This window comes from Arachis hypogaea, chromosome 15 (genome assembly GCF_003086295.3).
Source record: "Arachis hypogaea cultivar Tifrunner chromosome 15, arahy.Tifrunner.gnm2.J5K5, whole genome shotgun sequence".
Lineage (NCBI taxonomy): Eukaryota > Viridiplantae > Streptophyta > Magnoliopsida > Fabales > Fabaceae > Arachis > Arachis hypogaea.
Window position 1 is genome coordinate 20,152,134 of NC_092050.1, and position 67,610 is coordinate 20,219,743.

At 35.9% G+C, this 67,610-nt stretch overlaps 1 protein-coding gene and 1 long non-coding RNA gene across 11 annotated transcripts; both read left to right on the forward strand.

Moving 5' to 3' along the window:
- The first annotated feature begins 27,676 nt into the window (after nt 1-27,676).
- On the forward strand, nt 27,677-35,991 carry LOC112749886 (ARM REPEAT PROTEIN INTERACTING WITH ABF2). 6 transcript variants are annotated; one of them, XR_011873264.1, is made up of 20 exons: nt 27,792-28,788; nt 28,908-29,071; nt 29,770-29,942; nt 30,024-30,144; nt 30,223-30,297; nt 30,405-30,499; nt 30,644-30,719; nt 31,056-31,163; nt 31,462-31,590; nt 31,759-31,827; nt 32,039-32,098; nt 32,280-32,403; nt 32,671-32,810; nt 33,220-33,283; nt 33,409-33,488; nt 33,781-33,845; nt 33,931-34,048; nt 34,170-34,294; nt 34,774-35,025; nt 35,717-35,991. XR_011873264.1 is itself a non-coding variant. In XM_025798311.3 (19 exons), the coding sequence occupies exons 1-19, from the start codon at nt 28,542-28,544 to the stop codon at nt 34,862-34,864; spliced, it is 2,124 nt and encodes a 707-aa protein (XP_025654096.1). In that variant the 5' UTR covers nt 27,677-28,541; the 3' UTR covers nt 34,865-35,388. The 6 variants fall into 6 exon arrangements, 2 of the variants coding, with proteins under 2 accessions (XP_025654096.1, XP_025654097.1); XR_003814028.2 differs by lacking the exon at nt 35,717-35,991 and adding an exon at nt 35,176-35,388; XM_025798311.3 differs by lacking the exon at nt 35,717-35,991 and having other exon boundaries at nt 27,677-28,788; nt 34,774-35,388.
- A 7,264-nt stretch (nt 35,992-43,255) lies between these two features.
- On the forward strand, nt 43,256-48,665 carry LOC112749887 (uncharacterized). 5 transcript variants are annotated; one of them, XR_011873269.1, is made up of 10 exons: nt 43,260-43,720; nt 43,807-43,891; nt 44,342-44,463; nt 44,952-45,139; nt 46,909-47,012; nt 47,116-47,197; nt 47,308-47,417; nt 47,536-47,596; nt 47,733-47,852; nt 48,453-48,665. It is a non-coding gene; the product is annotated as an uncharacterized lncRNA (long non-coding RNA). The 5 variants fall into 5 exon arrangements; XR_011873267.1 differs by lacking the exon at nt 48,453-48,665 and having other exon boundaries at nt 43,256-43,720; nt 44,952-46,646; nt 47,733-48,076; XR_011873268.1 differs by lacking the exon at nt 48,453-48,665 and having other exon boundaries at nt 43,256-43,720; nt 44,952-46,646; nt 47,544-47,596; nt 47,733-48,076.
- Nucleotides 48,666-67,610: the final 18,945 nt, after the last annotated feature.

Sequence of the window (67,610 nt, forward strand, 5' to 3'; positions counted from 1 at the left end):
ATGGCCGCTGGAATTAGGTTTTATTGTAGTGAATCTATTTACCATTGGATTTAGCAGTAGACTAATAAATCAGACGATAAAATTTCGCTGGTAATTGTTTACCGATAGATTTTTTCGTTTGCCGTTAAACTTTTAATTGACGAAATTCTGGAGTATGTTACCATTGAATTTATCTTCTGGTAAATTCGACAGTAACATATTATTTATTAATAATTAAATTAATAGCTTTTGGCGAATTAATCGATGGAAAACTTAAATTTTAATTTTAATTTTTTAAAAAATTTAATATATAATTTTAAATATTTAAATTCAATAATTTATAAAATAACAAAATTTAAAATTTTACAATTTCACATAATAAGTTGTCTATAATTTTTCGTTAAAATTTATAAACAAGTTCAAACATCAAAGCTTATGATTAAAGAAGAAAAATAATAATCAATCATGTAAGAAAAAGGATAACAAAACTTAACAATTAACAATGCTTGTATTTCATTTTAATACATGAGATAGAATTTCACATATAACCAAGTTAGATAGTTCTAAAGCAAGGAGATAATATTATATTAGCAAACATTTTATAAAGTAATTAAAGCTGTTAATTCTTATGTAAGCATGCACAATTAACAAACCGACTCCGATAGGTAAACAATGGAGAATCTGAAGAACGTGAACAATGGGCTAGAAATTTATTAGCCCAATAAAGTCTTAAAAAAATACTCCACCCAAATTATTCAACCAAAAAATCTCATTCAATAATTCAAAAATTTTAATCATTCATTATACCTAATTTACCAAAGCACCAACTTTTTCCCCAAATCCTCTGCCATCGCCGTCGCTGCTTGGCTTGCCACACACCGTCACCGGCGTCGCTCACTCCTAGTGAAAATAACCATCCACTTAAGGATAAAAATAATCATCCGCATATCTAGTGAATTGAACATCTAATATATTTTAATTATATATAACTAAACCCAACCTAATCAAATAACCATCGACATCAGAATTAAAATAACTATCCGTATGCCTACTAAAATAATCATTCCAAATTGACTATAATTGAATAACAGAACTTAAGCTCAAGGAGGCTGCAAACGAAAGGACGGAACTCATCAAAGCAATGAGAGAGAGAGAGAGAGAGAGAGAGAGTGGAATGGGGATGGTAGAGAGTGGGTGGCTAAACTTGAGGGCGTGTTGTTGGGTGGTGAGCTAGAGGTTGCCACTGACGAAGACAAGCATACCGCTGGCGGCGGAAGAGGGCTGGCAGTCAACAGTAGTGATGGAGTGAAGGCACTGGTTGAAAGGGAGAGAGGTGAGCTTGGCAACGATGTTCTGGGCGCCCTGGATCTTCTGGCATTCGATGGTAAGCATGGAGCCATGCCGGTAGAGGTTTACCAATCCAGCGCGGTTGTTATTGAATGTAGTGTAGTAGTGTTCAACTAACGGTTGGGGAGAAGTTGGCACGGCGGTGAAGGGCAACAGCGGGGCAACGGCGGTGGTGTTTTGCGTTTCACGGGCCGTGTAACGGCGGTGGTGTTTTACGTCTCCCCGGATGTATCCGGTAACGACGATAAGTTGTTCGTGGACGTAAGAGGAAAAAATGGTAATTATAATAAAATTAGAAGTAACCGTTCATAGTGTGAATATATTTAGATGCTAATCCTAATTTTTCAAATTTTGAAATTTGTTATTAATTATTTAATTAATTAAAAATTTAAATATTAATTTCAATTATACCTTATTTTTTAAAACGTTGTTCACATTATTCATAATATATATTATTTATCAATACTTTTCCTTAATCAATACATGTAATAATAGTTTGAAATCACTCCTGACGAGTAGTATCCAATATTTGTATTCCGTCAACAGAAAAATACACATATGCTTGTGTTCAATTATTTACATTAACATAAACTTAAACATAAAAGCAACCCGGTACAATAATAATGAATAAGTTTATACAATAAAAATACCAAATGAGTTTTAGACATTAAGTACTTTCGAAACTTATTGAACGAGAACCAAAAAATTTATTCCAGATAACTATATACTTAGTAGACAATATACTTACAAGGTAATAACTGCTGAAATATTTTAGATATAAAAGTGTATAAAGACTAACCCAATACTTATAGGATGTCAAAATTTTTTGAAACGCGGAAATTTTGCAAAAATTGTCCTGAATGGGACTCAAAGGTGAAAATTTTTTTCCATGGAAATAGAAATGGGGACTAAAATTCCCTTGAGACAGGCACAGAGATCCCATCCCATCTTCGATAATTATCTGAATTCATGAATTTACTTAAATATCCTTAATTTATTTTTAATAGTGACTTTTTAGTAATTTTACCTATTGAAAATCCTAACCCTACTTTATTAAATGTCTTTCATTCTCTCTATAGTCACTGCGCCGTCCCCAACTCCCCACCTCAGTCCCAAAAATCCAAAACTCCCATAGCGTGTCCACACTCCACAGTCACAGTCACAGCCACAGTACCATACCCCCTTGCCAGTCACCACTGACCACTGGCCACTCCTGCTCAGTGCTTACCACACCGTCACCCTCACGGCCTCACCATGTTGTGCTATCTCTTCGAGCGCGACATTCTTTCCCCTTTCCATTCTTGCATGATTGTGTAAGAACAAAAAAATTAATTAATCATTTAATTAAAATAAAATAATAATTTAATAATTCGAAATAGGTTGAAAGTGATAAGAAATATTAAATTAAAAAAGTTTAATGAAGCAAATAAAATTTAGCGTAAAAATATGATCTATCGTGAAAGGGTGCGTAGGAAATTTAATTAATAAATAGATGTTAAGAACTTGAATTTTATAAATTAGAGAAGATAAAAATATTTGAACTAGAAAATCAGACATTTATTTTAAAGATTTTGGCTTGAGATTAGGCCAAACGAACCAAAACGTGAACTGGATTCAAGTTGGGCCCAAACCCAACATATATAAGCCTAATTAAGAGGCCATTCAGCCTCATGCATTCATCATCAAAGAAAGGAAGGGAGGCCCTGAAGTGAGGATAGGAAGAAGAAACCCTTCCTTCACTATTCATTATCTTTTTCTTTGGATCATAACTTTTGATTCGGAACTCCGATTGACGAGTCGTTTATGGTCACACAAAGATATTGTTGATCTCTTCAATTCTATTTCAATAAAGCGGTAAAAAAAACTCGAAATTACTTGCTCCCATTCTCTTCCCTATGAAAAATTCGAGTTTTGGCTTTGTTAGATTGAGATTTTCATGGTTTTGGTTGTTTAGGTATTATCTAACTTAGGTGATTAGTGGGTTCCACCCCAAGATTTGGTGGGCAAGGTAAGGCAACTCTAAATCCTTGTGGTTTGTTGAAATTTTGAGCCCTACTTTTGATTTTGGTAATTGCATGGTATTAGATTGAAATTGGAGTTGATTTGGTGAATTGGATTACTTGGAGTTGAACTCTTGTGGTTGAAATTGAAAGCTTGTGAGGAGGAGGTCTTTTTGGTGATTTTGAGCTTGAAGAAAAATTGGCTAAGATATGGTTTAAGTTTCATTTAAATACCATGTAATATGACATGAAGTCCTAAGCTAGATGACCCTAGAAATAGGATTAAATTGTAAGATTGGATGGAATTAAATGTTGTAATTGATGAAGTGTTGGTTTTGATTTTGATTTGGTGATTGCTGATTGGTGGTTTATGAGTTGTGAGAATGTGGTATGAGCTTGATTATTGAAAATGTGAATTGATGAATTGATGAACTATTGAGTTGATGAATTAATGAATTTTGGACCGGAGGCCATAAAAGGTAAGCCTAGGTAAGTGTGATGGATTAGAATGTGTGAATTTGGTGTGAATTATTCTTGGATTGGTAATTATTGGAATTGGTGTTGAATATGCAAAAATTGGTTGGATTGTTGAGTGGTTGATTGAAATGGTTTGAATAATTGATTAGGTTTGGATTTGGACGGAAATGAGTGGCTAGATATGTGTGTTAGTGGGATGGATATGAAACATTTTATTCCAAATATAGGCTTGAAAACTTGATTTTTGGATGACGAAGGATTTTGGGAATTTTAGTAGTGTTGGTGGTATGGGTGGAATAGAGGTTCGATTTTTTATAAAATATATTTTTTTAACTGTTTTGGGCGCGTTGGCTTAGGTTCAAATGGTTTGATTTTGGAGGAAGTACAAATTTGATAAATGCCTAAGTTTTGGCGAAAGTAGATTTTTTAGCCAACTCCGATGGGCCGTAACTCGGTCATCGGAGTTGAAAATTCAATGAAATTAGATTTTTATGAAAGTATATTCAATGATCTTTCCAAGGGTTCAAGCTTGGTTGAAAAATGATTTCTAACGAAAAAGTTATGCATATTTGACGTTTTTGATAAAAAAAAAAACTGAATTTCTACAGCATGTCAGCTTTTTGAGATTTTGATATGCATGCGTACGCGGAAGTGTCATGTAACGCGAGCATTGGCCACTGCCAAGTACTCATGCGTACACACACACGACATGCGTTTGCAACTTTAGATAATTTGGGTTCGTGCGAACGCAGAAGTGGCTCGCGTACGCGAGCCAATGCTTCTGTCCGGGTACTCGCGTACGTGACAGTGGTCTGCATACATGACACTACCAAAAGTTGGACTTACACGTATGCATGACCACCGTGTTTTACAAAAATTGTGTTTTTGAGTTTTGAATGATTCTTCTAAATTTCTAAACCTCCGTAAACATTATTTAAGATCCCCCTAACTAGTGTTTAGACTTTGGGATGAGCGAGAGTGTACTAGGTGAATTAAAAGAGTATTTTATTTTCAGTTATAAGTCTAGAGATGGTGTAATAAAGGGTAGAGGAGTTGAGAACGAGACCTAATGAGTCGAGATAGTGAATTGAAGAAGGATGGATCATGATATTGAGATATGATGATAATGGTTTATGATTAAGATATAATCACGATGATTATGAGTATAAGAGAGGATGATGATTGAGTATGAATGAGATATGATGATGGCTGATGATGATTATGAACGGAGAGTGAAATGCAATTGAGAAGGAAGTCGATAATGGAATAAACTCTAATTTGAGATGTACCTGCATGGATAGATGTAGTAGAGTGATTCTACCTGCTCCGGAATGTGGTTTAGATGTACCTACCTGGGTAGATACAACCTGGTGGTCAATCTAAGGAAAAGCACTCAACTGCAACTAATGAGGAAGACGATGATCAGCCTAGAGCTGCCGGCTTGACTAGCTCAGTAGCTATCTGTTGTTCCGTTGCGTATAGTTCATGGTTAGGCCTTTCTAAAGGCCCTATCCGTATACTTCCCAGGCTTAGCAGGGAAGAAGCAGGAGGCTATCTTACCGGACCGGTGTGAAGAGCCCAAAGGGGATGATCCTCAATGGGTTTTATAAGTGATTACCTAGGATCTGTAATTGAATAGGGAAAAATGCCTACATCTAACAGACCTCCCGCTAACCTAAGTGAGCATTCAAATATCTGTCCTACATTCGGCATGGTTCCACTTGCTCTAAATTTAGTGAGGACGGTAGTTTCATCTCGCTCGTGGAGATTATGAGTTTTGACGTGGCAAGGATCGTGCTGGTGTACCGCTTGTCCAATGTCATTGTGAATGTGGGGATCATGGTTATTTACCGCCCATAGGTTGTGAAATTGTGATTTATGCACCTGACAAGGATCGTGGTGGTGCACCACTTACCCAGTGTCATTGTGAACGTGGAGATCATGGTTATTTATCTCCCATGGGTTGTGAAATTGTGATTTATGCACCTGACAAGGATCGTGGTGGTGTACTACTTGTCCAGGGTTGCAGTTAAGGTGGGGATCATGGTTATTTACCGCCCACTAGTTTTAATTTTGTAAGGATCGTGGTACTGTATTGTTCACAATGGTGGGATCGGGTGGTGTATTGCTCACCAGGTGAGGATCCTAGTGGTTTACCGCCCACTGGTTTTCAAGAAGACGATACCCGGGTTAGCTACCGAATATGTCAGATTGTGGTAAAGTAACTGATGCGTGAGCTCATGGCCAGTAGAACAAACATGCATCATCTTTATTTGATTGATTTGTTTGGGTTTGCTACTTGTCATGGTTTGTTTACTTGTACATATTAAATGACTATATGCTAATTGCTTTATTTGAAATTAATTGTGTATTACTTTATTGCCTTGCTTATTTTTGTATATGTGAGAGGTCTCTCATGCTGGTGTCGGTTGACGCTGAGGGTTGTTCTGTTTGGTGTTTGGAGGACTATAGAACTTGGAGAAGCATGACTTAGATTAGAATTACCCTATGATAGTTGCCTGATTACGAATTAGTGAGAACTTAGGATGGAAACAATAATGTGTGAAGTTTAGGATTGCTTAGTGAGTTTTCGTTGCCTTATATTGTATTTATTTGGCATTTTTACCGTACTGAGAAACCATGGGTTGGGGGGTTCTCATTCCGTATATATTCACTGTTTTTCAGATGTAGGTCCTGGTGCTCCGCAATGAGCTGGAGTTCGTATGGAAGATAGCAAAACTCATCTCTAATTTTGTTTTGTATTTTAATTAGATTTCTCTCCCTTTTATTTTGGAAAACTTATGATGTATATGTATATCCCTTTTGAAACCTTGCCTATAGAGGCTTTTGATGTATTTTGTGAGAGTTAGGATTTGTTATCAACTACTTTCATTACTGTAACCCTAGCTGACCTAAACTTCGCAGGTCATGTCTAGTGGCTATTATACTTATGATTATATACATATATTCTATTTTTACTCTATTTTTCCTTTAAGATTTTACTTAACATTGTTTCACGAACGCATTATATCTTTTGTTACGTGTATGTTTGTGCTCGCGATTTTCTTTTACTCTTTTCAAGCTTCTCATTTAATAATTCCTTTTATATATATATATATATATATATATATATTGTACTACAACTCCTCCTTGAGTCATACCACCTTATTATCATTGACTTATGACTCGATCATAAGGATTTGAAAGTTCGGATGTTACAGATTGCGTCCATTCTCATCACTATCGCTGTGTCTATTCTCGTCACTGCTACCGCGTCATTCTCCTCTTCGCCGTTGCATCCCACTGCTCCGCCCTTGCTTTGCTGTTCATCGTTTGCTCGAGAACATCGCAGTGCAGGCATCGGTTGTCCCTCTTCCAGGCCTCTTCCTCCTCCCCATCCACTTGACTTCAGGTTCTCTCTCATTCTTTGTAATCTATTGCACTTAGGCACATAGCCTTTATTATGATGAAACAGTTAGGATTTGATACTCCTCCTCTGTATAATCTTTGTTACGTGTTCTCTGAATAATTTGTTCTATTATGTGTTCTTTTTGTTGATTTATTGCAGTTTATAATTTATCTTTTTCTATATTTTTTGCTTTTTTTGCGAATTTATTGCAGTTCAAAATCTCTTTTGTATAATCTCTGTTATGTGTTCTTTGTATAACCTCCTCTGTTATGTGTTCTTTTTGCTGATTTATTGCACTTTATAGTTTATCCCTCTCTGTTTTTTGCCATTTTTGTAGATTTACTTTTGGTTGGAAACTTCACATTTAGATAAGAGGCAGCACGACGAGCATTTACAAGATAGGTTATTATTAGGAACAAGCACCCTATGTCATTTGTTGAGAAAGAGGTGTTTCATGAGTTTTATAGCTGAGTGTCAACCTTTGTTCAAATTTTATACAAGAAATACACTGAGAAGTGATGTTGAAAAGATGTATGAAGCTGAAAAGGCAAAGCTTCTGAAATTGTTGGAAAGAAATTCAAGTCGTATTACTATAATTACTGACATGTGGAGTGCTGATTGTCAAAACAAAGGTTATATGTTGATTACAACTTACTTTATTGATGATGATTAGAACTTGCAATGTCAGCTTGTGAGGTATTATTTTAATTCATTTGTGTTTTTAGTATCTTTTAAATATTTGAATTTTTAATGTCATGATTATTTATTATATTTACATTACTTTAGGTTTGTATACGTGCCTACATCCCATATTGCTGAAGTTCTTAGTGATGCTTTGGTGAATTCTTTGTATGATTGGAACATAGATAGAAAATTGTTAACTTTAATGGTTGATAATTGTAGTATAAATGATGCCATGATTCATTTTGTGCTTGATAAAATTTCACCATCTAACTTTATTAAGAGAGGAGAATTTTTTCACATGCGTTTTTGTGCTCACATTGTTAATTTGATTGTGAAAGATGGCATGAATGCAATATATGATTTAATTGAAAATTCAACTTATCTAATGCTTGCTTCTGCATTGTCATATAGAAAAGTTTTTGAGTGTTTAAGAGACCGTGAATCTCTGTATAAATATGTATCATCTGATGATGAGTGAAAAAAATGAACTTGTTGATAAATTGGAAGTTTTTTTTAGTGTGACTGAATTGTTCTTTGACATTTTACATTCAACCACAAATTTATACTTTTCAAAATGTGTGAAATGAGATTGACATTGAATGAGTGGATGTTTAGTCCTAATGATATGATTCATAGAATGACAACAAATATGATTAGTAAGTTTAAAAAGTATTGAGATCAAATTAATGAAGTCATCGTTGTGGGAGCTATCTTAGATCCTAGATATAAGATGAAGTTGTTGAAGTTTTTTTTCCTTAAAATATATGAATCTCAAAGTGAGAATCATCTGAGCAACGTTAAAAAAATGATAGAAGAATTAGTATGTGAATATCAACTTAAGACTAGGGTTAAAAGAAGAACTCCAAATGATGATAGTTTAGCTTCTACTTTGAATGTTGGATATAATGAAGGATCTTCAAAGAGAAAATTTAGTTATTTCTACTTGCAATTTGTGGAAGATATATTTAAAAATTATGCTGCAAAAACTGAGTTGGCTTTCTATTTGTAAGAGAATGTTATGGTAGATAAAACAAATTTGAAAAAAAATTGATATTTTGGACTACTAGAAAAATATTGGAATGAAATATCCAACCTTACAAAAGATTGCAAGAGATTTTTTAGCCATTCTCATTTTTACTGTTGCCTCAGAGTCTGCTTTTAGTACCGGTAGTCCAGTTGTATATCCACATCGCACTAAATTACATTATGAACTTGTTGAGACATTAATTTGCACTCATCATTATTAGATACACTCTTCAGATAAAAGTACTAATAACTCAAATTTTTATTTGGTATTAAAGTTCAATTTCATGTCAAATTTAACTCTTGTGAATTGTTGATTGATATAATATAAGTAAATCAGGGTCGAAATTTTCAACTCCTTGGGACTATGAGATGGATATGGGGATTTAGGAGTTTAGGTAATTATTTTTTTATTATATCAAATTTTTATTTAATATATGGTATTCTTGTTTATGATGTATGTTAACATATTTATGTTTATGTTGTTTTAACAAAGAACATGGAGTTGTTTGTTGGAAGTTGTATTCTGACAATGGAAAAATATTTGATGTTGAAGACTTTATTTTATGATTTTCTTTTAGAATGGAAGTTGTGCTTTAAGATTTTGTTTTATGGACTATGATTTGTTATTTTGTATTTCTGGACTTGTAAGTTATAATCTTGAATAAGATATGTTTGTGTGTTGTAATAATGTTTTGTGTTTTTTTTTTTTAATTTTTAAAAAAATTTTCACTATAATTTCTATATAAATATTTAATATAAGAAAATGGGAAATTGGGTCCGTGGAGAACACGATAAACGCGAAAAATGAGAACAAAATCTAGAGGCGGGGACGAGGAGCAGGGAGGTATTCCCCCACCCCCGCCCCTGCCCCATTGACATCCCTAAATACTTGTGATAAAACCAGTTGTGAAAAAACCATCAAAAAATCACAAAAGCAGACAAATTTTCCCACACCTGAAATAGCTTTCAACCAATTAAAAAAATAGAAAGACTATTACCAAATAAAGACAAAACTAACATAAATATTTAGCCACTTAGGTTCATATCATAAATCAAAAACATATTATTTAGTACATAAGTGATCGATACTTATTCGAACCTTCTTCTTAAGAATTCTATTGGTAGATTCAACTATTTAAGATCTGAACTTTGAAGATGATTTTTCGTTAGTGCCATAAAAAAATCCACAAAAGTTACTAGAAAAGAATGTTTTTTTTAGTGCAAAGCAACTACTATTGTGATATATCATCGAGAAATTTGATTGGTAGATTTAAACAAACAAGAGGTTGTTAACAAATTACAACAGTGAAGAAGAGTAGGTGATTAATAAATTATTAACAAACTGAGAAAATTAACAACAATCAACAATAAGTCAATAATTAACTCAAATAATAATTAATTCAAAAAATTAATAATCAACCAAAACACCATCAACTCAGAATAAATCCTATATTACTCTAGCTTCAACTCTAACGTAAACCTTAAACTAATTTATCCAACTAATTATCATAAATTATACCCTACCTAATCTAATCTAATTTAATTTCTAATTACACTAACTAAATTAATGTAAAAACTAACCATATATTTCAGTAACAAAATTTAATCAATAATTAATAAAATACTTAATAAAATCCTAAACAAATAAAAAATATTAAAAAATAATTATAAAAAAATTATTCAGATGGTGGCTGCAGGATGGTGGAAGTATAGTGGTAGCAGGAGGCAGCAATAAAACATGCAGTGGTGGAGCTAGAATTTAGTAAATCTTAGGTGTAATACTGTAATATAACAAACAACCAAAAGAAAAAATTGACAACAACTTTACCTTTGGCACTGTGGATCTCAGGGAGGTGACGGTGATGTGGTGACGACCTCTGATGGGGAAGGACACTAATAGTGGCAACAGAGGCTTTCCACGGAGACTCCAGCAGTAGTGACGACAATGTGCCGATCTATGACAACGATGGGACTAAGCGACAGTGACGACAGCTTCAGGTGGTGGCGCAATAATGTTCTTCAATGGAGAGAGAGAGAGAGAGAGAGAGAGAGAGAGAGAGAGAGAGAGTTTGTAGAAGTGAAGAGGAGAGGTTTTGCGTTTGAATTTTATTCCAAATCTTCCTTCGAAAATTAAAAATCCGACGATAACTGTTCGTCGTTGTCTAAACGTCGCATTTCACTAATATGTGTTGTCAAAAGTTTCTGACGATAAATTCAACGCTAAATTTAATGTTAATAAAATTAATTTTCGTGCCTCTATTTACTATTAGTTTTAACTATGGAATTTTAAATCCGATAGAAACTTATTCCAAAGATGAATTTTCACTCGTAATTATCGAAAAATTCACCGCTAAACTTGCCGATAACATTCGTTTCTAAATCCGATAATATTAAGCATATTTCTTATAGTTAATATAATATTTATTAAACATTCTTTAATCTTTATGATCCATCAATAATAAATTAGAATGAAAAATAAAAAGAATAATTTTTAGTTAGTTATTAAATAAAAATATTTTACTAAATAATTTTATAGCTAAGAGTCTAAATGATTAACGTTTTTAATATGTTAATAGTTCATATATATGAACCAGAGAGACTACATATTATTAGAGCTCACTTCTTAAATATACACAAAATATTTGTACTCCTAAAAATTTGTGTCTATTTTGATAAATTTGTTTATCAATATAAGATTAAGTTATTATGAATCTTTTTCAATTTAGACAATTCGTATCTTAATAATTAAAAAATGATAATTTATCACATAAGTCCTGTAAAAATCTTTAACAAAAAATAACAAAAAATATTTACGTATGAAGTATTGGCTTATATGATCTGACATGTCTGGTGCACGAATTGTGAATCACACTTTTCACAACTCGTACCACTAACCAGCAAGTGCACTGGGTCGTCCAAGTAATACCTTATGTGAGTAAGGGTCGAATCCCACGGAGATTGTTGGTTTGAAACAATCTATGGTTATCTTGTAAATCTTAGTCAGGAGGTCAATTATAATTATCAGTTTGAATTGCGAAGAATAAAAGAGCATGAAATAGATACTTGTTCTGCAGTAATGGAGAATATGTTGGAGTTTTGGAGATGCTTTGTCTTCTGAATCTCTGCTTTCTCCCTGTCTTCTTCTTCACACACGCAAGGTTCCTCCTATGGCAAGCTGTGTGTTGGTGGATCACCGTTGTCAATGGCTACCATCCGTCCTCTCAGTGAAAAAGGTCCAGGTGTGCTGTCACCGCACGGCTAATCATATGTCGGTTGTCACTCATGCTGGAATAGGATCCATTGATCCTTTTGCGTCTGTCACTACGCCCAACACTCGCGAGTTTGAAGCTCGTCACAGTCATTCAATCCTTGAATCCTACTCGGAATACCACAGACAAGGTTTAGACTTTCCAGATTCTCAAGAATGCTGCTAATAGATTCTAGCTTATACCACGAAGATTCTGATTAAGGAATCTAAGAGATATTCATTCAATCGAAGGTAGAACGGAGGTGGTTGTCAGGCACGCGTTCATAGGTTGAGAATGGTGATGACTGTCACGGATCATCACATCCATCATATTGAAGTGCGAATGAACATCTTAGATAGAAACAAGCGTGTTTGAATAGAAAACAGAAATAGTTGCATTAATTCATCGAAACACAGCAGAGCTCCTCACCCCCAACAATGGAGTTTAGAGACTCATGCCGTCAAAGAGTACAAAGTTCATATCTAAAATGTCATGAGGTGCAAAATAAATCTCTAAAAGTTGTTTAAATACTAAACTAGTAACCTAGGTCTACAGAAAATGAATAAACTAAGATAATTGGTGCAGAAATCTACTTCTGGGGCCCACTTGGTGTGTGCTGGGGCTGAGACTTAAGCTTCTCACGTGCCTAAGCTGTTTCTGGAGTTGAACGCCAGGTTGTAACCTGTTTCTGGCGTTCAACTCCAATTTGTAACCTGTTTCTGGCGTTTGATACCAGACTGCAACATGGAACTGGCGTTGAACGCCAGTTTACGTCGTCTATCCTTGAGAAAAGTATGGACTATTATATATTGCTGGAAAGCCCTGGATGTCTATTTTCCAACACAATTGAGAGCGTGCCATTTGGACTCTTGTAGCTCCAGAAAATCTATTTCGAGTGCAGGGAGGTCAGAATCCAACAGCATCTGCAGTCCTTTTTCAGCCTGAATCAGATTTTTGCTCAGCTCCCTCAATTTCAGCCAGAAAATACCTGAAATTACAGAAAAATACACAAACTCATAGTAAAATCCAGAAATATGATTTTTATTTAAAAACTAATAAAAATATAATAAAAACTAACTAAATCATACTAAAAACATACTAAAAACTATGCCAAAAAGCGTATAAATTATCCGCTCATCACAACACCAAACTTAAATTGTTGCTTGTCCCCAAGCAACTAAAAACAAATTAGAATAAAAAGAAGAGAATATACAATGAATTCCAAAAACATCTATGAAGATCAGTCTTAATTAGATGAGCGGGGCTATTAGCTTTTTGCTTCTGAACAGTTTTGGCATCTCACTTTATCCTTTGAAGTTCAGAATGATTGGCATCTATAGGAACTTAGAACTCAGATAGTGTTATTGATTCTCCTAGTTCAGTATGTTGATTCTTGAACACAGCTACTTTATGAGTCTTGGCCGTGGCCCTAAGCACTCTGTTTTCCAGTATTACTACCGGATACGTACATACCACAGACACATAACTGGGTGAACCTTTTCAGATTGTGACTCAGCTTTGCTAAAGTCCCCAATTAGAGGTGTCCAGGGTTCTTAAGCACACTCTGTTTTTGCTTTGGACCTCGACTTTAACCGCTTAGTCTCAAGTTTTCACTTGACACCTTCACGCCACAAGCACATGGTTAGGGACAGCTTGGTTTAGCCGCTTAGGCCAGGATTTTATTCCTTTAGGCCCTCCTATCTACTGATACTCAAAGCCTTGGATCCTTTTTATTACCCTTGCCTTTTGGTTTTAAGGGCTATTGGCTTTTTTTTTTGCTCTTGCCTTTTAGTTTAAAGAGCTTTTGGCTTTTTCTGCATGCTTTTTCTTTTTCTTGCTTTCTTTTTTTTCGCATTTTTTTGCAAGCTTTGTTCTTCACTGCTTTTTCTTGCTTCAAGAATCATTTTTATAATTTTTCAGATTATCAAATAACATTTCTCCTTTTTCATCATTCTTTCAAGAGCCAATAATTTTAACATTCATAAACAACAAATTCAAAAGACATATGCACTGTTCAAGCATTCATTCAGAAAACAGAAAGTATTGCCACCACATCAAAATAATTAAACTATTTAAAATTTGAAATTCATGTACTTCTTTTTCTTTTTCAGAAAACAATTTTTTTTTAAGAAAGGTGATGGATTCATGGGACATTCATATCTTTAAGACATAGACACTTAGATACTAGAGATCATATAGTAAAGACACAATTATAAATAAAACATAAAGCATAATAAATGAAAAACAGGAAAATAAGAACAAGGAGATTAAGGAACGGGTCCACGTTAGTGAGGGTGGCGTCTTCCTCTTCTTGAAGAATCAATGGTGCTCTTGAGCTCCTCTATGTCTCTTCCTTGTCTTTGTTGCTCCTAGTAGTTTTGTGGAGGGAAGTGCATCCCTTGAGGCATTAGTGGTTATGGAAAAACAACAAAAAAAAGCAATGCTTTTTCCACACCAAACTTAGAAGGTTTGCTCGTCCCCGAGTAAAAGAAGAGAGAAAGTAATAGAAGAAGAAGAAAATGGAGGAGATGGGGGAAGAAGATGTATTCGGCTAAGTGGAAGAAGAGAGGGTTGTGGTGTGTGAAAATGAAGAAGGAAAGGTAGGGATCCTGTGGGGTCCACAGATCCTGAGGGGATCCTGTGGGGTCCACAGATCAAGTGGGGTCAAGGACTTAACATCCCTGCTCCAATTAGGCGTGTAAAACGCCCTTGTTGTGCAATCCTAGCGTTTAACGCCAGACTGCTGCCTGTTTCTGGCGTTAAACGCCCAAATGTAGCTTGTTTCTGGCATTTAACGCCAGGTAGATGCTTGTTTTTGGCGTTAAACGCCAGCTTGTACCTGTTTCTGGCATTAAACGCCAGACAGATGCTTGTCTCTGGCGTTTAAACGCCAGAATACTCCTCCTCCAGGGTGTGCTATTTTTGTTGCTGTTTTTCATTTTATTTTTTATTTTTCATTAGTTTTTGTGACTTCACATGATCATCAACCTTAAGAAGACATAAAATAGCAATAGAAAATAAATAGATATAATTAAATAACATTGGGTTGCCTCCCAACAAGCGCTTCTTTATTGTCTTTAGCTGGACCTTGCTGAGCTTTTAATCTAGCCTCAGCCTTGAGCACTCTTGCTCAACATTGCCTTCAAGATAGTGCTTGATTCTCTGTCCATTAACAATGAACTTATTATTAGAATCAATGTCTTGAAGCTCCACATAGCCATATGGTGACACACTTGTAATCACATATGGTCCCCTCCACCGGAATTTCAGTTTCCCGGGGAATAGCATGAGCCTAGAGTTAAACAGCAGAACCTTCTGTCCTGGTTCAAAGACTCTAGATGACAGCTTTCTGTCATACCACCTTTTTGCTTTCTCTTTGTAAAGCTTGGCATTTTCGAAAGCAGTGAGTCTGAATTCCTCTAGCTCATTCAGCTGGAGCAATCTTTTTTCTCTAGCTAATTTGGCATCAAAGTTTAGGAATCTGGTTGCCCAGTAGGCCTTATGTTTCAGTTCCATGGGCAGATGACAGGCCTTACCATCCACAAGCTGGTATGGAGAGGTCCCTATAGGAGTCTTGAATGCTGTTCTGTAAGCCCACAGAGCATCATCCAAGCTTCTTGCCCAATCCTTTCTACGGGTACTTACAGTCCGTTCCAGGATTCTTTTCAGTTCTCTGTTAGAAACTTCAGCTTGCCCATTTGTCTGTGGATGATATGGAGTTGCCACTTTGTGGCTAATTCCATACCGGACCATAGCAGAGTAAAGCTGTTTGTTGCAAAAGTGAGTGCCCCCATCACTAATTAGTGCTCTAGGGACACCAAACCTGCTGAAGATATGTTTCTGGAGGAACTTCAGCACTATCTTAGTATCATTAGTGGGTGTGGCAATGGCCTCTACCCATTTGGATACATAGTCGACTGCCACCAGAATATAAGTGTTTGAGTATGATGGTGGGAAAGACCCCATGAAGTCAATACCCCATACATCAAACAACTCAATCTCCAAGATCCCTTGCTGAGGCATGGCGCAACTGTGAGGCAGATTACCAGCTCTCTGGCAGCTGTCACAGTTACGCACAAATTCTCGGGAGTCTTTATAGAGAGTGGGCCAGTAGAAGCCACATTGGAGGACTTTTGTAGCTGTTCGCTCACCTCCGAAATGTCCTCCATATTGTGATTCATGACAATGCCATAGGATTTTCTGTGCTTCTTCTCTAGGCACACACCTATGGATTATTCCGTCTGCACATCTCTTAAAGAGATATGGTTCATCCCACAAGTAGTACTTTGCATCAGTGATTAATTTTTTCTTTTGTTTCCTGCTGTACTCTTTGGGTATGAACCTTGCAGCTTTATAGTTTGCAATGTCTGCAAACCATGGTGTTTCTTGAATGGCAAACAAATGCTCATCCGGAAAGATTTCAGAGATCTCAATAGAGGGAAAGGACGCCCCTTCTACTAGTTCTATCCGGGACAGATGATCAGCCACTTGGTTCTCTGTCCCTTTTTTGTCTCTTATTTCTATATCAAACTCTTGCAGAAGCAACACCCATCTTATGAGCCTGGGTTTTGAATCCTGCTTTGTGAGTAGATATTTAAGAGCAGCATGGTCAGTGTACACAATCACTTTTGATCCTACTAAGTATGATCTAAACTTGTCAATGGCATAAACCACTGCAAGCAATTCTTTTTCTGTGGTTGTGTAATTTTTCTGGGCATCATTTAAAACACGACTAGCATAATAAATGACATGCAGAAGCTTGTTATGCCTCTGTCCCAGTACTGCACCAATGGCATGGTCACTGGCATCACACATTAGTTCAAATGGTAATGTCCAGTCTGGTGCATAAATAACTGGTGCTGTGACCAGCTTAGCTTTCAGGGTTTCAAATGCCTGCAGACACTCTGTGTCAAATACAAAGGACGTGTCAGCAGCTAGCAGATTGCTCAGAGGTTTTGCGATTTTTGAAAAATCCTTTATAAACCTCCTATAGAATCCTGCATTCCCCAGAAAGCATCTGATTGCCTTAACATTGGTAGGTGGTGGTAATTTTTCAATTACTTCCACTTTAGCTTGATCCACCTCTATTCCCTTGTTTGAAATTTTATGCCCAAGGACAATTCCTTCAGTCACCATAAAGTGACATTTTTCCCAATTTAAAACCAGGTTGGTCTCTTGGCATCTTTTCAGAACAAGTGCTAAATGGTCAAGGCAGGAGCTGAATGAGTCTCCAAATACTGAAAAGTCATCCATGAAGACTTCCAGAAATTTCTCTACCATATCAGAGAAGATAGAAAGCATGCACCTCTGAAAGGTTGCAGGTGCATTGCACAGACCAAAAGGCATCCTTCTGTAGAAAAACACTCCAGAAGAACATGTGAATGCTGTTTTCTCTTGGTCCTGTGGGTCTACTGCAATCTGGTTGTAACCTGAATAGCCATCTAAAAAGCAGTAGTATTCATGACCTGCTAGTCTTTCTAGCATCTGGTCTATGAATGGTAAAGGAAAATGATCTTTTCTGGTGGCTGGATTGAGCCTTCTGTAGTCAATACACATGCGCCACCCTGTAACTGTTCTTGTAGGAACCAGTTCATTTTTTTCATTATGAACCACTGTCATGCCTCCCTTCTTGGGAACAACTTGAACAGGGCTCACCCAGGAGCTATCAGAAATAGAATAAATAATCCCAGCCTCCAGTAATTTGGTGACCTCTTTCTGCACCACTTCCTTCATGGCTGGATTTAGCCGCCTCTGTGGTTGAACCACCAGCTTAGCATCATCCTCCAATAGGATTTTGTGCATTCATCTAGCTGGGCTTATGCCCTTAAGGTCACTTATGGACCACCCAAGAGCTGTCTTGTGTGTCCTTAGCACTTGAATTAGTGCTTCCTCTTCCAGTGGATTTAAAGCAGAGCTTATGATCACTGAAAAAGTGTCACCTTCTCCCAGAAATGCATATTTTAGGGATGGTGGTAATGGTTTGAGCTCGGGTTTAGGAGGTTTCTCCTCTTCCTGAGGAAATCTCAGAGGCTCTTTCAGTTCCTCTGAACCCTCCAAATCAGGCTGAACATCTTTAAAGATGTCTTCCAGCTCTGATTCGAGACTCTCAGCCATGTTGACCTCCTCTACCAAAGAGTCAATGAGATCAACTTTCATGCAGTCTTTTGGTGTGTCTGGATGCTGCATGGCCTTGACAGCATTCAACTTAAACTCATCCTCATTGACTCTCAGGGTTACTTCCCCCTTTTGGACATCAATGAGAGTTCGTCCAGTTGCTAGGAAAGGTCTTCCTAGAATGAGAGTAGCACTCTTGTGCTCATCCATTTCCAGCACTACAAAGTCAGTGGGAAAGGCGAATGGCCCAACCCTGACAATCATGTCCTCAATCACGCCTGATGGGTATTTAATGGAGCCATCAGCAAGTTGGAGACATATCCGGGTTGGTTTAACTTCTTCAGTTAAACCAAGCTTTCTGATGGTGGATGCAGGTATTAAGTTGATGCTTGCCCCAAGATCACATAAAGCTGTCTTGGTGCAATTACCCTCTAATGTGCATGGTATCAGAAAGCTTCCAGGATCTTTAAGCTTTTCTGGAAAGCTTTTCAGAATGACTGCACTGCATTCTTCAGTGAGGAGAACTCTTTCAGTTTCTCTCCAATCCTTCTTATGACTCAAGATCTCTTTCATGAACTTGGCATAAGAAGGTATTTGCCCAAGTGCCTTTGCAAACGGAATCTTTATTTCAAGAGTCCTGAGATAATCTGCAAAGCGAGCAAATTGCTTATCTTGCTCCTCTTGGCGGAATTTTTGAGGATAAGGTATCTTGGATTTATATTCCTCAACCTTAGTTGCTGCAGGTTTATTTCCTACAGAGGTGGTTGGAGAAGCCTTTTTAGAGGGGTTGTTATCAGCACTTGTGTATGTCTGATCCCTCACTGGCATTTGAATGCCAGGGTTAGAAGCTGGAGTGACGTTGGACGCCAACTCCTCACCTGTTCCTGGCGTCTGAACGCCAGAACTGTGCTTCTTTTGGGCGTTCAACGCCACTTCTTTGCTTGTTTCTGGCGTTGAACGCCAGGAATGAGCTTGGTTTGGGCGTTCAACGCCAGCTTTCCACCCAATTTCTGGCGTTTGAACGCCAGAGTTATTCCTCTCTGGGCTCTTACTGTCCTCAGAGGGATTTTGGATAGCAGTTTGTTCTTTTCTTGGCTTCCTGCTGCCTTGAGGTGAGGTATTTAATGTTTTTCCACTTCTTAATTGAACTGCTTGGCACTCTTCTGTTATTTATTTTGATAACTGTTGTTCTGTTTGCTTCAACTGTACCTCCATATTTATATTAGCCATTCTTGTGTCTTGTAGTATCTCCTTGAATTCGGCCAGCTGTTTTGTTAGAAAGTCTAATTGCTGATTGAATTCAGTAATTTGTTCTGCAGGACTGATTTCAGCAGTTACTGTCTTAGCCTCTTCTTTCATGGAAGATTCACTATTTAGGTACAGATGCTGATTTCTGGCAACTGTATCAATAAGCTCTTGAGCCTCTTCAATTGTCTTTCTCATGTGTATAGATCCACCAGCTGAGTGATCTAGAGAAATTTGAGCTTTCTCCGTAAGTCCATAATAGAAGATGTCTAACTGCACCCATTCTGAAAATATTTCAGAGGGGCATTTTCTTAGCATCTCTCTGTATCTCTCCCAGGCATCATAAAGAGATTCATTATCTCCTTGTTTAAAGCCTTGGATGTCCAGCCTTAGCTGTGTCATCCGTTTTGGAGGGAAGTATTGATTCAGGAATTTTTCTGACAGCTGTTTCCATATCCTTATGCTAGCCTTAGGTTGGTTATTTAACCACCTCTTAGCTTGGTCTTTTACAGCAAATAGAAACAGTAATAATCTGTAGACATCCTGATCTATTTCCTTATCATGTACTGTGTCAGCAATTTGTAAAAATTGTGCCAAAAACTCTGTAGGTTCTTCCTGTGGAAGACCGGAATACTGGAAACTTTGCTGCACCATGATAATGAGCTGAGGATTCAACTCAAAGCTACTGACTCCAATGGAGGGTATACAGATACTGCTCCCATATGAAGCAGTAGTGGGGTTAGCATATGACCCCAAAGTCTTTCTAGACTGTTCATTTCCACTTAGGTCCATGATGGAGAAAGGGAGATGTTGTGAATTACAAATAAAATATATTTTTTAAAAAAACCGAAATCTAAATAAAATAAAATAAAATAAATGAAAAATTGATTATGATTTCGAAAATTTGAAGAAAAATAAATAAAAGAAAATTGAAAACTAAATCAATTAATTAAAAAGATTTGAAAAAGATGTGGGTGAGGATTTTCGAAAAAAATTGAAGAGAGAGAAATTGGTTAGGAAGTTTTGAAAAAGATATGTCTTAAAATTAAAGATACTTGTAAGAAAATAAAATAAAATAAAATAAAATAAAAGATATGAAAAAGATTTGATTTTAAGATTTGAGATTAGAAAAGATAAGATAAGCTAGGTAAGAGAAGATAAGGAATTTAAAGTAAAAAGTTTTGAAATTTGAAATAAGATAAGATAAGATTTTGAAAAAGATATGAATTTTTTTGAAAAAGATTTGAATTTTAAAATTTTTAAAACTAAGATAAGATAAAATTTTAAAATTCAAATCTGAATTTTTTAAAAAAATTTCGAAATATTTGCTTAAAAATAGTTAGAAAAGATTTTTTTTATTTTTGAATTTTATGATGAAAGAGAAAAACACACAAAAGACACACAACTTAAAATTTTTAGATCTAATGCTCCTTGCTTTCGAAAATTTTGGAGGAAAAACACCAAGGAACACCAAACTTAAAAATTTTAGGATCAAAACACAAGGAAGACTCAAGAACACTTTGAAGACTCACAAGAACACAAGAACATGAAGAAAGAACACCAAACTTAAAATTTTTAGAAAACCTCAATAAAATTTTCGAAAATTATAGAAAGATTAACAAGAAAACACCAAACTTAAAGTTTGGCACAAGATTTAATCAAAGAAAAATTATTTAAAAAAAAAATTTTAAAAAGAAGATACCAAGAACATAGACCAACGCTCTAGCCAATTGGGCTGTAAATGTAACACTTGTTTTGAAGAAGTATTTTTAATAACTAAGAATAAATTCTTTTTCGAAAACTAATGTTTTGAAAAGGCACAAGAAAAACAAGAAAAGAAACAGAACAAGAAAAACTAAAGATCAAACAAGAAAAATAAACAAGAACAACTTGAAGATCCAGGAAAAACAAAGAACACAAATTCAAAAATTTAAAGGAAAATATAAAATATGCAATTGACACCAAACTTAAAATATGAAACTAAACTCAAACAGAAAAATTCAATTATTAGTAAAAGAAAAATAAAATTTCGAAAAAAATTTTGAAAAAGAAAATAAGGATTCTAAAATTCTAACAAGAACAATAATAAAAGACTCAAAGACAAATTATAGATTAATAAAGAAAAATAAAAATTTTTGAAAGATTTTTTTTAAAAGAAAGTAAAAGACTCTGACCCAAAAGACAAAATTTTCCTAATCTAAGCAACAGGATGAACCGTCAGTTGTTCAAACTCAACAATCCCTGGCAACGGTGCCAAAAACTTGGTGCACGAATTGTGAATCACACTTTTCACAACTCGTACCACTAACCAGCAAGTGCACTGGGTCGTCCAAGTAATACCTTATGTGAGTAAGGGTCGAATCCCACGGAGATTGTTGGTTTGAAGCAATCTATGGTTATCTTGTAAATCTTAGTCAGGAGGTCAATTATAATTATCAGTTTGAATTGCGAAGAATAAAAGAGCATGAAATAGATACTTGTTCTGCAGTAATGGAGAATATGTTGGAGTTTTGGAGATGCTTTGTCTTCTGAATCTCTGCTTTCTCCCTGTCTTCTTCTTCACACACGCAAGGTTCCTCCTATGGCAAGCTGTGTGTTGGTGGATCACCGTTGTCAATGGCTACCATCCGTCCTCTCAGTGAAAAAGGTCCAGGTGCGCTGTCATCGCACGGCTAATCATCTGTCGGTTGTCACTCATGCTGGAATAGGATCCATTGATCCTTTTGCGTCTGTCACTACGCCCAACACTCGCGAGTTTGAAGCTCGTCACAGTCATTCAATCCCTGAATCCTACTCGGAATACCACAGACAAGGTTTAGACTTTCCGGATTCTCAAGAATGCTGCCAATGGATTCTAGCTTATACCACGAAGATTCTGATTAAGGAATCCAAGAGATATTCATTCAATCGAAGGTAGAACGGAGGTGGTTGTCAGGCACGCGTTCATAGGTTGAGAATGGTGATGACTGTCACGGATCATCACATCCATCATATTGAAGTGCGAATGAACATCTTAGATAGAAACAAGCGTGTTTGAATAGAAAACAGAAATAGTTGCATTAATTCATCGAAACACAGCAGAGCTCCTCACCCCCAACAATGGAGTTTAGAGACTCATGCCGTCAAAGAGTACAAAGTTCAGATCTAAAATGTCATGAGGTGCAAACTAAATCTCTAAAAGTTGTTTAAATACTAAACTAGTAACCTAGGTCTACAGAAAATGAATAAACTAAGATAATTGGTGCAGAAATCCACTTCTGGGGCCCACTTGGTGTGTGCTGGGGCTGAGACTTAAGCTTCTCACGTGCCTAAGCTGTTTCTGGAGTTGAACGCCAGGTTGTAACCTGTTTCTGGCGTTCAACTCCAATTTGTAACCTGTTTCTGGCGTTTGACACCAGACTGCAACATGGAACTGGCGTTGAACGCCAGTTTACGTCGTCTATCCTTGAGCAAAGTATGGACTATTATATATTGCTGGAAAGCCCTGGATGTCTACTTTCCAACGCAATTGAGAGCGTGCCATTTGGACTCTTGTAGCTCCAGAAAATCTATTTCGAGTGCAGGGAGGTCAGAATCCAACAACATCTGCAGTCCTTTTTCAGCCTGAATCAGATTTTTGCTCAGCTCCCTTAATTTCAGCCAGAAAATACCTGAAATTACAGAAAAACACACAAACTCATAGTCAAGTCCAGAAATGTGATTTTTATTTAAAAACTAATAAAAATATAATAAAAACTAACTAAATCATACTAAAAACATACTAAAAATAATGCCAAAAAGCGTATAAATTATCTGCTCATCAATGTCCTACATAGATAATGACCATTTGAAGGAATTGTTTATCGTCTATACAGTTATCAAAATGACATTGCAGAAAAATGTAACCATTTGACTATGACATTGTTTTGATGATTATATAGGAATTAAACAGTCTCAATCAAATGGTTATCATACACGCAAGACTGATAACGACCAAGTCATACAAATTACATCACACGTAACTATTTTTTACTATTTTTTGCTGGAAGTTCTCACAGAAAACTCATGCGTCTCATAAAAAAGAATAATAAAAACAAATTATGATTTTCCAATTGTTAAAGTACAAGTAGTTTAAATAAAAAAATAGAAGTTGAAAAGAATTTTATTAAAAAAAAATGTTTTTTAATGTTATCATTTTCATCTAATGATAGCAATATCATCTTAAAAATTAGGTGTTTTCAATTTTATCCTTACTTAGCTTCAATGTTTTTTTTTGTGACACTTTGCTTTAATGATTTGTTAACTTGTAGAGCAATATATATAATCATTGCAGAATTAACTATTTATACCCAAAATGTTATTTCATAATTTATTAATAAGAGGAAATTTTCATTCAACATAATAATACAATTCTTTTCTAAATTTATATAATTTTAATAATCATTCGATATGCGTGTCAAACCTAAAAATAAAAATGGTAATGATTGGGGTACCAATTTGCATATACAAATCACATTTTTTAATTAGAAATATGGAATTGTGCAACTCTAATCAGCTTGATAACTGAGATTAGACTCGACTTTCTCTGGATTTATGTGCGAGCGTACATATACCATCTTTTTCTCCTATACTCTTTATTCCATTATATTTTGTTAACACTTAACACTTAACAGATTATTAGTTATGGGATATGTTAGGTAATTAATGATTTTTTTAAATAATATAAACAATCACTAATTAAATAAAAATACAGTACACCTAAATTATTCACCTAAATCTTAATATTAGAATAACTATTCATACACTTAGTAAAATAAATATCTGATATATTTATTGTTCACATTATTTAGTATTTTTATTGTTTACCTATACTTTTTCATTAATTATTAGTTAAATTAAGGTTGGTTTTCCAGCAAAATGTAACTATATATTACACATTTTACTATTCAAATTTAAGGATTTAAATCACAATTTAAGTTGTGAAAATAAAAAAAATTGGCTATAACGACTAATATAACAACAATAATGGTGTAAAAAGTCTGTTGTGATAATACAATAATAATATATATAACATAATTCTACTTCTATTATTGAATCATGTAAAAATTTTATATTCTATATGTAGTTCAATTGGTTATATTTAAAATTAGTATAAATGATACAGTTAATCAGACAAATCGTTCTTTAATAAAGAGAACATATATAAAGCATAATTTTTGGGATTCCTAATGCTGATTATTTGTTGAAATACTTTGATTTCATTCGTAAAGTGATTTTAAGAATTGATAAATCCCAAATTAATAAGAACATAAACTTTGAAGGGCAATTACTAGTGTTTAAGGAAAACAAGGGTCAATTCTGAGATCTCTGGTATAGTGCAGAAGAATCGTTATTCGTTAATGCATGTGGTTTGGCGATACACGGGTGCATTAATGTCTCTTTCTTTCTGGTCTCAATAGATTGGACCTTGTCGTATTAAATTCAAATGGTTTCAAATATGAAATACATCAATTTGGACAAAGACCATGAGATATTTGCCAATTATCATGCTTTACACTATCAATAGTTATATAATATATAATATCTTAAAAGCTCTTTAAATATCTTTTCAAACCATATCCCTTAGCTTAGAGGAATAGATTTTTTCCGCATACGATAACTCGAAAATTCGAGTTTTGTAAAACGATGTTCGCCGGTTATTAATGACTCAACACCAGACAAGGACGTACATTGGGAGGTTGATATGAAAAGTTGAAAACCCTCTCCTAAGAGAGAGAAAGAATTATTATTTTTAAGAAAGTCTAACAGACCAATAACTTTATTAAATTCTGATCAATATGTAATTAGTAAAAAAAATGAGTAATTTCACACCATTAAAAACATTATTAATGACTATTTGATGGCTACAAATCACAAAAATTATTGGCTCCTTAACATTCTTCTTATTTTTATGATAATTTTTATCTTATGTATATCTCAATTCTTAAAATAATTAAGCTCTATTTTTTTTATTTGAGAACGAAATATACTTTTATGTTCTAAAAAATATTCTGTAATATGTAAAAAATATTCTGACGCTTAAATTAATTTATTAGTATTTTGTCAAAGATTTTTTAAAAATAAAATTCAAGATATATTTTGTATAGTAAAATAATTTATGAGTATAATAAAAATTATGAGTTATTTTATTTTTTATTAAATTATAGCATTAAAATGATTATTTTATTCAAAGTATATCTTAAATTTAACCGAATTATAACAGCCAACGATAAGAAGTGAATTAAAAGATGTGCAGCAGCTAGCCAGCATATGCAGGGCAGGAGCACATGATTATTTGCTAATTTCATTAGAGTCAGTGTTGCAAATAATAGCCAGGGATGTTGGGTCGTTAATAAGGACATAGCTGGTAGTTTTAAATCTAATTGAAGCCTCAAGTTAATTGAAGTGAGGTCAATTTAAAGATCGGAAATTGCAGTTGTCGTACATATAAAGGGGGAAGGGGAATTGGGGGTTCCACATGACATGATCTGCATATATATCTCATCCTCACAGTCTCATACTGAGACATTGTCACATGCCTTCATTTGCCAAACGGTGTGCCATCTACCATTAAATCTTGTAAATGGCCCCAGTTTGCTTAGGTAACAATTATTTCCTAAAATCACAGGCCTCGATTGCTTCTTTATGTTTTTCTGTTTTCTTGTGGATCTATGGTTTGACTTTTAAGTGGTTGCCATTCATTTGCCTTTGTGGGTTGCACCATCCACCACCACCAACCCTCTTTCAGGATTCTTTACCAATGTCACTCGTCATTATTAATCCATTTTTTTATATATAGAGAAGGAAGATTGTTAGTGTGATTAACGTAGTTATTTATTTAGTTCTAGTCTATTTCTTGCTGTAAGAGAAAAGAGAAATTACCTTGAATGTTTTTTTATTGGTCAGGAATTACCTTGAATGTTATTGAACACATTTTTTATTTTTTGGTATTAGTGAACACATAATTGAAAATTTGAAATGCATGAGATTTAGATGCTCAAAGAAATAATAAGCTTATCCATGTGCAACAAACATTCTTTTTGGGTCCAGTCTTTGCTTCTTCCAAAAAGCTATTGCTTGAATGCAGAAGCCCAAGGACTTTTCTCTTTTCCCCCATTTTGTTAAAGCTTAAAACAGGCCCAATTTCACTGTAAAGGCAGGTCCATTGACAATTCACGCATGTCTTTTCTTAGGGCCCAATTGACACAATGAATGAACTGGCTAGCCTCTTCACCATGATTCGATGAAGGGTGAAGATGGACGGAGAAAATGAAAAATTGAAAAGAAATTATTGAGCTATAAAGTAATTAATAATTTAACCAAAGGCAAAGTATTATTTTCGTATCTGACTTTTGGGATAAGTCTTAATTTGATCTATAATATTTTAAATATTTTATTTTAGTTTCAAAAAATTTTAAAGGTTCTATTTCATTTTTAAAAATTCTGAACGAATTTAATATTATCTTAGCGTTAAATTTGATATGAATAATTAGTATATTAAAAAATCAATAATATTTTATTTTAGTACATAAGTAAAAATGACACACCAACAATTACAATTTTTTTTAATTATAGAGTGCTGATGATTGATTACTAGCATTTGAATTTTTTTTTTTACAAAAATGAGATTAAGAAGAGAATGTGTTATAAAAAGATTTTTATTATGCTTTTCTAACACGCAGAATAAGATATGATTTAACAATAATGTTGTTAACGTTCACATCACTTATTTCATTAATTATTCGTATTAAATTTAATAATAGAACAACATTAAATATTTGAATCTATTTAAAATATTAAAGACTAAATTAGAATTTAATTTAAATGTTGAGAATTAAAATAATATTTTATTTTTTGACTAATTTAGATAATAGAAGTAGAATTAATTTTTTTCAAATATTAGTATTAAAAATTGAATTAAATTAAATATTATAATAATTTTAAAATTTTTGACAAATGTTAAGATGGAAAATATTTTTTATCCTTTTTTATTTTTTTTCCATTTTTCTTCTTCTCTTATTTTACCAAAAAGAGAGAAACAAAATTGTTACTGTATATTTGTTGGGACATCTCACATCAGTAGCATTTTTATTTTTCTTGTATTAACAAGTTTCTTATGGGTCCACAGCGGGTTGGGCCAAGAACGCTCCATCCCCACCCTGCCCCGCTTCTCTGTAATCTTCTTTATTTGCCCCTTTGACTTTTGGTGCGTTTTAGTTGAAGCCCACTGACATGTCAGCTACCACACTTCATTCCTGTTATAGAACTCATCATCATCATCCACCACTACACACTAGAATTTCAACCAGAATCAGATATTGTTCCTTCGTTATTAATGTATTTCTTTTAATTTGAGTGTGAAGCAAGGAAAAAGCAAAGAAGAATATAAATAGACCAAAAAGGACATGCGGTGTGCAGCTACTAGCTGCTAGTAGGTGTAACTAAGACGACGAATTTAGGTAAGGAAACATTAAAAAAAGAATACACGATGATGTAAATAATATGGATAGGTAGAGCAGAGCAATCTGAAATCCGAATACACCACACTTGGTTCATAAAATTCTAATCCAATCATATTCCTACGTTCATGATCCACAGGCCAACCAGGCCCACCCAACTTTACCACTGGGCTCACACTTTCTTTCAAGTTTCAACCTCAGCTGCCTCCACGCGCATTTTAGTGGCAACCTTTCTCTACTATAATCTTCTTCACCGGGCGGAAGCGCAAGTTAGTCGATCCCTTTAAACCAAGCTTAAACTGCCAAACGTGACAGCTTATAACTGAAAATGAAAATCATACATACTTTCTTGTAATACCTGAAATACCCCTACGATCTGGTTCCCTATTCAAAATCCCAAATTCATCTTGGATCACCCTCTTGTCTCTCTCTCTCTCTCTCTCTCTCTGGCACCTCATTTCTGCGGAGTGTTGTGTGTCACAGAGAGAGGGGTTCTTTGTTGTTGGCGCTTCTTCCTCTCCTCTCGTTGTTTCTCATGGAGCTTCAAGGTCCCTCAGATCAGTGCCATCCCGAGAGGAAAGGTCAGAAGAGGAAGCTCGAGGACGAGTTCGAAGAAGACCACCACCAGATCTCCACTCCTCCTACCGGCGACGCCCGCGACGCCATCCTTGCCGACGTCCAGGAGCAGGTTTCCATCCTCAACTCTACTTTCTCATGGAAGGAGTCAGATCGAGCCGCCGCCAAGCGCGCCACTCACGCGCTCGCCGATCTTGCCAAAAACGGTAAATCCTCCGTTCCTCTTCCTCGATCTCCTAGCGTGTTGCTCCCTTCGTTTCGGTTTTTGGCGAATTCGGTCGTGCATGTCTCTCGGTGTAAATCCTTCGGTGGTTGTGTCTTGCAGAGGAAGTGGTAAACGTGATTGTCGAAGGAGGAGCTATTCCGGCTTTGGTTCAGCACCTCCAAGCTCCCCTCGTGACGGAAGAAGACCTCGTTCAGAAGCTGTTGCCGTTTGAGCATGAGGTCGAGAAAGGGAGTGCTTTTGCACTTGGACTTCTTGCCGTCAAGGTAACTTCTACTCCCCCCTCCCCTAATATTAATTATTGTTTAGGAATTATTACATTAGAACTCATTTGTGCCGTGGATTTTGCACTCTGAGGTGTATCTGATGTTTGATATGATTCTGCAGAAGTGCAAATTAAGATTATGGTTATGCTTCGATAACTAACACTTACTAGATAATATATTCCTGTAATAAATTACCAGAAACGTTAGTTTATTTAAATTCTCTCACTCAGTGTTAATTTTAAAATGTTATATTTCTGTTTCTTGGGAACACTAGGAAAATAATAACCCAAATTATCTTATTTAACTTAATATTTATAATTTTTTTTTTATAATTTTATGTAATTAACATTTATAATTATACTCTTATTATGTCTAATATTACTTAATTAGTCCAGTAATAATTAAGAAATGCAAAATAAATTAAGCAGTAATTAAGAAATGCAAATAAGATAACTTTAAGCTGTTTCGGGCTGATGTTATTGTAATTTCTAATATATAAGTAGATTAATAGAAGATTTATTTTACGTTAAATTATCTTACTCGTCGTTAATTATGTATTTCATTTAAAAATGTTATTGTTCCATTAAGGCTAGTTGTATTGTTTTTTGTAAAGCTTTGTGGAAGCCTCGAAGATGTCGCATGTTTCCTAAACTTCCTTTTTTTTTTTCCTTTGCTTGAAAATGCCTTCCCTTCTACAGCCTGAACATCAACAGCTCATTGTTGACAATGGTGCCTTAAAACACCTTGTTGATCTACTAAAGAGGCATAAGAATGGTTTAACATCTCGTGCCATTAATAGTCTCATTCGTAGGGCTGCAGACGCTATCACTAATCTTGCTCATGAGAACAGCTGCATTAAAACCCGAGTCAGGTTTGCTTCCTTATGGACTGTAATACATTTAATTTGGTTTGGAGTGATTATGTGTCATGATTACCTGGAATTGTTATGCAGGATGGAAGGTGGAATTCCGCCTCTTGTTCATTTGCTTGAATTTGCAGATACAAAGGTGCAGAGAGCAGCTGCTGGTGCATTGCGAACCCTTGCTTTTAAAAATGATGAAAATAAAAATCAGGTTGGTATTCTATGCTGAAAGTCGGGAATTTTGATTGACTGAAATGTCAGCTGAATAAGTAACAGAACCTTATGACAGATTGTTGAATGCAATGCTCTACCAACTCTGATTCTAATGCTTCGTGCTGAAGATGCAGCTATTCATTATGAAGCGGTATTGCCAGTGCAACCATAATTGCTAGATTTTGAAAAAATTTTGCGCAATGTTGGCATTGACACTTCACTTACTGGTCGCATGCAATGAATTTTATTGTATTACAGGTTGGTGTGATTGGAAATCTGGTCCATTCCTCCCCCAATATCAAGAAAGAAGTTCTTCTTGCTGGGGCTTTGCAACCTGTTATTGGATTGCTTAGGTATATTCTCAGCTTGGACCCTGGCAAGCTACTATTGCCCCCCTCCCCCTATCTTCTACTTGTTTTGATATTTATAGGACATATTGTTGAAAAGAATGTCCTTCTATTAATAAATACACTCTAATATTCATTTTATATTAACAGTTCTTGTTGCTCCGAGAGTCAGAGGGAAGCTGCCTTGTTGCTTGGACAGTTTGCTGCAACTGATTCAGATTGCAAGGTAAACAAAATATTAAGTGCACTATATGCATGTGTCCTTTCCTAAGGATGATAAAACTGAAGGTAGAAAGGGCAGCAAACCTAACACCTTTTATGCTTATTGACTGGATAGTGGAGAGGATATGCTTTATTGACTGGATAGTGGAGAGGATTACAAAAGATTGGAATTATGAACTTATTTGTTTGAGTTTCTTTGTATTACTTAATTCTTTGTTAAATAAGGATTCAGTTTTTCTCATTTTATTTGATAGGATACATGTTATCCTGTGTGTTCAATGCATCAGATAATATATCTCCATTCTTAATTCCTACCCTCTTTTTAACTTGAATTTTGTAGGTTCACATTGTACAGAGGGGTGCTGTTCGACCTCTGATAGAGATGCTCCATTCCCCTGATGTGCAGCTCAGAGAAATGTCTGCTTTTGCATTGGGGAGATTGGCCCAGGTTATTTTCCCTCTTTGTACCATGTGATAGTAAACTTGTTCAAGTTGTAAAGTCACCCACATATGAACGGAAACTTTTTCTCCCTTTTATATTCTGTGTTTGTCTCGTTATAATATAGTTTCTGAACATATCTTGTATTAGTTTTTAATTTTTAGTGGCCTTAAATTTAATTGTGTAATATTAAATATTGAATCTTTTTAAATACGAGTGTTTTACTCTATATCTACATGTGAATGATTGATTTTTTCCAGCACCATAACATTTCTTTGCATTGAAAATGTTTAATATTAAATTTCAGGACACACATAACCAAGCTGGTATTGCTCACAACGGTGGCTTAGTCCCTTTGCTGAAGCTCCTTGATTCGAAGAATGGGTCTTTGCAACATAATGCAGCCTTTGCTCTTTATGGCCTTGCAGATAATGAGGTGAGATATAGATGTAAAATTTCAAATAATTAAGATATAGAAGTAATAAATATAGGAAATAATAATTAAGATATATGAATGTTTTCACTTGCATTAGAAAACTTAGTTATTTAAGCTAATGTTTATTAACTATTTTTTTGTTCTTTTGTTATTCTATTTTGTTCATAGGATAATGTGTCAGATTTTATTAGGGTAGGCGGAATTCAGAGATTGCAGGATGGAGAATTCATTGTTCAAGTAAGTTTGCCTCTGTAATGCCTGGACATTAGCTTTGATATCAAGTTATCGCCGTTTGTTTTTTTTTTTTTTTTTTTTTTTTTTTGTTGGGTACAAATCAAATATGCCACCTGATTGCATATGACTTATAAATTCTTCATACTGGAAAATAGAAGGTTGATCATGGACATGTAACATATGTTGATCTATGTGGGATTGGTTTCTATTGCAGGCAACTAAAGATTGTGTTGCAAAGACATTGAAAAGATTGGAAGAGAAGATACATGGCCGTGTAAGCAAAACTTCGCTTAGACAGGATAATTTAAAAAGTTTTTGGTAGTAATTAACATGGAAATGACGAGTGCTACTACTGAATCAAATTGTCAGAACCTCAAGTTCTATACAATTACCGAGCCTTATCCCATGTTTTATATTTCATTGCAATTTCTAATCAGTTATGTTCATCTGTGTAGGTGTTGAACCATTTGCTATATCTGATGCGAGTTTCAGAGAAGGCCTTCCAGAGAAGAGTGGCTTTGGCTCTTGCTCATCTTTGTGCAGCAGAGGATCAGAAAAAAATATTTATCGATCACCATGGTATGTTTCTGTTAAGTATCTAAGGAAAGTGGGAAACCACACCTTAAAAGCTAGCTGATAAAGGGGAAGAACCACTCTCCTTATATATAACATCAAGCATCCCATACACCCGATGTGCGACTTTGGGCACCCCATGATACCCAAGTCCCTAACAGTTTCATCTCAGTCATATCTTTTACAGAAGTTTGATATATATTATTAGTTGTATAGACTCCATTTGGTGGGTCCATCATTTCTTGTTATTGATGCTGAGTATATGTGCTGTAGGTCTTGAGTTGCTTATTGGGCTGCTTGGTTCATCCAGCCCTAAGCAGCAACTAGAGGGGGCTGTTGCTTTGTTTAAGGTGGCTAACAAAGCTATGACTCTGTCTCCTGTTGATGCTGCTCCTCCTTCTCCAACACCCCAGGTAGTCTTATATAGAAGTCATTTTCCTCAGTCTTTGTAATCGGCGCTGCTTAGAGTTACAGAATTTTATTTTATTTTTTCTAGTATTTTCATATAATCTCAACAGGCTGCTTGCATTTGATTATTTTGGTTCTAAACTTTATTTCCGTTTGTTTTTTATTGAGGATAGATGGTATTGATTAGATTCAACTTGAGGTTGAAATTTTTAATACATGTATTTTTGTGTTGGGCATGTGAACTTTTGATATTTATTCTGTATAAAGATGATTTGAATACCTTAGCGATGGGGTCTAGTTATAACTTAGAACCTTGGTCCACATCTACTGCCTCTATTTCTTGTCTAAATAATCTAGAATAAGATGCTTCTAGAAGTTAGAATCTGAGATCATATACTTTTCTTCCTTTTGCAGGTCTATTTAGGAGAGCAATATGTCAACAATTCTACCTTGTCCGATGTAACATTTTTGGTTGAAGGTTGATTCTTTTCATCCATGCTGCATCTTTCTTGAAACTATTGCTTGAAAAATAACTTGATGGAATGTGGTGCTGTAGATTCATTGGTATTTGTAGTTAACTGCTACTTTCATACTTAACTGCAGGCAAACGGTTTTTTGCTCACAGAATCTGCCTGCTTGCATCTTCAGATGCATTTCGTGCAATGTTTGATGGTGGTTACAGGGTGAGCTTATATTGATCTCTACTAGCAAGCCATGTATCTTATCCTTCCCCAACTCTGGACAATACTCCCAAGATATAAAGAAACCAAAAGCATGCGCTCTCTCTCCTCAGTATTACAAATTTTTTTGTCCAAGAAAAGAAAACACTGTTATTGACCCACATGATTTTCATGAGACTTTATTCTCATATTAAAATTAGTTGAAAACTTTAGCTGGAGATTTGGCTAAGCTTATTTTTTTAGCAGGAAGTTACAGATTTACGTACATGACATGCAAATGTTTTATTCATGGCAGGAGAAGGATGCAAGAGACATTGAGATTCCAAATATTAGATGGGAGGTCTTTGAACTGATGATGAGGTCAAATATGTGCTTTGCTCTGTGTTTTATGGTCATGATGTGTTCTATTGAAAAATTAAATCTTAATTGTTTAATCTTGGTCCAGATTTATATATACTGGGTCAGTTGATGTCACTCTTGATATTGCCCAAGATCTACTCCGAGCGGCTGATCAGTATCTTTTAGAGGGACTTAAGAGACATTGTGAATACACCATTGCACAGGTCAGATTTGATATCTATAATTGGATTTGTTGCACACACACATCTAGTTGTATTGCACTATAACTTAACCAATATTCCACTGGAAGGTAGGTCTCTCTTGACTTTTGTTTTTTTGTCCCAGGATATATCACTAGAGAACGTGTCAAGTATGTACGAACTTTCAGAAGCTTTTAATGCTATATCATTAAGGCACGCATGCATCCTTTTTATCCTGGAGCAATTTGATAAACTGAGTGCAAGGCCAGGGTATCTACCTAACTCCTTCCAATCCTTTGCTCTCTTTTTTTTCCCCCCTAGGTATTCCTTCCTCTTAGTGGTTGACACTTACCATAAACCAATAGATAGGGTTAATCTGGATTAAACATATAGATGTTAAGAATCATGTTTGAGACTTCTAGGTTCTATGGCTACTATGTTGCGAGTTTGTTAAATATATTAGTTTTCTTCTTGACTTGTGTTTAGGTAGGATTTGACAGTAAAACTAGAACTTCTGTTGAAATAAGCTGGATAAGTGTTGGCCGGTCAATTATAGCAATGGGTGTCTGGAAACTAGTTGCTGACTTGCTGTCAAATTCTCTCTATAAAAGTTGGAAAAATTGCTGCCATATATATATATATATATATACTTTATTGATGATATTCATTGATATTCACATTTACTATCGCATTCCATATGCCATAATTCTTGAGATTCTTAAATTTCTGTTTGCACCAACTATTTGCAGACACACACTTCTGATTCAGCGGATAACTCCAGAGATCCGGAATTACTTTGTTAAAGCTCTTACCAAGGCCAATTCCAACACCCAGCTGTAGTATGTGTTGTTCTACTATTGACATCTAACCGATTGTAATGTACAGAATGTGGTAGATGTTCTTCTTTTCGTTGAAACCAGCAAAAGAGGTCTCCCATTTTCGTTGCAGCATTGCTTAGAGAAATGTCTAACACGGCCATGCATGTTCGTTTCTGATGTAGTGTAAGTCCCTGTTGGTTGTAACGTCATTGTCATAGATGTAGCAGATATGACCTTCACGAACATTGTTTTTTCTCATGCAATATTGTGATGGTTATGGCTTCATAGTTCTCTTTCCCGATTGATTTTGCATTACGATTGTTATGATTGTAGGTTGGCCCAAGCACTTGATGTATATATAGCATTTAGTTAGTTGTCTGCAAGAGGTTGTCTGGGTGGATAATTTACATCGTGCGAAGTCATTAAATCTTGTCTTCGTACTTGGATATGTTGTATATGTTGCAAATACTGTTAGAAGATAGACAGAGAGAGAGAGAGAAAAGATTAATTGCTTGGAATGGAAGCAACAAGCTTAGCTTTTGATCATGGAGCTTTCAACTATATACAACAAACTGTTATAACTAACGCTGCATCCTAACAGTAACAGAAAACTAACTTCTTATCTTAACTGGTTGAGTTAGTCCCTTTATACATCAACCAAATAAATGCAATTAAGTGAATCATTAAGCTAATATCTAATAAATACTTCTTTGTAAGGGCTAGATTACAATACATGTTAAATGCTTGTACCAGGGCATGCTATTTTTTTTTGGTCAGATATTACCAGGGCATGTTAAGTGTTTCTGAAATCGGTCTGCCTTTTTTATTTCATCATGATGCTTGACGATAATAAGCTTCTTTTTTTTTTGGACAGGGCTTGACGATAATAAGCTAACCCTTTAAAAAACTAGCATGAATCTAATATCTGGTTGGAATTCCTATGATCCACGGGCGTTGCCCACAGTGATTTGGTTTCAGCGATAAAAAAAAATGCTTGCCAAGTGGCAACAACATATTTTAATTCTAAGAATAGAATAATTCAAAATTATTTTATTTATTTATTTATTGTCCCTCAAATTTTTGTTCTCTATTGTAATAAAGCATTTCTTTAACTATTCTATATTTTAATAATAATTGTTAATTTTCCTATTATGGAGTGAATTTGTTATACCTCATATGGAGATCTTATTACCCATTAATTTTGGAAAAAAAAAAAAAACTATGATGCACGGACATTGATATGAACACGAGACACAAGACACGAGACACATGGATATATGAATTTTAAAATCTTATAAAATACGGGGACACGACATATATATATAAAATAGAGTAAATAGTTATTTCTGACTATGAAAGATGTGAATGCTGACAAGATTGACCATGAAAAATTAAAACAAAAGTTATACTCGTATAAGATAAGTTCTATTTGACAAAAATAACCAATAATTAATTTTTTGTTAATAATTCTGTAAATACCCATTTTCTTTCCTCTCCCTTTCTCATCTTTCTTCCATAATCACCATCACTTCCACTGCAAAATTCATTGTCCTACTAGATATACACACCATTAACAATCCATGGAATTGGAGAGCAAGAAGTGGAAAAATACACTACAAGAAAAAACGTTGAATACCATCGGGTTTAGCGTTGGCTTTATCGGTGGATTTACCGATGGTTTAGGTGTCAAATTCGTCAGGTCAAATCATTACCGGTAGATTTTCTTTTCCGACGGTAAATTCACCTGTAATAATCGGAGAAAAAATGGAAAAAATAGGCGTGAAATTTAGCATGGAATTTGCTGGCAGAAAAATTAGCCGGTAAACCCAATTAGTGGAAAGCTGCATTTTGGTGACTCGCAATACACTACCGTCGAATTTACTGCTTGCCCTAAATTCAAAACGCAAACCTTCTCCCTCATTTTCGAAACTCTCTCTCTCTCTCTCTCTCTCTCTAACCTTCTCCTCTCTCTTTCTCTCTTCTCTCTCTACCTTTGGCAGCCCTTCTGCCCACCCTCTGCCAGTGCCGGCCATCTGCATTCTTCTTCAAAGACTTCATGGACTTGCCTTGATCTTGTTTTGTTGCCTGAAATGGAGCTTCTCCCTCTGTCTTTGCGGTCGTTGGTACCGCTGCTGCTGCTGCATCTTCTATCGCCTGAGCTGCGTCTCTCCCCCCTCTTCTAGGTAGGTTGCCCTCATCCCTCTCCCTATTCTATTATCGGTTTTACTTCATTTTAAATAAGAAAAATCTAACCCCTTTTTAAATCCTAATCCTAACCCCGTTTTTACTTTTTTCAGTTGGCTTTATTTTATTAATGCGTGTTTATGTTTTTTTCCTTATTATTATCATAATAAATTTCATTTTAGTGTTCTTATTCATTGACATGAATCTAAGTAAGCTATTTGTGTGCTGTGGCTTTTTGGGCAGTTCATTATTCTAATATTAATGTTGCTGTTGGGTTGCTTAGATAGGATATTTTTTTGTCATTTTGTTAACTATTTGCTTATTTGATTATTCTAATTTAGTTGTGTTAAGTTCTTTTGATCTATTTCTAAATTTGTATAGGTATCGTTGAATTGAATATTGAACCATATGTTAAAGATGAGGATACTGGTGAGTTGTAATATGTTCAGGTAAATGGTATGTAATAATACTGAATATGTTAGTTTTTTTAGTTCAATTGCCAATTGAAATTTTGGATATGGAAAGATATATGAATGGTTCTTTGTTGCTATTGAATTATGTTATTTATGTGAAAAAAGTTGAATTGATATTATTTTGCTGACGGAGTTAAATAAATTGTTGATAATTTATTTTTATTCATACTGTTTCAGGAAATGTTCATGTTATTTTAGTTTGGAATTCAAGAAATAAAAATTCACCTAATTCAGATAAATGTGAGCTTGTTTCTTTCTTTTTTTTAAATGACATAAGTTAATGTTGTTGCTATAATAATTAACATTGAACATTAATTTATTCCACATTTGTATGTGGTCACCATTGGATCTTGAAACACTACTTGATTAGTGACTCCTTCATTTGCAGAAGAACAATTGCCTATGAATAATAATATAATATCACAAAGTTAGTAAATTAGATATAGAAAAATAATTAAATAAAAAATTATATATTCATGATGCTTTATTTTAATCCTCCTGCATATAGTTCATACTATTACTTACTAGAGAGTGAGTTAAGGAGAGAAATGAAGCTTTATTTGGTTGGAAAGAAATAAAATAGAAGTTCTTTCTTTTCTTTTTAATATTAGAATATAAATGTGATTTAGTGCTGTTGTTTGGTGTTAAGATTGCAAAAAAAAAATGTTATCATCTAAGGAAGTCTTACCATTTAATTTTTTTTAAAAAATTTTAAATTTAAGTTTACTGTCGAATTTACCGAAGATTAATCCGACAGTAATAAGCTCAAGAATTTCGCCAAATGAAAATTTATATCCGTCGATAAATTCACTGGTAATTAGCGGGCGGACGAAAAAATTCGCCAGTAAATAATTACTAACGAGGTCTATACCGTCAGATTTTCTTAGTAAATCTACCAGTAAATCCGATGATATTCAATATTTTTTTGTAGTGATAATACTAATAACAATTCCTTTTCTTTTAGGACTCTAGAACAAAAGCAACAAATACATATCGGTGATCAATAATCATCCAAAATCAAATACAACGAAAATCTCCATGGAAGTTCAAGGCATCTATTTCCGATTTGTTACCACTTATTGAGTCATCATACCAACGAGCTTCTCCATAATTCTTTATCATCAACATTATATCATTTACTAGTGACTAGTATTATAAAGATTCAACAAGAAGTTCATTGAAATTTACACATTACATCAAACCCTAGAAGTACCATTCAACCAATTACAAAATCAGGCTAGAACCTAATAATAGCAACATGAACAAGCTCAAGTCACTTAATATCGCACGATCCTTGAGAACTCATGATTGATCTTTAGCTCAAGTCACCAATTATAGAAGGCGATTTGAGGTACCAAAATCCCAAATATTGTGTTCGAAACAAGAAACCTAGAAACACGAATCTTGCATCTCCCTTTCTCTTCTCTCCCTCACTCTCCTTCCCAATGCTACCGCCTTCGCTGTCCATTGCTGATCCTGCACCTCCTCAGCGAAATTGAAGGTTCCAAGCTACACGTGTGCTTTCTTCCATGGATCTTGTATCTATCTTCCCCATGGTTGCTTCCTCACACCACGGATCTATACTTCGCCAACATTGTTTTTCAAATCGGTGTCTGACTATGTCAAATTTACTGTTGCAGCTACGGTGATGACATCTTTACCTTGACACATTGATGATGATGATGATGATGGTGGTGGTGGTGGTAGTGATGGTGACTGTGATGAAGGGACGGAAGGAGACGGATAAAAGGAACAATTTTGTATACTCTGACTGGCCTAGCTTCACAGTGATGATCACTAAGGAACAATTTTGATCATGTCTCCACCATATGAGGGATCTCTCAGATACAAACACAAACAAAACTGACAAGAAAAGCATAGATATAGATAGCAGTTAATCACAGATAAACAATTAGACAAACCAAAACAAATGTAAACTCAAACAAAGCATACAAATGCACATGATGCATGCCTGTCCTACTGGCCATGAGCTCATGTGTCGGTTAACTGCCAAAACCCGACACACCCGGTAGCTAACCCGGATACTGTTTATCGACTGCGCATCTCTAGGAGGTATAAAATTGGGGGATTAGTGCCCTACTACCTTCTCCTGGAGGCAAACACCAGGGGAAATAAATCGGGGGATTAGTGCCCTACCACCTTCCCCTAGTGAGGCCGTGTCATACCGGTCGGGAGATTAGTGTTCTACCACCTTGCAGACAGAGAGATAGAGAGAACGTGAGGGAAAACATCGGGGGATTAGTACTCTACCACCTTCTTCACATCCCACATAACACAATCGCATAGAATGCGGGGAAATGAATCGATGGATTAGCACCCTACTATCTTCCCCACATCCAACTCATCATAATTACAAAGAATACAGGAGAATAAATTGAGGGATTAGTGCCCTACCGCCTTTCCCACATCTAACTCATCATAATCACAAAGAATGCGGGGGAATAAATCGAGGGATTAGCGCCCTACCGCCTTCCCCACATCCAACTCATCATTAGCATAAGCAACTCGCAGCTTAATAAAATCATTATTCAATCAGACCTTGCCCTAACCGATATTCAAATAATACACGAGCGGGATATCACCCAGACCTCGCCAACTCAACCACTCAGACCATCACCAGTCCTATCATTCTTTTCTCAAGTCAATTATGCATTTAATCTGTTCATTAATCATAGCTCTCATCATTTCTTTTGGTACTCCACTCCATAATCTTATTCATATTCATCAATACATTTCTCTAGTTAAACTCACGCTCATTCTAAAATTCGTAACTCGGATAGGAATTACTTGTCTATCTTCACAATCATAACTCATCAACATCATCATTGCCATCAATCAGGTTTCATTCATCATTATCAATCCTCTTTAATTCAAGTAATCACTTCACAAATCTTCCTCAATATCAATTCAACACCCTCGATATGTTCGCTCTCTTTCCAAAGTTTAAAAGCTGGCTATCGGACCTTAAACATGGGTTACGGAGGTTTACAAGCTTGCTGGAAAAGCCAAACAGGTAAAAACAAGTTTTTAGTGCAAAAACAGGGTATCGTGCATACGCATGGTATTGTACATACGCACGCACCAAACAAACTTCCCTTCATGAGCGTACGTATCATGGGGTGCGTATGCACAACTTGCAAAATTCCCAGGGTGTGCGTACGCACACACCCTTGTGCATATGCACGAGTCTCACCAACGCTCTGGGTCTGTGCGTACGCACGACAGTGTGCATACGCATGCATACCAGAAATTCTGGCTTTATGCAAAATGTGTTTTTAAACCCAAATTTCAAACAAGCATAACTTTTTTGTTAAAAATCTTTTTTATCCGTTCTTTAAACGTCATAAACTACTCGAACCCAATTTTTATTTAAGATAAGTTTCATCAAATTTGAGGGTCCGAGGGCCAAGTTGCAGCATATCAAAGTTGGTTAAAAATTGTGTTTTTACTAAAATCCAAAACCTCAAGTCTTTTCCAAATTTTCCAATCCAAACCAACCAAACCCTAACTTAATTCAATATCAAAATATTCATAATTCAATACCAAACACACTACTACACATTAGAAATCATTTCTCAATCACTTTCCAATCATTCTAAACCTAATTACTCAATTCTTAACCGCTTCAATTCAAATTTTTCAAGTTCAACTATATTTCACCAAATTTTACCACCAAATCCACATTACCCTCAAACATCATCACAATCAATAACTAACATTCATTCCAATGAATCATACTTACTCGGACTTACCGGTCATGGCCTCCGGCCGAAATTTCACATACTCATCAACATAATCATTATGCATCACAACATGATCAACCCTCATCAAGACTCATATCACATCATCATTATCATCTTCCTACACTTACTCAAATTTAACCTCCAAATCAAATTCACCACACATATTACACACACACACACACACACACATTCAATCAATCAATACATATAATTTCAACCTATCTTAGGGTAACTAACCTAAGTTTTCACGCGACATTATATATTAACTACGAGAAACCAAAACCATACTTTGGCTGATTCCTCCCTAGCCACAAAACACCTCAAGACCTCTTGCCACACAAGCCTCCAAGTCCACTTGACAAGCTTCCAAAGGTTCCAATTTAATTCATCAATTTTCAATCACCACAATTTGGTTCCAATTTCACCAATTTGACTTCAACTTCACATATATTCATCCTAATTCCATATAATTTCATATATATTCAAAATTTCAAAATCCTAACCTCATAAAATTGGAAGATTCAAAAGGATTAATGGTTTCTTATCTCACCATTGATAATTAGGGTAAAATCCAACAATTATCCACCGTTAGAATACCCCTAAACAATCAAAATCACAATAATTCAACATCTCCAAAACCAAAAATGCAAAATTATAGGGGAGGGAGAACTGAGCAAGAATTTTAAAGATTTTTACTACTTTGTTGGATAGAATCAAAGAGGATTTCGAGACGAACGCATGGCCATAAACGGCTCTTCAATCGGATCTCTGAATTGAAAGTTATGTGAAAATGAAATTTGGAAGTGATTAAGGGTTTGGTTCTTGATCTCTCTTCTCTCTTCACCACCGTTCTCTCTCTTTCTTTGGCTTGAGGAACAATTGTGCTAAAATAAGGGCAAGGGGGAAGCTCTTTTGGGTTGGGCTTGGGTCCAATATGGGCCCGATTCAACCGATTCGGCCTGTTGGCCTAACTTTGAGCCAAAACCTTTAATATTAGTATTTTAATTTGTGTTTTAAATATTTTTACATATTCAACTTATAAAATTTAATTTCCTAATTTTTTGTTCTCAAAATTAATTTATTAGTTAATTATTTATTAATTTATCAGGTTTAACAACTTCCATGGAGATTTTCGTTGTATTTAATTTTGGATGGTTATTGATCACCGATATGTATTTGCTGTTTTTGTTCTAGAGTCTTAAAAGAAAAGAAATTGTTATTAGTATTATGAGTAATAGTCAAAATGGTCCCTGAAAGATACCTCGATCTTCGTTTTCGTCCTCGAAAGATAACCAACCTGGTCACGTTCGTCCTTCCGTCATCTCCTTCGCTAAGATGGCAAACGTTGGCTAACGTGCCCTGTTAACTGCCAGCGTGGTAGACACCAAGTAGTTTCCTCTTGTTGCTGAAAAATAAGTATTTTGGAACAATTCAAATTAGTCCCTAAATAGATGAACCCAAATCCCAAATTCAATGATAAATAAGTTGCCGTCAACATTTTGATGGCCATAGACTTAGGTAGAACCTATATTGTTGGTTTGCCGCAAGGATGGGGATAGGAAATTGAGATCATGGTAGTGGTTTGTTGTATCCGTCGTACGACAGTCATGGTTCTAGCACTTCAATGCGAACGAGGAGGAAGATTCATGACGAATAATGTTTCTGTGGGTTGAAGACTATGATTAAAAAATCTGGGACAGCAGAGAATCCAAATAGATTGTTTCATGCATGTCTAACACTATAAGAAAATTAGTTTTAGCGACAAATTTTTAGTGGCCATAATATAATAGCCATTATTTCTTTTGTTTAAGCTATGTTATTATGGCAATTATATAATTGTCATTATTACTATATATTATACTGGCAATTATTATTATTGCCGTTAAATTAGTATCTTTTTATTCTTTTAATCCTATTTTTCCTAACTCAATAGTGGCCATTGTCAATATTGTCGCTAATTTTTTATTATATTTTTTTATCTCATCTTAATTCAATCAAAACTTCTGTTCCTTAACTCAAGTAACCAAAAGAGAGAAACTCCTCAAGTCATTCCCTCCCTCGCCGACCACTCGTAGGCCTTACCATCGCCGACGACCATCCATCATCCTTCAATCATTCACACTCATTCAAATTGATCATTCTTCATGTTTTCATCTTCTCCCCTCAGATCCGCATCGCTATTCTTGTTCGTTCGTGTCTCAGATCTCCATTGCTAGGTTCGGTTCTATCGCCAATGTCGCCAAGGAAGAAACGAAAATATGGCGGAACCTGTAGCATTACCTTCACTTTCAACACCATCGTTAATGTTGGCAAGGAAGTCCAACGCAGAGGTTGAGGAGGTTCTTGATCAGATTCTCACTTCCGCCACATACACTATCGCTAATCTCACGCGCACTACACTCATCAAATCTCATTCTCAATTCAACCTCTCAAACACACTGCAATATCTCAATTTAGGTTTTCATCTTCAATTTCTCTGATTCTAAGATTTTTGAATACTTTGTGATTTTTGTGTGTTTCTTTTATGTGTCATGTGTGTGCAGCGGCTACAATTTCCATGGTTTAGAAACAACACTAGTTTCCGATGACTCTGCCTCTGTATAATGCAACTGCTATGGAGTAATGGAGGTAACTAAATTAATGTTTCTTCTTTTCCATGCTATATTTTTCACTGGAATTTGGAATATTGTCATTGTTAGTTCAAGAATGTGGTGGTTTATCAGACAAAATAGTCGAGTAGAGCTAATAAGTAGAACAAACCTGCCTATGGTTTATTATGTAATGGCATTGTTGGAAGGTAGATAGGTTTATTTATACATCATCTATCTTTTTATGATCCACGGTAAGACATTATTGTTTCTAATAATTGGCTAAGATATTAGAGTAGGATAGTCCAAAATCTATATAGTAGGCTAATTTCAGCAGAAGTTTGTCTTAATTAGTAGCTGGTAGAGTGGTTGGTAATTTCTAAGATATCTACTAATTTATCATACAATGATTGTATTTCAAATTTTAAATTTAGGGTCTAATCAATCTATAAATTATTATCTTATTGGCATGCCACGCTACTTATTACAGAACCTTGGTAATTGGCCAGTTGTTGATCCGCTACTGTCATATGGACGAGGAAGGGAGTTGCTGGGTAGAAGGCACAAGAGCCTCATTTATGGACCAGATTTTACTGATGTTATTATAATAAGGTAAATGCTAGCTATTTTTCTGATGTTGTAAGTGTTCCAGTGATATATTACAGGTGGTGGAATTGATAAATTGAACTTAGTGGGGGTTCACATCTCGAATTTAACCTTTTTAGGTTCTCCATTTTAGAATATCCATCCTATATATTGCAGGTTTGTCTTCTATGGGCTAATCTAGTTAAAGATTCCATTTCCAATGGTGTTGATGGCATATGGAATGATATGAATAAACCTGCTATTTTTAAGGCATGTTTTATAATAAACTTATGGGCAATAAATACATGCAAGTAGGATGTGATTCAGTTATATAATAGTAAGATGCAGTTCTGCAGCTTGACTCTGAATTTATTTTGTGAAGTTTGTCTTTGTTGAGTGTGTCAATGGTTTTGCAAGGTAATATTGTTTATTGGATATTTATGTATTTACAACTTAAATATTGGAATCCAGTAAGTTTTCTGCATCCCTTCATTTTTTGCATTTGTTGTGTTCAGGGACTCAGTGGTCAGCCATTTTCTGGTCCTGATCTTAGGGGATTTGCTGGAAACGCAACACCTAGGATTTTTGGAAGGTGGATGGATGTAGATTCCTTGTTTCCCTTCTGCAAAGGTCATTCTGAAAAAGGCACAAACGATCATGAACCCTGGTCTTTTGGGGAAGAGATTGGTTCGCAGTTGCCTATGTAAATTCTTTTTAAGTCTTATCTAGTTCCTTGTCTTTGCTTGACATCAACTTAAAATGAGTTAATTAAAATAAATAAATATATTCTCACATGTACTTCATTTCATGCTTTTAAGTTTTGGTGTTGCACAACAAGTTTTGAACTTATTTAGTGTTAATTTTAAAAATTGCTCTTGTTTTCCCTGAAATCTTTTGAACTTCTGTGAAAAATGATAACTATTTATGTACTTCTGTTCATTTATATTATTCAGGGAACCTAAAAGAAAATACTGGTTTTATCATGTATTTTTTTTTATGCCCAACTACTCACTAAGCATGTGATTATTGCTCCACATCCTGTTAAATCATTATTTGAAATTTGGGTGTTAATTATGTAATTGCACATGCCTTTTACTTTATATCATTTTTATTATTATTGTAACCGGACTATGCTCTGTCTTTTCTTGAACTGCTTTTCCACTTTTCCTAAAAGAAATTCTGTTTAACTTTTACCCAACTTATTAAAGGATGAACGGTGATTTTGTTATGAAAAATTGTTTAGACTTTGGAAGTAAAATATTTTTTTATTTCAGTGTTAAAATGCTATGCTTAAGTTATAAGACTGTTAACAATAAAGCAGCAGCAGAAGCTCTTGAGTCGAGCATTAAGGAACACTCTACAAGATTTTTTTAGTTTACTACATTAGGTTAAGTGTAAGGTTATTGAGATTTGATACCATGACAGCGAAACTAATTAAACTAATGTCAAGATGATAGTTTACTCATGTTATATACAACTCTTTAATATGCAGGCTGCATAATATTGTATTGTTTAGACATATATATAAGAGTAATGTGAGGTAATTGTTAACTTTTTTTTAAACTAAAAATAGTTAATTTTTTTAAAATTATTTTATTTATCTTAAAATTTAAAATTTAAATTATAAATTTTTTAATTTTAAATATTAAAATTGATTAATATTGATTAACTAACAATTGATTCTCTATAGATAATTTCTCTGTCTGTACTTATAATGATTTACCGTTTACTTTCTGATTTAAGATCTGAATATGTGTTTTTCTTTTCCCTTCTGTTACGACAAAATTATATATAAACATAATAAGGCTTTTTGCTTCTTACAAGGACCACACGACTAGATAGAAAATGACCTGTGCATAAGAACCTTTATATAATTGATTCCTTATCCTTTTTTTTATGCATTTTCTTGATTTTTTTCACCGGGTTATAAATTCATGATAAATTATAATATAAAGGGTAAACTATACACTAATATCTTTTGGTATTAGATAATATCACATACAAATGATATAGTAGCTGATGGTATCTATTTCGGGGGTTATTTAAATGAACGTTTTAAGGACAATTTTTTCACTAGCTTATTTAACGGATTCATGACAGAATAAAATGCTCTTTATTTTTAATTCCTTGTTTCAAGATATTGTCTTATAGGTTTAAGTTGAGTCATGATAGAAATATTTGTTGCTGCTCTGCTCCTCTGTTTCTCTCTGGTAACGATTGCTATTTCTCTCTCTCGACATATTTTTCAGTTGTTGAATTTTTCTTTTATTCAATTAATTGTTTGGTTTGAATATTCAGAAGCCTGAGTTTTTATTTTTAGTTTTATCTTTTTTGTGGAACCTGAGAGAAGAGAGTTCATAGAGACATTTTTTGTTTGCCATTATTGAAGGATAATTTTTTATCATTCTGTTGTTTCTGTCTCAGTTGTCTTACTGCCAAAATAATCCCATTACTTGTCTTTGCTTTGTCTAGACCAAGTGGTGTCCTGCTCCAGACTGTGAATATGCTGTTAATTTTGACATTGGTAGTGAAAATTATGTGTATCTTGCCTCTGTTCATATAGCTTTTGCTGGAATGTAAGTAGTTTATGGATTTCTTCAAGTTTTTTTGGCTTTGCATTTCAAAACACTCGGTTTTCTGCTGATCAGTAAGATGTGTTTTTGGATATACAATGCACAGAGGAAGCTTATCGTCCAGTTGATTGTGGCACTATGTCAAAGTGGATTCTGAAAAATAGTGCAGAATCTGAAAACATGAACTGGTATGGAAACATTATATTTTGATATCTCTAGATAAAGTTTTCCTGCCTAGGTTGCTTTGGGGGTTTACCATTTGAGATCTTGAGCTAGCTATTCATTTATTGACATTTAGGATACTTGCTAACTCAAAGCCATGTCCGAAGTGCAAGTGATCAATTGAAAAAAAAATCAAGGGTGCATGCACATGATGTGTACTCCACCTTGTAAATTTGATTTTTGCTGGTATGTTATGTTTTTAGTATATTTCATTCATTAAAATTGAATCCTTTTATTCAGTGTTAGTAGCTTATAAATGCCTTAGATTTTAAGTTTTCTTTGTTGACATGCTCTTTATTGTTAGTATTTAAGGTTCATTGGAGAGGTATACGCATTATTATGAGCGATGGGCCAGCAATCAATCTGTACGCACTACTTTATACCTATTAGTATTCTAGGAAAATGTTTTCTTCACATATCTAAATTCATTGATTAGTTTTATATTTGGATAGTATTCTTACTATGTTATATGCTTTATGATTAATTTTCTTTCTATGGCAGTCGAGGTAAAAAGCTCTTGCAGATCTACACCAGATGCAAACTGTTCATGTATATTACATAACATTTGCTATATTTTGCATTAGCTTGTATCTGTCTTTTGCAACTCTTTCAGAAACAATGGTATATAAGATTGCACATTTTTCTTGTTAGTAGTATAGGTTGCTATTTTTGTAGTCCATTTATTATTTCAGTGTCAAGAGTCTGTTTAAAATTGAAGCTCTTAAACTGCTGCTCTAGAATCTTCTTTCTTCTAAGTAGAGCTTAATATGAGATTGCGAGGATCGTAAAATCACCATGTAATCCTTGTACATCAGTTTCTGGATCAATGAATCATTTACTAAAAACAATCTTTGTGAACTTGTAAGAGGAAATGCTGGGGATCTTGTAGAAGAGGTAATTCTTTGAACCTTTTCTCTAGCATTTAAATGTATGTGCATTATCAATGTTGTTGGATCTTTGGATTCAGAAGTCATCATAGCACCAAACCTTAATCATAAACCTACTAAATAATTAGGAAGAAGCTGAATTAATATGATGGAAGTATTATTTTTAGCTGAAATTAATATAATTCACTTTAAGGGAGCAAGTTGCTAAACTAACCAAAAGATTGGAATGGGCCTTTGCTCCGCCATTTTGATCATAAAATATTTAGAAAGTATTAGCTTTGTATTAGAAGAAACTTCATTTTATTGCAATTGATAGCTCTGAAATATATTTCAGGTATTCTCGCTGATATTGCTGAAGCAAAATACAACTATTGGTCTACCTTCGCGCCTAATCCTTTTGAAGTTGTATTAACTGGTCTACATAGTTATAGGCTTGTAGGCTTGTAGTATTTTTTTGTTGTTAGATTTATAACATGGTTTATTACTTTTTATGAGAAATTTATGTATCAATATTTTGAGTTTAATGAAATATTTCATTTTGTAGTAATTAATTTTAGTATATTTATATTATGCATAATAATAACTATTGTTGGCAAAAATATATACTTGATTCTAGAAAAAAGATAGTTCGTTACTTCTAAGAAAATGAGTATAATATAACTAAAAAGTCTTAAGATTTTAGCGGCAATAGTAATGACAACTAAAAGTGAATAACATTACAATTCTAGACTTATTTTTAGTGGCCATATAAATTTCCTGTAAAATAAGTTTTGGCGGCAATAGTAATAGTCACTAAAAGTGAATAACATAGCAATATTAGAATTACTTTTGGTGGCCATATAAATTGCCAAGAAAATGGCCGCTAAAAGTTATATACTTTTTGCAGCCATTAAAACGGTCTTTACCGGCAAATGTTATAATTGTTGCTAAAACCTTTTAGCGACAAAGCATAAGACGGCTAATGTCTAATTGCCGGTAAATGTATTAGTGGCTATTTTTATTTCCGCTAAAAGCAAAATAAATGGCCGCTAAAAGTGATTTTTATGGTTTCTCATCTTGTTCTCTGTTGTTGGGTGTTTTTTTATTTTTTTTTCTGCTTTCTAAAATTGTAGAAGGACAGTCATTGCAATTACTTTATGTGAGTCGATGATGATGACTATCAAGGGGTGGATGTAGGTGGTACAAAGAAAGATGCAGGGGCTGATTTGGAGGTTAAAAGTGACTATGATAAATGGAGGATAAAGGTGGCATGGAGATTGGGCAGTTTGGAAGTTGAAGTTAGAGCTTTGAAACTACTAATGATTTTCATGTTTGTGGTAGTTGTAATTAATGTGATACTTCGTTGTTTGATATGTACTTCTAAGTAAACCCAATTATGTTATTCAGTGGATTGGCATTGTGTGCAAGAGTATGTGTAAATGTAATGGTGTATTAAATTGCATGGCTTGAAAGAGAGTAGATGTTTGAACTTGGTTGTGTAAGAGTAAGTCCAAACTATCCATTATTAACATTGTCAAATGTTCCAAACAAGTCTCTGACACTGTTGATATAAGATATATTTAGCCATAAACAAAGTAATTAATCAAACTAAATAATCTTAGCAATATCTTGCCATTGAAGGCTAATTGTCACATTGTTTTAAGAAATAAATACCATAGCAGAGTTATAAGGTTTTGATGACACCACAAACCTAAAAAAAAGAAGGCTACACCAAAAAAAGGACAAATAACATGTTAATATGGTACTTCATTTGCCCCATACAAAAAAACAGAATGTAACCTGTAACACCCTACCACTCAGAGTTTTATGCCTAGGACGTAAATCAGAGGTGGCGAGGCGCTACGATCTTTAAAAGTAAAAATACATACACACACAAAACACACACACACACGCACACACGCACACACGCACACACGCACACACACACACACACACACACACACATAACAAGGATAATATATTTAGGAGCCTTGAAAGAAAAGGGTACGATCAAAACAAAACTGAAGATACAACGCTCACGAGAAACGGAAAGACAGAAAGCTTATACAAAAAACTAAGACACAAATATATATACATAATCAAGATAGTTACAAAAGATAGTTACACAAATATATATATATATATATATATATATATATATATATATATATATATATATATATATATATATATATAAGTAGAGTTTCAAAAGATAGTTACATAATCAAGATCTAGACTCGACCTGCGAAGCAAAGGCTGGCTAGAATATATATACATATACACCCCAACAGTAATTCAATAGACAAAATACAAATCCTAATTCTCCAAAGTCAACCTCTAGGAAGGACAAAATACAAAATATACAAGGCGGATAATCTATATACATATATAATGTAACAACCCCATTTTCGAGTACGCGAGATCTTTTCTGAAGGCACGAATTTCACCGGAAGATCAGTAAAGGGAACACCTCTTCTATATCAACAAGTATCTCGATCCTCATTGTAATTATGTCATCCTAAAGCTAGAACCTCTTCGGAGGTAAGCTCGATAACGTAGTCACAAAAAACCCAGTTTTTGAACCGTATCGGTTAAGAGTTTTGATTCTGTTTTTTGTAAATAGTCTCAGTTTGATGAACCAGACTCGATTCATGAGAGAAGAGAGATAATAGGATAATATTATCATTATATTAGTATTAGAAGCTTCTTGAATGATATTATAAGGTTACCTGGTCTGTTTTAGTTAAAAACAGGAAATCGGTTTAACCGAGTTCACATTTTACTGGTGCAGCTTAGCACCGGCACTCTCTGATGACTTTAGTAATGCTAAGGTCTCATTATAAATGTTTTATTCTCATATTAAATATGTTACTAGTGTCTTTTATGCTAGTAGCTCAGAAAAGAATTTTTAGAGATGTTTTTACGTGTGTTCCGATACACCTAGTTTTAGTAGTTATACACCTGAGATATTTTAATATTATTTTAATCCACCTTCAAGCCAACCAATCAAAACTGACCCTACAACCTGCAAGACACTCCAAGGCTGATCATTTACTCCCTTTGGACGAAAATGAGAAGAGAGAAAAGAGAGAAACTTTCATGAACACTTAATCTTCAAAGCTTGATTTCTTCTGAACTAAAACTCAAATCAAAACTCCGATTTCACCAAAATGATCCTTTCTTATTTCTCTACATGATCATTGGTGCACAAATTGTGAATCACACTTTTCACAACTCGTACCACTGACCAGCAAGTGCACTGGGTCGTCCAAGTAATACCTCACGTGAGTAAGGGTCGAATCCCACGGAGATTGTTGGTTTGAAGCAATCTATGGTTACCTTGTAAATCTTAGTCAGGAAGTCAATTATGTTTATCAGTTGAATTGCAAATAAACAATAGAGCATGGATTAAAGGTTACTTGTTATGCAGTAGTGGAGAATATGTTGGAGTTTTGGAGATGCTTTGTCTTCTGGATCTCTGCTTTCTTCTGTCTTCTTGTTCGCGCACGCACGTCCTCCTATGGCAAGCTGTGTGTTGGTGGATCACCGTTGTCAATGGCTACCTTCCATCCTTCCAGTGAAAACTACGCTCACGCGCTCTGTCACAGCACGGCTAATCACCGGTTGGTTCTCGATCCGGTTGGAATAGGATTTACTATCCTTTTGCGTCTGTCACTAACGCCCAGCCTTCAGGAGTTTGAAGCTCGTCACAGTCATTCAATCCTTGAATCCTACTCGGAATACCACAGACAAGGTTTAGACTTTCCGGATTCTCATGAATGCCGCCATCAGTTCTAGCTTATACCACGGAGATTCTGATTAAGGAATCTAAGAGATACTCATTCAATCGGATATAGAACGGAGGTGGTTGTCAGGCACACGTTCGTGGTTTGAGGAAGTGATGAATGTCACAGATCATCACCTTCATCACAGTTAAGCGCGAATGAACATCTTAGATAGGAACAAGCGTGTTTGAATGGAAAACAGAAATACTTGCATTAATTCATCGAGACACAGCAGAGCTCCTCACCCCCAACAATGGGGTTTAGAGACTCATGCCGTCAGAGAATACAAAGTTTAGATCTAAAATGTCATGAGATACACAATAAGTCTCTAAAAGTTGTTTAAATACTAAACTAGTAGCCTAGGGTTACAAAATATGAGTAGACTATGATGGATGATGCAGAGATCCACTTCTGGGGCCCACTTGGTGTGTGCTGGGCTGAGACTTAAGAAATTCACGTGCAGAGGTCATTTGTGGAGTTGAACGCCAGTTTTTATGCCAGTTTGGGCGTTCAACTCCAGCTTTTGATCCTTTTCTGGCGCTGGACGCCAGAATTGGGCAGAGGACTGGCGTTGAACGCCAGTTTACGTCGTCTATTCTTGTGCAAAGTATGGACTATTATATATTTCTGGAAAGCCCTGGATGTCTACTTTCCAACGCAATTGGAAGCATGCCATTTCGAGTTCTGTAGCTCCAGAAATTCAACTTTGAGTGCAGGGAGGTCAGAATCCAACAGCATCAGCAGTCCTTTTTCAGCCTGAATCAGATTTTTGCTCAGCTCCTTCAATTTCAGCCAGAAAAATACCTGAAATTACAGAAAAACACACAACTCATAGTAAAGTCCAGAAATATGAATTTTTCCTAAAAACTAATAGAAATAGACTAACAACTAACTAAAACATACTAAAAACTATATGAAATTATCCCCAAAAAGCGTATAAAATATCCGCTCATCACAACACCAAACTTAAACTGTTGCTTGTCCTCAAGCAACTAGACAAATAAAATAGAAGACTAATAGGTTGAGAAGCAATAATATCTCAGAGTTTTTTTTGATTGAAGCTTAGATCCTAATTAGATGAGCGGGACTAGTAGCTTTTTGCTTCTGAACAGTTTTGGCATCTCACTTTATCCATTGAAGCTCAGAGTGATTGGCATCTATAGGAACTCAGAATTCAGATAGTGTTATTGATTCTCTTAGTTCAGTGTGATAATTCTTGAACACAGCTTCTTTATGAGTCTTGGCCGTGGCCCTAAGCACTTTGTTTTCCAGTATTACCACCGGATACATAAATGCCACAGACACATAATTGGGTGAACCTTTTCAGATTGTGACTCAGCTTTGCTAAAGTCCCCAATTAGAGGTGTCCAGAGTTCTTAAGCACACTCTTCTTTTTGCTTTGGACCTTGACTTTAACCGCTCAGTCTCAAGTTTTCACTTGACACCTTCACGCCACAAGCACATGGTTAGGGACAGCTTGGTTTAGCCGCTTAGACCAGGATTTTATTCCTTTAGGCCCTCCTATCCACTGATGCTCAAAGCCTTGGGATCCCTTTTATTTGCCCTTGCCTTTTGGTTTTAAGGGTTACTGGCTTTTTCTGCTTGCTTCTTTTTTTTTTTTTGCAAGCTTTGTTCTTTGCTGCTTTTTCTTGCTTCAAGAATCATTTTTTTTGATTTTTCAGATTATCAATAACATGTCTCATGTTCATCATTCTTTCAAGAGCCAACATATTTAACAGTCTTAAACAACAAATTCAAAAGACATATGCACTGTTCAAGCATTCATTCAGAAGACAGAAAGCATTGCCACCACATTTAACTAATTAGACTTTCTCTTATTAAACTCGAAATTTTATTGCCTCTTATTCAAAAGATCTACTATTTTATTCATGTTTGCTGATGATGAGAAAAATAGACTATAACTTAATTGGGGATAAAATCAAACTAGACACTAATTACTACTAATGATCATGTAATGAAGACACAGACATAGATAAGCACTTATCATAGAGAAAACGAAAAACAGAGAAAGTAAGAACAAGGAATGAGTCCACCTTAGTGATGATGGCATTTCCTTCTTGAGGCACCAATGATGTTATTGAGCTCTTTTATGTCTCTTCCTTGCTTTTGTGGCTTGATTCCTAGTGATTTTTGGTATTTCTATCCTCAGTTGCTTCCAATAATTATGTGGAGGGAAGTGCATCCCCTGAGGTATCTCTTGATTTGCAGCCACATGTTCTACCACTGAGCTATAGATCCTTTACATAATTGTTTTACCACACCAAACTTAGAATGTTGCTCGCCCTCGAGCAAAAGAAGAGGGAATAGATGAAGAAGAAGATGTGGAAAGAAAAAAAAACTAGGATTATGAGGAGGGAAGGTGGGGATCCTGTGGGGTTCACAGATCTTGAAATGATCCTGTGAGATCCACAGATCTTGAGGTGTCAAGGCATTTACATCCTTGCACCAATGTGGGCATGCAAAATGCCCTTGCACACAACTCTGGGCGTTCAGCGCCAGGTTGGTGCCCATTTTGGGCGTTCAACGCCCCATTTACTAGCCATTTCTGGCGTTGAACGCCAGAACCATGCTTGTTCTGGGCGTTCAGCGCCAGGATGTTGCCCATTTTGGGCGTTCAGCTCCAGAACCATGCTCTGTTCTGGCATTGAACGCCAGACAGGTGCTTCCTCCAGGGTGTGATTTTTCTTCTGCTGTTTTTGATTCCGTTTTCAATTTTTGATATTTATTTTGTGACTCCACATGATCATGAACCTAATAAAACATGAAAAATCATGAGAATAAATAAAAATTGGGTTGCCTCCCAACAAGCGCTTCTTTAATGTCCTTAGCTGGACTTTGCTGAGCTTTTAATCTAGCTTCAGCCTTGAGCATTCTTGCTCAGTGTTGCCTTCAAGATAATGCTTGATTCTCTGTCCATTGACAATGAACTTCTTATCAGAATCAATATCTTGAAGCTCCACATAACCATATGGTGATACACTTGTAATCACGTATGGTCCCCTCCACCGGGATTTCAGTTTCCTGGGGAATAGCCTGAGTCTAGAGTTAAACAACAGGACCTTCTGTCCTGATTCAAAAATTCTAGATGACAGCTTTCTGTCATGCCATTTTTTTTATTTTTCTTTATAAAGCTTGGCATTTTCGAAAGCTGTGAATCTGAATTCCTCTAGCTCATTTAGCTGGAGCAATCGTTTTTCTCCTGCTAATTTGGCATCTAAGTTTAGGAATCTGGTTGCCCAGTAGGCCTTATGTTCCAGTTCCACGGGCAAGTGGCACGCCTTACCATACACGAGTTGGTATGGAGAGGTCCCTATAGGGGTCTTGAATGCTGTTCTGTAAGCCCACAGAGCATCATCCAAGCTCCTTGCCCAATCCTTTCTACGGGTATTTACTGTCCGTTCCAGGATTCTCTTTAATTCTCTGTTAGAGACTTCAGCTTGTCCATTGGTTTGTGGATGATATGGGGTGGCCACTTTGTGGCGAATTCCATACCGAACCATGGCAGAGTAAAGCTGTTTATTGCAGAAGTGAGTGCCCCCATCACTGATTAACACTCTAGGGACACCAAACCTGCTAAAGATATGTTTCTGGAGGAACTTCAGCACTGTTTTAGTATCATTAGTGGGAGTGGCAATAGCCTCAACCCATTTTGATACATAGTCAACTGCCACCAGAATATAAGTGTTTGAGTATGATGGTGGGAAAGGTCCCATGAAGTCAATTCCCCATACATCAAACAACTCTATTTCCAAGATTCCTTGTTGAGGCATGGCGTAACCATGAGGCAGATTACCAGCTCTTTGGCAACTGTCACAATTACGTACAAACTCTCGGGAATCTTTATAGAGTGTGGGCCAATAGAAGCCACATTGGAGGACCTTGGTGGCTGTTCGCTCACCTCCGAAATGGCCTCCATATTGAGATCCATGGCAATGCCATAGGATTCTCTATGCTTCCTCTCTGGGGACACACCTACGGATGATTCCGTCTGCACATCTCTTAAAGAGATAGGGTTCATCCCACAAGTAGTACTTTGCATCAGTAACTAATTTTTTCTTTTGTATTCGATTGTACTCTTTGGGTATGAACCTTGCAGCTTTATAGTTTGCAATATCGGCAAACCATGGTGCTTCCTGAATGGCAAATAGATGCTCATCAGGGAACGTCTCAGAGATCTCAAGAAAGGGGAGGGACGTTCCTTCCACTGGCTCTATCCGGGACAGATGATCAGCTACTTGGTTCTCTGTCCCTTTTCTGTCTCTTATTTCTATATCAAACTCTTGCAGGAGCAATACCCATCTAATGAGCCTGGGTTTTGAATCCTGCTTTGTGAGTAGATACTTAAGAGCAGCATGGTCAGTGTTCACAATCACCTTTGATCCTACTAAGTAGGATCTGAACTTGTCAATGGCGTAAACCACTGCAAGTAATTTCTTTTCTGTGGTTGTGTAATTTTTCTGGGCATCATTTAAAACGCGACTGGCATAATAAATGACATGCAGAAGCTTGTCATGCCTCTGTCCCAATACTGCACCAATGGCATGATCATTGGCATCACACATTAGCTCAAATGGCAATGTCCAGTCTGGTGCAGAAATAACTGGCGCTGTGACCAGCTTAGCTTTCAGCTTTTTAAACGCCTGCAGGCACGCAGTGTCAAACACAAATGGCGTGTCAGCAGCTAGCAGATTGCTTAGAGGTTTTGCGATTTTTGAAAAATCCTTTATAAACCTCCTATAGAATCCTGCATGTCCCAGAAAGCTTCTGATTGCCTTAACATTGGCAGGTGGTGGTAATTTTTCAATTACCTCTATTTTTGCTTGATCCACCTCTATTCCCTTGTTTGAGATTTTATGCCCAAGAACAATTCCTTCAGTCACCATGAAGTGACACTTTTCCCAGTTTAAAACTAGGTTGGTTTCCTAGCATCTTTTCAGAACAAGTTTCAGGTGATCAAGACAGGAGCTGAATGAGTCTCCATATACTGAGAAGTCATCCATGAAGACTTCCAGAAATTTTTCCACCATATCAGAGAAAATAGAGAGCATGCATCTCTGGAAGGTTGCGGGCGCATTACATAGCCCAAAGGGCATCCTTCTATAAGCAAACACTCCAGATGGACATGTGAATGCTGTTTTCTCTTGATCCTGGGGATCCACTGCAATTTGGTTGTAGCCTGAATAGCCATCCAAAAAGCAGTAATAATCATGACCTGCTAGTCTCTCTAGCATCTGGTCTATGAATGGTAAAGGAAAATGATCCTTTCTGGTGGCTGTATTGAGCCTTCTGTAGTCAATACACATGCGCCACCCTGTAACTGTTCTTGTAGGAACCAGTTCATTTTTTTCATTATGAATCACTGTCATGCCTCCCTTTTTTGGGACGACTTGAACAGGGCTCACCCAGGGGCTATCAGAAATGGGATAAATAATCCCAGCCTCTAGTAATTTGGTGACCTCTTTCTACACCACTTCCTTCATGGCTGGATTTAGCCGCCTCTGTGGTTGAACCACTGGTTTGGCATTATCCTCCAATAGGATTTTGTGCATGCATCTAGCTGGGCTTATGCCCTTAAGGTCACCTATGGACCACCCAAGAGCTGTCTTGTGTGTCCTTAGCACTTGAATAAGTGCTTTCTCTTCCTGTGAATTTAAAGCAGAGCTTATGATCACTGGAAAAGTGTCACCTTCTCCCAGAAATGCATATTTCAAGGATGGTGGTAGTGGCTTGAGCTCGGGTTTAGGAGGTTTTTCCTCTTTCAGAAGAAAGTTCAGAGGCTCTTTCATGTCCTCTAAATCCTCCAAATCAGGCTGAACATCTTTAAAGATGTCTTCCAACTCTGATTCGAGACTCTTAGCCATGTTGATCTCTTCTACCAAAGAGTCAATGAGATCAACTTTCATGCAGTCTGTTGATGTGTTTGGATGCTGCATGGCTTTGACAGCGTTCAACTTGAACTCATCATCATTGACTCTCAGGGTTATTTCCCCCTGCTGGACGTCAATGAGGGATCGTCCAGTTGCTAGGAAGGGTCTTCCTAGAATGAGAGTAGCACTCTTGTGCTCCTCCATTTCCAGCACAACAAAGTCAGTGGGAAAGGCGAATGGCCCAGCTCTGACAATCATGTCCTCAATCACGCCTGATGGGTATTTAGTGGAACCATCAGCAAGTTGGAGACATATCCGGGTTGGTTTAACTTCTTCAGTTAAGCCAAGCTTCCTGATAGTGGATGCAGGTATTAGGTTGATGCTTGCCCCAAGATCGCATAAAGCTGTCTTGGTGCAATCACCTTCTAATATGCATGGTATCAGAAAACTCCCAAGGTCTTTAAGCTTTTCAGGAAAGCTTTTTAGAATGACTGCACTGCATTCTTCAGTGAGGAGAACTCTTTCTGTTTCTCTCCACTCCTTTTTATGACTCAAGATCTCTTTCATGAACTTGGCATAAGAAGGTATTTGCTCAAGTGCCTCTGCAAATGGAATCTTTATTTCAAGAGTCCTTAGATAATCTGCAAAGCGAGCAAATTGCTTATCCTGCTCCTCTTTCCGGAGTTTTTGAGGATAAAGTATCTTGGCTTTATATTCCTCAACCTTAGTGGTTAAAGAAGCCTTTTTAGAGGGGTTGTTATCAGCACTTGTGTGTGTCTGATCCCTCACTGGCAATTGAGTGCCAGAGTCAGAGGCTGGAGTGACGTTAGACGCCAGCTCACTGTCTGTTCCTGGCACCTGAACGCCAGAAATGTGCCCATTTTGGGCGTTCAACGCTGGATTCTGCCCCATTCGGGCGTTCAACGCCAGATTCTTGCCCATTTCTGGCGTTGAACGCCAATCCTGCCTTGTTTCTAGCGCTGAACGCCAGTTTTGGGCATGGTCTGGGCGTTCAGCGCCAGCCTTCCACCCATTTTCTGGCATTTTAGTGCCAGAATTATTTTTCCCTGGGCTCTTACTGTCCTCAGGTGAATCTTTGGTGGGTCGCTCATTTCTTGAATTTTTGATGCCTTGAGGTGGGGTATTTAATGTTTTCCCACTTCTTAATTGAACTGCTTGGCATTCTTCTGCTATTTGTTTTGATAGCTGCTGCTTTGTTTGTTTAAACTGTTCGTCCATATGTATATTAGCTATCCTTGTCTCCTGTAGCCTGTCCTTGAATTCAGCTAGCTGCTTTGTTAGAAAATCCAATTGCTGATTGAATTCAGCAGCTTGTTTTACAGTACTGAATTCAGCAGTTACTGTTTTAACCTCTTCATTCATGGAAGGGTTGCTGCTTAGATACAGATGCTGATTCCTGGCAACTGTATCAATGAGCTCTTGAGCCTCTTCAATTGTCTTTCTCATATGGATAGATCCACCAGCTGAGTAATCTAGAGACATCTGAGCTCCTTCTGCAAGCCCATAGTAGAAGATGTCTAGCTGAACCCACTCTGAAAACATTTCAGAGGGGCATTTTCGTAGCATCTCTCTGTATCTCTCCCAGGCTTCATAAAGAGATTCATTATCTCCTTGTTTAAAGCCTTGGATGTCCAGCCTTAGCTGTGTCATCCTTTTTGGAGGGAAATACTGATTCAGGAATTTTTCTGTCAGCTGTTTCCATGTCCTTATGCTGGCCTTAGGTTGGTTATTCAACCACCTCTTAGCTTGATCTTTTACAGCAAATGGAAACAGTAATAGTCTGTAGACATCCTGATCTATTTCCTTATCATGTACTGTGTCAGCAATTTGTAAAAATTGTGCCAGAAACTCTGTAGGTTTTTCCTGTGGAAGACCAGAATACTGACAACTTTGCTACACCATGATAATGAGCTGAGGATTCAACTCAAAGCTACTAACTCCAATGGAGGGTATGCAGATGCTACTCCCATATGAAGCAGTAGAGGGGTTAGAATATGACCCCAAAGTCCTCCTGGACTGTCCATCTCCACTTATGTCCATGATGGATATATGGATATAACTTGGACTGATTTACCTTTTTATTTATTTTATTTTATAAGAAGTAAATACTTAAATAAAATAAAATAACTAAAAAGAATTTGAATTTTGAAGTTAAAATTTTTTTTTTCGTAAAAGAGAATAAAAATTAATTAGTTAAAAAAAAGAAATTTTTGAAAAAGAGGGAAGATATTTTCGAAAATTAGAGGGAGAGAGTTAGTTAGGTAGTTTTGAAAAAGTTAAGAAACAAACAAAAAGTTAGTTAGTTAGTTGAAACAAATTTTGAAAAGATAAGAAGTTAGGAAGTTAGAAAAGATATTTTGAAAAGATATTTTTGAATTTAGTGAGGAGAGAGAAAAACAATAAAATAGTACAAGATTTAAAATTTTTAGATCTGATGCTCCTTGTTTTGAAAATTTTGGAGGGAAAACACCAAGGAACACCAAACTTAAAAATTTTAAGATCAAGACACAAGGAAAACTCAAGAACACTTTGAAGACTCACAAGAACACAAGAACATGAAGAAAGAACACCAAACTTAAATTTTTTTAGAAAACCACCAAAATTTTCGAAAACCAAAGGGGATTCAACAAGAAAACACCAAACTTAAAATTTTTTTAGAAAACCACCAAAATTTTCGAAAACCAAAGGGGATTCAACAAGAAAACACCAAACTTAGAGTTTGGCACACAATTTAATAGAGAAAATATTATTTATGAAAAGGAAGGTTTTCAAAAGAGTATAAAAGATTCTAACCCAATTACCAAGAACACAGATTAACGCTCTAGCCAAATGAGTTATGGAATTTTTTGAAAATTTTAAGAAAGATTATTTTAGAAAACACCAAACTTAAAGTTTGGCACAGGATTTGATAGAAAAATTATTTTTGAAAAAGGTTTTTTTTTTTTTAAAATATGATAGCCAATTACCATGAACATGAACACCACGTTCTAATTAACTGAGCTATAAGTTTAAAGTATTTTAACAAGGGATAAATAATAAAAGACTCTAAACAAAAAAAGAAAGATTTTTTTCCTAATCTAAGCAACAAAATAATCCGTCAGTTGTTCAAACACGAACAATCCCCGGCAACGGCGCCAAAAACTTGGTGCACAAATTGTGAATCACACTTTTCACAACTCGTACCACTGACCAGCAAGTGCACTGGGTCGTCCAAGTAATACCTCACGTGAGTAAGGGTCGAATCCCACGGAGATTGTTGGTTTGAAGCAATCTATGGTTACCTTGTAAATCTTAGTCAGGAAGTCAATTATGTTTATCAGTTGAATTGCAAATAAACAATAGAGCATGGATTAAAGGTTACTTGTTATGCAGTAGTGGAGAATATGTTGGAGTTTTGGAGATGCTTTGTCTTCTGGATCTCTACTTTCTTCTGTCTTCTTGTTCGCGCACGCACGTCCTCCTATGGCAAGCTGTGTGTTGGTGGATCACCGTTGTCAATGGCTACCTTCCATCCTTCCAGTGAAAACTACGCTCACGCGCTCTGTCACAGCACGGCTAATCACCGGTTGGTTCTCGATCCGGTTGGAATAGGATTTACTATCCTTTTGCGTCTGTCACTAACGCCCAGCCTTCAGGAGTTTGAAGCTCGTCACAGTCATTCAATCCTTGAATCCTACTCGGAATACCACAGACAAGGTTTAGACTTTCCGGATTCTCATGAATGCCGCCATCAGTTCTAGCTTATACCACGGAGATTCTGATTAAGGAATCTAAGAGATACTCATTCAATCGGATATAGAACGGAGGTGGTTGTCAGGCACACGTTCGTGGTTTGAGGAAGTGATGAATGTCACAGATCATCACCTTCATCACAGTTAAGCGCGAATGAACATCTTAGATAGGAACAAGCGTGTTTGAATGGAAAACAGAAATACTTGCATTAATTCATCGAGACACAGCAGAGCTCCTCACCCCCAACAATGGGGTTTAGAGACTCATGCCGTCAGAGAATACAAAGTTTAGATCTAAAATGTCATGAGATACACAATAAGTCTCTAAAAGTTGTTTAAATACTAAACTAGTAGCCTAGGGTTACAAAATATGAGTAGACTATGATGGATGATGCAGAGATCCACTTCTGGGGTCCACTTGGTGTGTGCTGGGCTGAGACTTAAGAAATTCACGTGCAGAGGTCATTTGTGGAGTTGAACGCCAGTTTTTATGCCAGTTTGGGCGTTCAACTCCAGCTTTTGATCCTTTTCTGGCGCTGGACGCCAGAATTGGGCAGAGGACTGGCGTTGAACGCCAGTTTACGTCGTCTATTCTTGTGCAAAGTATGGACTATTATATATTTCTGGAAAGCCCTGGATGTCTACTTTCCAACGCAATTGGAAGCATGCCATTTCGAGTTCTGTAGCTCCAGAAATTCAACTTTGAGTGCAGGGAGGTCAGAATCCAACAGCATCAGCAGTCCTTTTTCAGCCTGAATCAGATTTTTGCTCAGCTCCTTCAATTTCAGCCAGAAAAATACCTGAAATTACAGAAAAACACACAACTCATAGTAAAGTCCAGAAATATGAATTTTTCCTAAAAACTAATAGAAATAGACTAACAACTAACTAAAACATACTAAAAACTATATGAAATTATCCCCAAAAAGCGTATAAAATATCCGCTCATCAATCATATGACTTATCAAGGCTGAAAATAAGGTGAGATGGCTGTCTCCCTCCCTCTTCAATTCGGTTTTCAAGGAAAACCATGCAAAACATGTGTTTTCTTGATGTTTTTCCTTAGGAATCATGCTTAACTTGACTTGAGGGCCAAGAAACGTGAATTTACAGCAAGTCTAAGGTTAGAAATTACTTCCAAACATGCTGAGTGAGATTTGGTTAGTTGAGGATTTTTGGATTAAAAGTTGTTCTTGATGTGATTTAGGAGGAAAAAGTGCTTAAGGACCACCTAAAAGTCTAACCGAATTAGGAGTAGCAAAACCAGGTAGGGTTTGACAAAATTAATCTTGATTATTTGTGTTTGAGTTGTATGAATGTTGTATGATTTGGCTGTGCTAAAAATTGGTTGCATATATGATTATTCTTGGTGAAAATTTGGTGAAATTTTGATGAAATTTGATGAAATTCAAGCTTTAGAGTTCATGTTCTTGGAGCAGCTGGAAAAATGAAACCCTAGGCTTAAATTGAGGTTCAATTTGTGTTGAAATCCTGTGGAAAATATGGGGTTTTAGTGGCTGGAAATTTATTATGAATTATGGTAAAAATCGGTTGCTGAAAAGACTGAAAAACGGGTAAAAACAGAGAAAGAATTTATGAAGAACATGAAGAACACTTTGAGTGTGATGAAGAACATTGAATAAAACCTTTTAGATCTTAAAAAGGGAAAGGAAGTAAATATTTTGGTGTTTGAGGGGTTATTTGGTAATTTCTGAAAGTTAGGGTGGTTAAAGTAGAAATATTAAAAGTTACGGGCGGTAAAAAGTGAATTTTAAAGGTTAAAAGTTAAAGTGGTGTAATTTTCGAAAATATATTAATAAAATAATAAATAATAATAAAATATTACGGAAAAGGCAGTTTTTTGTAAAAGCTTTAGAAAGACAACTTTAAGCGCAGAATCTCATAATTACCTTCATAAAACACTTAGGGAGTGGTAAAAACATATTAGTGAGGCAAAGATAAAGGAAAGATAAAAAGTTAAAGAAGAGATAAAAATCAAGGAAAAGTCTGTAAAGTTCTAATGACAGAAAAACAGACAGAAATTAGCAAATGAACTAGGGCAAAATAGTTAGTCCTTGAGTTGCGAATAGGGTTAGGTATTATATGAAAAATTAAACTGTTTCAGTATAGAGTTAATGAACCTATACTTGGGACAGACAAACTATTCATACCGAAATTTACATAAGCTTTAAATACATACGTTAAATAGAGAAATCAGAGCAGAGTAGAGAGACACAGAGAACAGAGTAATCAGAGCAGAGTAAAGAGGCAATAAGAAAAGAGTAATATAACAAAGAGAATAGAGGAGAAGAGTATAAGAATAAAGAGTTAAGCCTTGCGGAATGATGTTCTGTTGCATGTTCATCTGTTGCTTTTCCATTGGCCCTAGAGGTCCTGTAGGCCCAAGTTCACCTACAATAAGTTGTTATTCCTGTAGGCCGAAGTTCACCTACAGTGAATATCAATTGTGTAGCTCAAGGTGTTGCTTCTGTAGGCCGAGGTTCACCTACAGAAAGTGTTGTTGTGTTGTGTTTATATTATTCCTGTAAGCCGAAGTTCACTTACAGGGGCGCCATTTCTATAAGCCGAAGTTCACTTACAGAGGTTCCATTTCTATAGGCCAAAGTTCACCTATAGAAAGTTGTTATGTTGTGATTGAACTATTCCTGTAAGCCGAAGTTCACTTATGGGAGTGCTATTTCTGTAGGCCGAAGTTCACCTACAGAGATAAAGCCATATCTAGGACTAGTTCCTAGGTAATGTCGGGATGCAGGGTGTAAACCGACACGTGAGCTCATGGCCTGCATAGGACAGACATGTATCATACTTGGTTGTGCATTTCCTATGTTATGATTGTTGTATGAATGTATGTTTTCCTTGTTTGTATTCTCTTCTCTGTGTTTGTGTTTTACTTTCTTATATTCTTCTGTTCGTGATCTATTTTCAGTTTACTTTATTTTCTCTATTCATCTGTCTTCTGTTTACTGCATCTCTATATTCTGCTATATGTCTGCTAAGCGACACAAATTAATGAACTTAACTAATAACCCCGGCCCTACTAAGAACTCCCTAGTTCTTACCCCTTCTCTCTCTCTTCCCCCTTCAGATGGAAGCATGAGTACCCTTCCGTAGTTTGCTGATGACTGTTCTGCAAAGAGGATTCCGCTCTAGGTAGTCTTGTGAGTCTAGAGTGAACTCCGTTACCTGTTTATATGTATATACTGTGAGGCCAGCCAACGTCTGCACCCTGCTTATCTACAAACTTTAGCCTATGTCCTCCGTACGATGTTGCTGTTATGTGGCCACTCGATGAAGTACTTGAGAGACGCTCTTTGATAACATATGATCGTGCAGAGGAGTAGTAGATGACCTTCCACCTTTTGATGACGTTCCACCTGACTTGAGTTTTGAAGACCTAGAACGTACTTTCCCTCCCTTTAGTAGTTTAGAGGGACTAGGTGAGTATAGAGTCTAGGTTAGCCTGGGTGCCAGCTTAGGGACTTCTTGAACAGGTCAGGACCTGGGGATGTTGTATGTATATATATGTATATAGATATTATTTAGCTATATCTAGGTGTGTTCTAACTAAAAGGCTATACTCTAATAAAGGCTGGATCACGGAATGATATCAACTGCTTGTGATATATTTATGTATGGTTGTTTATAAATGTTTTATCTGTTACTATTTGTGGATTGATTATAAATGATTCTGTTTTTAATCCAAACGTTTTTAAAAAAAAGTACCTCGTAAAATAACTACGCTTTTAACAACGAATTAGGCTCATATAATAAATAATAGATAATAATTAGGAAGACAAGTTGGTAGCGCTCAGTTTCTAGTATGATCATGACGTACCAGAAATTGGGTCGTTACAATTTGGTATCAGAGCAGTTCGTTCCCAGTAGAGCCTGGGGAGTGGACTGACTATGCTTCATTGCATACTCTGCTTGTGTGTCTCATGCTGTTAGGGTATCTTTAAGATACATTTGGCATGAATGTCTATGAGTGCTCATTTTGGGAATGTTCGTACTTAACTTGAGATATTAAGACTGATCACCTTAATATTGATTGTTTGGTGCGGATAAGACCTCAATGACTATGAATAGGCATGGTTTAATCGAGATCCGAACGACAAATCGATGTGAGACCAGCTATCCTAATAGCTGTTATGATATACATGGCAATGACTATGTTAGATTTGGATGTTGTAAGGAACGGGCCTATCTCTTTGTTAGGATGGCTTGAAGGAAATAGACCGCTTGAAGAAGGATTCTTGCACGTGGCTGAAATTATGAGGGCAAAATTTTCTTTTAGGAGGGTAGAATGTAACAACCCCGTTTTTTGAGTACGCGAGATCTTTTCTGAAGGCACGGATTTCAACGGAAGATCAGTAAAGGGAACACCTCTTCTATATCAATAAGTATCTCAATCCTCATTGTAATTATGTCATCCTTAAGCTAGAACCTCTTCTGAGGTAAGATCGATAACGTAGTCACAAAAAACCCAGTTTTTGAACCGTATCGGTTAAGAGTTTTGATTCTATTTTTTGTAAATAGTCTCAGTTTGACGAACCGGACTCGATTCATGAGAGAAGAGAGATAATAGGATAATATTATCATTATATTAGTATTAGAAGCTTCTTGAATGATATTATAAGGTTACCTGGTCTGTTTTAGTTAAAAACAGGAAATCGGTTTAACCGGGTTCACAGTTTACTGGTGCAACTTAGCACCGGCACTCTCTGATGACTTTAGCAATGCTAAGGTCTCATTATACATGTTTTATTCTCATATTAAATATGTTACTAGTGTCTTTTATGCTAGTAGCTCAGAAAAGAATTTTTAGAGATGTTTTTACGTGTGTTCCGATATACTTAGTTTTAGTAGTTATACACCTGAGATATTTTAATATTATTTTAATCCACCTTCAAGCCAACCAATCAAAACTTACCCTACACCCCCAAGACACTCCAAGGCTGGTCATTTACTCCCTTTGGACGAAAATGAGAAGAGAGAAAAGAGAGAAACTTTCATGAACACTTAATCTTCAAAGCTTGATTTCTTCTGAACTAAAACTCAAATCAAAACTCCGATTTCACCAAAATGATCCTTTCTTCTTTCTCTACATGATCATATGACTTATCAAGGCTGGAAATAAGGTGAGATGGCTGTCTCCCTCCCTCTTCAATTCGGTTTTCAAGGAAAACCATGCAAAACATGTGTTTTCTTGATGTTTTTCCTTAGGAATCAAGCTTAACTTGACTTGAGGGCCAAGAAACATGAATTTACAGCAAGTTTAAGGTTAGAAATTACTTTCTAACATTCTGAGTAAGATTTGGTTAGTTGAAGGTTTTTGGATTAAAAGTTGTTCTTGATGTGATTTAGGAGAAAAAAGTGCTTAAGGATCACCTGAAAGTCTAACCGAATTAGGAGCAGCATAACCAGGTAGGGTTTGACGAAATTAATATTGATTGTTTGTGTTTGAGTTGTATGAATGTTGTATGATTTGGCTGTTGATGAGCGGATAATTTATACGCTTTTTGGCATTGTTTTTAGTTTGTTTTTAGTATATTTTAATTAGTTTTTATTATATTTTTATTAGTTTTTAAATAAAAATCACTCTTCTGGACTTTACTATGATTTTGTCTATTTTTCTGTGATTTCAGGTATTTTCGGGCTGAAATTGAGGGACCTGAGCAAAAATCTGATTCAGAGGCTGAAAAAGGACTGCAGATGCTGTTGGATTCTGACCTCCCTGCACTCAAAGTGGATTTTCTGGAGCTACAGAAGCCCAATTGGCGCGCTCTCAATTGCGTTGGAAAGTAGACATCCTGGACTTTCCAGCAATATATAATAGTCTATACTTTGCTCGATATTTGATGGCCCAAACAGGCGTTCCAAGTTAGCTCAAGAATTCTGGCGTTTAACGCCGGAACTGGCACAAAAGCTGGAGTTAAACGCCCAAACTGGCACAAAAGCTGGCGTTTAACTCCAAGAAAAGTCTCTACACATGGAAGCTTCAATGATCAGCCCAAGCACACACCAAGTGGGCCCGGAAGAAAATTTCTGCATTAACTACTGATTTCTG

Bases quoted from the DNA above. Each gene is read 5' to 3' on its own strand.
- LOC112749886 (XM_025798311.3), top strand. From the start codon at position 28,542: ATGGAGCTTCAAGGTCCCTCAGATCAGTGCCATCCCGAGAGGAAAGGT. The intron at 29,072-29,769 runs GTAACTTCTACT...TCCCTTCTACAG, and splicing joins TTGGACTTCTTGCCGTCAAG to CCTGAACATCAACAGCTCAT. The intron at 33,489-33,780 runs GTGAGCTTATAT...TATTCATGGCAG, and splicing joins TGTTTGATGGTGGTTACAGG to GAGAAGGATGCAAGAGACAT.